Source organism: Crinia signifera, chromosome 5 (assembly GCF_055691185.1).
Source record: "Crinia signifera chromosome 5, ASM5569118v1, whole genome shotgun sequence".
NCBI lineage: Eukaryota > Metazoa > Chordata > Amphibia > Anura > Myobatrachidae > Crinia > Crinia signifera.
This window is the reverse complement of record NC_139221.1, coordinates 159,631,450-159,703,538: the sequence shown is the minus strand read 5'-3', so window position 1 is coordinate 159,703,538 and position 72,089 is coordinate 159,631,450. Positions and strand designations below refer to the sequence as shown.

Sequence of the window (72,089 nt, the reverse complement as noted above, 5' to 3'; positions counted from 1 at the left end):
TGACAGGGGGACTTGGTCAATTACTTTGTATGATAAGGTTGCTAGTGGATGTTGATAATCTTTAAAATGTTTTGCGACCAGCTGGTCAACTTCCTTTCCCTCTAGGGCCTGTAGAATTGCAGCTCAATGTTATGATACGCAGGTACAAAAATTGCAAGTGGTTTTTACCAATATAAACTAGGCTGCATGGACGCATATACCAGAAATGTGCTTAGTAAATTAAGTACCTGGCAGATGTAAATATTCTTGCCTGAATGTGGGTGATACACTTAAGGCCCTGGTTCCATTTATCTACAGGTGGTACAACCTATACACCTGTAACACCCCAGTTTCTTGGAAAGGAATTGACTGTCAGGTGTTGGCAAGTTTGTAGCCACATCATTGTGGATTAACCAGTCCTTCAAATTTCTTTGCCTTCTGTGGGCCAGCATTACTTTTGAGTTGACCAAAGGTTTATTGTTGGTATCTGTGTTGATAATTGGCCAAAGCCTTTTAGTGTTTGACCTAATAAAGTAGCTAGCCATTGTGAAGAAAATAGGGAAGATCATGGGACTTGCTTCTACAGCCTTGAATTGCATAATTTTTTGGGACCCAACCTGTTGCAGTGTTTTTTGTTTGGCCAAAAGGGGTTCTTTTGAAATCTGAGATCATGCAATCTATTTCAGATTGTGCTGCGTTGGCATTTTTGCAGATTCTAACAGCTCTTAAAAATTGAGAACAAGGAAGAAATTGGGTGATGACTAGATGAATTTAAAATTGTATTGCAGTCCATGGGTTTATAATAGATAGATTAAATAATTGCAGTGCCATCCCAAGATATAATCACATCAAAATATTATACACTCACATGGTCACAGGTGTGAGTGAACTTGATTTACTCATGGGAGGAGGGCCAGGATCAATTCTTCCCATTAGTACATTTTCCCATAAGTTCACTTACACCTACGAACATGTGAGCATGCACTATTAACTTCATGATTGCTAGCAACTTTATTGAATCAACCAATAAGAGGCTTTGGCCAATTATCAATACCGATACCAACATCAAACCTTTGGTCAATTCAAAAGTAATGCTGGCTCACAGAAGGGGAAGAAATTTGAAGGACTGATTAATCCACAATGATGTGGCTATAAACTCGATGACACCCGACAGTCACTTCCTTTCCAAGTAACCAGGGTGTTACAGGTGTATAGGCTGTACCACCTGTAGGTACATGGAACCGGGGCATGAATCTACAAGCAAGAAAACTCCCATCCGCCAGGTACTTAATTGCCTAAGCAAATTTGTGGTAAATGCACTGCCCATGCAGCCTAGTAATTATTAGTAAAACCACTTGCAATTTCTGTACCTGCATGGCAAAACATTGAGCTACCATTCAACAGGCCCTAGAGGGAAAGGAAGTTGACCAGCCAGTCGCAATACTTTTTTAAGATCATCGACATCCACTAGCAACCTTATCTTACAAAGTAATTAACCAAGTCCCACCGTTTCTTCAATTAGAAGCATTTTGGAACCACAGGATGAACACTTTAGCACCTATAGTGCTTAATGAACAACTATCTTTTTCCAGATTTTTATGAACCATAGGACTCACAATTCATATTATGTTCAGTCTAGCAGGGTCCTCATTTGGACAGTATATAGCTTACATATTGTGCCTTTTTCTATAGGTTTAGTTGAATATATGGTCCTCAAGCCCGTTGTTGACCTATTATTCTTATTTGCATTTAATAATTATATATTATATGCTCATCTGTCCTCCACTAATACTTCTGGTCTCGGTTAGACCAGCCTGAGTTAAGGCACCTGCAATGCTGCGTGTCTGCTTGGTATTGGACAAACTGTAGTTTTTGCTTATCTACTAATGCCTTTTCAGGATCAGCATGTATTTTTTCCAGACACTACATTTATATCTCTCGTGATTTTTTTTGTTTCACTATATAGTTTTTCTTTCTTGGAGATTGCCTTTATTACGTTATGCACTTTGTTTTTAACAGCTTCTCAGGAGCCATGGCAACCAGCAACTCCCGCTATTTGCTTACCAGGTCACATGTTCCCATGGAGCTAATGTCAGTGTGCCAGTGGCGGAAGTGGTGAGAGTGGCGAGTCATGCAAGGGGTGTGTCCACCAGGCCATTTGTAACACTAGGCATTTGGAAAACCTGTGAAGCGAGTGATTTGTTCATGGTTTCTGATGCGGCACCTGCAGGCGGGGATGCGTTTTCACGTGGTAGGTGGCCTTTATTCAATTCTGTATATATTTGCTGCATGTACACTGTTCTTTGGATGCAATTGTTCTTGATAAAAGTCTAGAAGTCGAGAATCCCTAGAGTGGTTGTAGGTTTTTATTCCCAGTCCTCTGAGCACCGCCATCTGTCAGCTTCCCTATATATATATTTATATAAATATATATCTATATATATACACACACACACACACACACACACACTACAGTATGTATATATACACATATATTATACCATCAGGTTGAGTTAGTGTAAGTGAAAGGAGAGCTGTTTGCCGCTGTTTGTGTGTACCTTGGTACATTCACGCTCTTCACAATATTCGGAGGGCACCTGGGAAGCTGATTGGCTGAGAGGGAGTGCCGAGCCGCCACAGACCCTAGACCCTAGATATATAGATTTATATATATAGATATAGACGTAGGGTCCTGCACTCACATCCAGGAGTGTTGAACAATAGGGGTGCACCACTAAGGCAATTCAGTCCAGAGAGCCATAAATATCCAAGGTGCTTAATAAAAAGCAGGGGCACTCACCATTTTTAGCTTCAGTCGGCAATTTTAATGCAAAGAGTAAATCATAATGGTCGACGTTTCAACCCTCTAGGGGCCTTTGTCAAGACAGAGCAGTTATCCATATGCACAGCAGGCAAAGAAGGTAAGGTAAGTTACCAATGGTTTGATGGTTTACATAATTGTAACCCTTGGGGTATCATATTTTTCTCTATGTATTTTGTAGATTTACATGGTCCATCCAGTGTTTAAGTTCAGTTTTTAGTAAGTTCCCAAGTAGGATAAATTCCTCCCTTAGTTCTGGGTATGTATTTTCCTTATCTGTATTGGGCTGTTTCCATTTTGAGAAAATAATCTGTCTCCTGCTCATATGATCCTGAAAATTTGCAAAATGGCTCATGATCGCTGCCCCAATAGAGACTATGGGCCTTATTCTAGTTAATTTTTTATGACAAAATCCTTCTTAGATGGACAAAACCATGGGCCTTATTTTGGTTCACTCTTTCTGACAAAATCCTTCTTAGATGGACAAAACCATGTGCACTGCAGGGGAGCATATGCAAAATGTGCAGAGAGAGTTAGATTTGGTTGGGGTTTTATTTCAAAGTGAGATCTATATTGAAGTGTAAAAATAAAGCAGCCAGTATTTTCCCTGCACAGAAACAAAATTACTCACCCAAATCTAATTCTCTCTGCACATGTTACATCTGCCCCCCTGCAGTGCACATGGTTTTGTCCATCTAAGAAGTATTTTGTCAGAAAGAGTGAACCAAAAGAAGGCCCCATGTGCACTGCAGTGGGGCAGATGTAACTTGTGCAGAGAGAATTAGATTTGGGTGGGGTTTTACTTCAAAGTGAGATCTATATTGCAGTGTAGAAATAAAGCAGCCAGTATTTACCCTGCACAGAAACAAAATAAATCACCAAAATCTAATTCTCTCTGCACATTTTACATCTGCCCCCTGCAGTGCACATGGTTTTGTCCCTCTAAGAAGGATTTTGTCAGAAAGAATGAACTAGAATAAGGCCCTATGTGTGGTGAAAAGAGGAGCTAATATCAGGAGAATCAGGTAGGGGTGCTGATCATAGAACTGGGTTGCAAAAAGCTGCAGTACAGAGAAATGGGGTGTCGATCCCCAACAACAAATGGAAAAGAGGTTCACTATGACTGCGCTAGAGAATTATTGAAATTAGTTTTTTTACAATTTTAAATAAATTGTGAAAATAACCTTAATGGATTATAATAGGATTTATTTGGACAAGATGATAAAAATTATTATGTAAAATACATATATGAGTTAGTGTAAGTGTGTTATTTGGAAATGATAAAATTGATTGACTTTTAGTTAGAGCAAAAACTGAACGGACCAACTTTGCCATCAGTCTCTGAAAACCAACAAATAGTAAATGCACAATTTTTTTTTTTTACACAAACATGCAGTCAATAATGGACAGTTTGTATTAATTGTGAAGATGACCACAAACCAACCATTAGTAAATTTACACTTCATTTCAGATGTGGATCACTAGGATGATAGAAACAAGGTCGAAATTAACTGGTCCTGAGAAGCTTGTTTGCGAAGCGTACGCAGACCATTGTACCCACAGTGTGTGCATCCCCCCTGCTCCCCTCCCCCCATGAATGTATTTTGATTTCTGTTTAGCTTAAAACGGCAGCGCTACCCACGGATGCCAGTCGACACTGGGCCCGTGTTGACAGAGCAGCGGTGTGTGGCGCCTGTCACCGTCTGATCTCTGGTACCTGAGCGGCAAGGTGTCGGATGTGTTATACGTGTACACCACGATCCCTGCTTAACACTGCATAGCGGTCGCGGCTGACGATCTCCCACTGAGCGGCAGGTGATCAGCATCGGAAACACAGTCCGTATGCTGCACCTGAATGACTCGGGGAAGTAGTCTGAGCCGGTACACATCCCTCGCCCACAAATTGGGGCTGTGGAACAGTACACACTGCCAGATATTGTACCAATCCATTGTGCCTGCTCACGTCACTGCAAACCCCTCATTAAATCTCCACTGATGATAAACCACAAATCATTATTGTTCATGAGGAGGCTGCAGCCAAAATACATATATATATATATATATATATATGTTTTAGAGACTGAGGGCAGTATTCAATGAGAATACCTGCGAGGTGCAGCGAATCCTTTTTAGGATTCGCTGCACATTCGCCACGTTCCGGAGCCTCGCCAGCTCCGGTGTTCAACGTGTCAGGGGCTCGCTGTCCCTGACTGGTGAATATGAGCTCCTGCGGCGAATGCCGCAGGGAGCCTGAGGACGGTGGCAGGCAGAGAGATCGAAGTCTCTCTGCCTGCCCCAGAACGTTTGTGGGGGGGAGGTGGGCTCCCCGGGTGCCAGGCAGCACAGGCTGCCCCCCGGGGGTGCCAGCAGGGGACCGTATATTCACTATACCCGATCGTAACGATCGGGTGCAGTGAATATATGAATATGTAATGAGCGGCTCGGCTCCGGCGCCCCCTGCTGGCTGCTGTGTAAAAAAAATATATATATATATTTTTTTTAAATTAAATATATATTTATGTGCTTACAGCACATGAATAAAAATAGCATGCCCCTCTTTAGAATAAAATTCCTGATTTTTTGACACCAAATGTAAAAAACAAAACACTTTATTTTAAAAGTTCACATTCCACTTCTCCATAAAAAGATAGTGATTGCTACTCGGTAAATCATGGCGAAAAAAACCTTCAAATGTATTCGCCATGTGGTCATTGAATAGGGTGATTCACCGTTTTTGTCAAAAATTCGCCAAACAGCACAAATTCGCCATAAAAACATGGCGAATCAGGCTCATTGAATACCGCCCTTTGAGTAGCGTGTGCTGTTTAAGAAGAACCAACTTATTTCAGGGAGATAGTGCAGCGGGGGAACCCCTGTGTGAGGATCGAGTATCCTTTTTAATACGTTTGTCTGTGTCAATTTGTGTATATTTTATGTCAATATTTCGCAACATTTTATAAAGAAATCAATAAAGGTTACATTTTATGTGAAATTCACCTCCTGTGCACCACAGTGACACACTTTCCTTTTTTCTCTTTAAAGGTCGAAATTCATTAGGTCGACCACTATTGGTTGACAGTGAAAAGGAGAAAATGGTTGACATATGAAAAATGTTGACATGAGTTTTTCTAGTTTCTGGTGTGTATGTTGACATTTGTTGATATGGACCAATGCCATGTCGACACATTGCATGTGTTAACCTTTTGTCAATGTTGACCTAGTGCATGCTGACCAATAGTGGTTGACCTACTGACTGTTGACCTAACAACCAGAACCATTTAGTTCATGTTATTACTTTACAAGACCATTATATGATATTGTACTTGTGTATAGCTTAGAAGCTGGTTCCTATATATATATATATATATGTCCTGCAGTTCGGTCCAGTTTAAGACGGCTGTTTGATTCATCACCTAAGGAACCAGAAGATTCGATTGAATCATCCATAGTCCCCCTTTTTTTATTCATTTAAAAAATCATCATCTGGAAATTGAATACTATTTCGCATCCAGGATTAAAGACCTTATAAGGACTTATCCTTTCTGTATCAAGTCTGAAATCATACATCTGAAGGCTCTATGCACTTTTTTGAACTATATTTGGATAAAACTAACCCCTGAGGAAGTCGCCTTGCCGACGTAACGCATTGGGTTCTTCCTTAAATTGACTGAATTGAATTTCTGACTCTACACAGATGAAAAGTGTTTTATTGTAATTTTAAACTAATTGTATTAAATGTTTTTGTACAGTATTACAACTGTAATTTATTGTCGATTTGGTGGTGGATATCTTAATTAAGGGCACACTTGGTCAATCCTTTTTCCATTTTCTGTCTTTATCCCCTACTAACAGAGGGGACATACCTGGTTGCTACCCACCTACACATTTCTAAGCGCATTGAAGGGGTACCTTTCTTTTTTCTTTTTCATATATATATATATATATATATATATATATATATATATATATATATTTTTTTTTTACGCAAACATGGAAGGGACCAATAGTGAAAGTAAATATAAGACAATACCCACATTTTGACCCTATTGACACAATTGGCAAGGAGGTTTTTTTATCTTGATAAAATTCATACTCCTTAATGAAATGCATGACAGTTTTGTTCTGTTTAACTGAATTATAATATCATGAGCTAAGATTTATCATGCATGAGGCAGCACAGACTGAGCAGTACTAGACAGGAGCCATTATTTCCCTTATTACAGGTGTTAGCAGTGCTCATATAACAGGGCCAACGAAACTCTGCAGCAGCAGCAAGTGTGCCACATTGGCCCTTATTCTGATCGGTGCGGCCAGAGCCGATTATGCGGCCAGGACTGTGCGTGCGAAACCCCGCCTTCCATACGGATCGCCAACTCCGTCCGTATGCGGTAAAAAGCTGGCCGAACGGACCGCACGTGTATTTTTCACGGAATACGCCTCCTCCATCTAAGGGAACCTCCCCCATCATTCGATGGTCGCAGACCATCGAATGCAGGACCGAGTGCTCCACCAGCACCCGCAACCTCAGACCACACGGACATTTTTCCGTGCAAAAGCAGGGATCTGGGCGGGCAGCTGACATCCGGCAATGTCATATGTCCGCCCCCTACACGTGCGTCACGGCCGCATTACCATACGTACGCCCAGCGTTTTCATGGGAACTCCCATGAAACGCGGGGCGTATGCATATGGTAATGAGCCCAAATAGCCCTTCACGCCCCTCTCCACCCCCTGTTCGGAGTGTTCACATATCATGCGGGATTTGGCCGTACGCCCCGCTCGCACATGCGCAGAGACGCCTCTGCACATGCGCAGACACAAAACATCGGCGGGGCGAACGCACGCGGATATTACCGCACCGATCAGAATAAGGGCCATAGTTGTAATGCAAGAGTGTGGTCACAGTTGGATCCTGCTGTAAACCACACAGGTGCTGCTGTACATGCGGATGCCCTTTCAGGGCTTGGAGTCTGGAGCCAGTCGACTCCAGTGCCTCTGGTAGTTACTCCTCTGTCTCCAAGCTTTGTTAAATCTACCCCTTTGTTTTTAAGTATACACAAATTTTGCTTTGTACATCTTAGAAGTGCATTAATGTACCTGTTTTTAATATGCTGAGGAGGACCAATGCATTTAAAACTTCCATTGACCATCATGGCAACTCTTGTACAAAGAGCTTCACATTCTTCCATACTGAAAGAAAACAAAAACTTGGAATATTTATGTAGCACAATGCAAATTTTAGGATTTAAACATCTAAACGTTCCACCATATTTTAAAAACAGTTGTGGTATACTGAAGATGTTTCATATAACTGACTGTTGCAGGTATGAACTTCCACTTTGGTATTGAATATATTTGATTTAAACAATAATAATATTTATTATTATTATTATTATTATTATTATTATTTTATATAGCACTTTTCTTCAGTAAGATTTAAAATCCATTTATAGACAAAAAAAAAAGAAACAAAAAAATATTTACACAGTATTTTGTATTACAAGTACAAAACAACACAGGAAAATACCCAGCACAATAAGCATTATTCAGGGTTGGTGCCATCATTTTAGGAAATAAGTTCCACAGGCTACAGTATGTATTCCACCCTTGAAAGGTACCACATGGGCGGAATAGGTTGTGAATAACGTAGACTAAACAAACACTAATTTGCATTTTGTCAACTCTCTATGTTCTATGGAATAGGATTGTGACCTAGTAACAGCTGGTGGGTTAGGGTGCAAGCCTTCAGATATATACTGGCATGGTATAGTGAGAGAAAAACTTTCACGTACCTTCCAACAGCTAGGGGAGCAGGGAACTTAGCTTAGGGTGTTTGACTAGTGTGCATGGCAGGTCATGCATGTATACACTGGTCACATGCACTTACTGTATATAGGGCTAAACCCCACCCCCTGATGTCAGATTTTACCAAAGCTTACAGATGACAATCCTAGGTGGAACAAAAAAAATGCTCCCCATTTCTTAAACTTTTTGACTATGAACCAACAACTGAAATAACTGCTGTGCTGTACTTTAGCCAGTAATGTAATAAATAGGCAAATTTGCTAAAATAATAGAGAAGAGGAAATAATTAATTTCTGATCCCTATGTGGCTGCACTGTTTGCTTCTTCTGGGTCTATGAAGCACCTTGAATCAAAGGATAAGTTAGATATATAACCAAACCTTGGAGAGTACAAGCAGCAGACCTACTGTAGCAAGGTAATGGGTGGGATGGGTGTGAGCTGTTGCTAGGTGGCAATTATATTTCCTAGAACAAAGAGAGTTTGCAGTTCATAGATTCCTGAAAACTAGTGTTTGTTCATTGGGAGGCTTCCCACCTACAGTAGCAACAGCTGGCGGGTAGACTATCACACACCTGTTGGTTGCTCTAAGAAACACTATTCTTTGAGTAATGAAAGCCTCCAATAATGCCTAAAGAAGGTCAGAGAGGATGTCCAACATGCAACTTGCAATATAGCCTGTACTGGCAAGCCTCTAAAGTAACTGCATTAACGCAAAAGGGATGGCCTTTGAAGGGGAGTGTCCATTCCATAACTCTGCATGGCAGAAACTATCCATCATTGATCGTAGAAGGTTTGGACTATACAAAGATCTGAATCTGAATGGTCCAGATCACATTCCACCAGAGGTATTTGCATGGAACTTGTTTTCATTTTTCCCCGTAGATAAATTTGGAAAGCCATTGGGGTAGGGGTCAATCATGTTTCAGATATGTAGATCAATGAAAACATAGCCCCTCTGGCTGCAAAGGTGATGGCTAGCAGTGAAGCTAACTTCTTTGAAAGGCCAGAGATATCTGCAGATGGTGATATGCTGGCCAAGAAGTTCAGAAAAGGATTACTGCCCCACCTCTTAGAATGCCATGGATATGGAGATCTAGATAGGAAGAAACCTTTGAATAATCTTATCTTCTGTGAGGTCTGGAATAAGGAGAGCTATTTCATTGTATGGGTGAGAGGACTGCCAGGCCAGAAATTCATCAATTAGGGATTGAGATCTGCATATTGTTCTAGGCCTAAAACATTCAGTAAGCAAGGCTATGGAAGTGGAACAGAGGTTGGGAATGGTCGGCAACTTAAGAATGTTGATATCCACATGCAATGTGGAAAATATTCCAGAAGGTCTGGGGTCCCCTGGAAGCAGTCTCTGGATGTGCCTAGAGGAAGCCTGGGACCTTGTAAAGAAGGTTGGTCAAAGGGAACAAAACTCTTCAGTGCCAGCTAGGGAAATAGTTGGGACACGTCTTTTTTATCTTGTGGTGGACCCTCAACAGCAAAGCTGGAGGGAAAAAGGCAAATAGAAGGGGAATGTCAGCCTACAAAAATAGCATTCATATGGAGAGTCCCTTAAGTCCCAATTTTGGATATGAATGTCAGAACTTGTGCATTTGATAGTATTGCATACAGGTCCACTTGTGGACGACACAAGGTCTTAGTAATTCTGAGAAATATCTCTGGTGTGTTATGTCAGTGGTGGGAACTGAACCCATGCCTCTGAAGGGGCTGGGGAGTCGCTCAACCCAGGGCATCCCTTTTTCTGGATAAAGAATTTGCTAGCTTGTTTAACTCTCCTCGCAAAGCATATTTTGTTTGCTAATAGATAAAATCATGTGCTTTGCAAGTGGGGCAGGTGTAACATGTACAGAGAGAGTTAGATTTGAGTGAGTCATTTTGTTTCTTTGCAGGGTAAATGCTGCTTTTTTAGTACACTGCAATATAAATATACATTTGAAGTACACACCGCACCCAAATCTAAATATCTCTGTACATGTTACATCAGCCCCACCTGCAGTGCACATGCAAATCAAATGTGCTTTGTGAACAAAACGGAATCACCCCCTATATTCAATACCACATGTACACACACTCACAAACACACACACAGACAGTAGGGAAATGGGATGGGGGGGAGTGACAGCAGTGACACAGAGAGAGTGAAAGTGACAGTGGGGACATGAGGACAGGGAAAGTAATAGCAGGGACAGGAAGCGGAACAGTGAAGACAAGGAGCATGCTGGTCGGAGCATAGCGACAGTGATAGTAGAGACACAAGAACAGAGACAGTGACAGTAGGGACAGGGCGATTGACAGTGAGGGCATGCGGACAGGAAGCATCACAGCAAGGGACAGGGAGAGTGACAGGGAGGGAGACAAGGAGAGAGGAGAGCGTCAAGGAAAGCATCAGGGAGGGAGCCAGCAGGAAACAGGGAAAGCAACAGTGGGAGACATCGAAAAGCACCATTTACTGTATTTAAACACAAACATTTACCCCATTTTCACTGAGTCATGTGTTTTCAGGTCCTTAGTAGGAAATGGCTGTTTTTATATTTATTATTATTATTATTATTATTATTATTATTATTATTATTATTATGCATGGAAAAAAGACCTACATAACTTTAAAACAATAGCCTATAACATATATACGGTATCCATATTTTGTAGGGGTATGGAATACACTTAAAAAAACAACCAAATGATTGTTTTAAAACAAACAACAACTATTTTAAGTATTTTTAACCTGACAAAGAAAATTCAAAACTATACCTATCACATTAGTAGTTTACCTACCTGTGAGTGGTAAGAACTGCTGCACAACCATCATGCACTTCTTTTTTTATTGCTTTCCATAGGTGACGTTTAGAGCAAGGATCCATTCCAGAACTAGGTTCATCCTGCAAATGATTTAAATTCTTTTAAAAACCAGAATTACTATAATATAAATCATATTCAGCAAATAAATGTGCAATAAATTGATACGCATATTTATATTCTACCTATTTGGATTTAGATTTACTTTTTTTTTTAAACTGCTTTTCTACATCTGCAAAGCACTACACTGGGAATAAATCCGGATGGCCCATGGTTGGGATACTGATGGTCAGTGACTTTCCGATGTTCAGAGGTTCGGCAAGTATGCATAGCCCCAACCTTTATCCCCCTAACCCTCTTTATTAAATAGCTAACCCTATTCCCCTGCTCACACCCTAACCCTAAACTCCTAGTGCCTAAACCTAACCCACCTGACACATACATCTAAGAACTTATTCCAGATCCAAGTGTTTTTACATGAGAACAAGTTTTCATGCAAACAAAAAAAAAACATTACAATTGAATTGCCTGAGAATGGACATCAGGTCATATTGGTTGAAAAATCAGCAAGCTTTCAGTCATAGAACAATGGCAATATGTGATTTTCTATTACATTTTCTGTAACATAAACATTCAATAATATGGATTTACTCATTTGTTTATTTAACAGTTTTTAATACTGCATTTCTGTAACTTTTTTTATATATTTTTGGTGAAATGTTTTACATAATGTCGAGTTCACAAAACAGATCTTGCCTGAATCTCAAAAACACCTGAGTCAGAGACCTCAAAGTCCTCTCTGTGCATGGATATCATAATATTTTTCATATGTGCATGTATTGGTGCATGTATTGTAGATGGAAAACTGGTGGAAATATGCACTAATACTGATGCTGGCTGCTTTCACAAGCAGGTTGATGAAGTTGGTGCAGTCACACAGTTGCTGCCAACTCTAAAAACAAGTGGAATTTTCTATTAATTTCCAAGCATTCAGTACAACAGCCAATGACAACTATTGTCATATAACTCTGAATCAGGCCCATCAAATTTTAGTTAAAACAATAAAAATACATGTTTGGCATGTTATTTTTACCAGCAATAGTATCTGAGGTTCTCCAATCAAAGCTATTGCCGTGGACAATTTTCTTTTGGTGCCTCCACTGTAACTGCCAACCAGCTTGTCAATGTGATCATTAAGATCTAAACGGCTGCATAAGACACTAGATACCTGTAAAACATCCAAACATTAGACAAAACAAATAAATATTAATTTATATCACTGTTTATTCATGTAACAGAACAAAAAATGGAAAGCATTAATCTAATGTAGCATTGGGCAACTGCCACTGTAGTCTCACAGAAACATAATCTTGGTAAGTCTTATTAGGAAAAGTTAATTTGAGACCACCTCAAAATACCTCAGACTATAAAGGAGCCAATATATTAAAGTTTACAACTACAAATGCCAAGTATTTAAAATTGGGGATTTTATTTGCTTCTACATCAGGCTATGCAAAGAAAAATACAAGAAGCAAAAATAGAATATTTTTCTAGAGAGCGCAAGTATATTCTATTTTTGCTTCTTGTATTTAACTCTATTAAGGTCTGCAGAGAGCCTTAATTGAGAGCAGCAAGTCACACTAGGTTTCTATTTTAAAACATTAATCTGAGTTGGATAATTGATAGAGTCAATTGCTGTGCGCCCGATTAGGTGGTCCTTCTCACCTGCTCTGGTTGATCCCCTTGGGACCGTGTGTCTAAATATATCACACGGGCCCCTTGGTTCGCCGAAGTAGGTGCTCGGAGGTATACACCTGTGTTTTCTTTGTATGCAAAGAAAAAGTAATGTTTCAATTATTTGTGTTTTTAGCTGTTTAGTTTAGTGGTTGTTACCTGCTGCTAGGGGCCGATTGGGCCACCGGGAAACCGGGCCATTTCCCAGTGGGCCGGTCCAGACCTGGCTGCTCCCCCCAATGACTGAGCCGCCGCTGCTACCCCTTGTTTGGCCGCGGGCCACGCTACTACAGCGGTTGCTTTGTTCTGGCTGGCTGCGGACACATTCCGTCTGGACTCAGGAGTAACCCCTTGCTTCCAGCAAATTTTGTCTCCTCCGGATAGTGGCATTAACCCCCCCTGCGCTGCTGCTAGACATATCTCCATCTCCCCCCCCATGCAGCGGCAAGACATACCCCCAGCAATCCCCCCCCCCCCCCTGGCTGCTGCTTATCTCCACCAGCACCCCCCCCCCCGGGATGCTGCAAGACATACCCCCCCCCCCAGCACACACACAAACACCCTGGCTGCTGCTTATCTCCACCAGCAACCACCCTCCCCCCCCCCCCCACACCCGGGCTGCTTCAGTTTATCTCCTGGGCTGGATATGATTCCTAATCCGCCCCTGCCTGCTGCTTAATTCTGCATGAGTCAATGTACAGTATACTGCACAAGAGCCTGGTCATAGTTTCAATGCACTATGATGAGATTGCTTTTGAGGTAAACAATGCTATCTATTGTATACTGGGTGTGATTATGAGCACATTTGGGAGGACAAGATGTAACCTTTGATGTCTTCTGGTTTGGGGAATGTTATTCTATGGAGTGATCTATCTTTTATGAGTATCTATATGAGTATCTATCGGTTCAGAAATTCTACATTGGTCTAATGGTAGGTTACACAGTAGTTTGAAATCTTGCAGTTAATCTTCAGAAAACCACAATATAAATATCACATTGTCAATATGGACTTTCAATAGAAACAAATTTTGACACACACAGTACAATACTAAAATCAGATGTACAGTAGGTTTCCTCTCAGATACACATAAAGAGATAACTAAAATAGTCCCCTCGGCTGTACCTGGTTTTTTTTTCTGGAGTTGGTAGAAGCTCTCCTTGAACAATGCAATTGTGTAAATATCAATGTCTTGATATGTCTATGTACTGTTAGCAGATAATAGGAGTTTTACTAGCATAAATTTATTTTACTAAATAATTTATTTTAGTAAATAATTTTACTGTATGGGTCATAATGGTTTTCATAATAAACTTGGTGGTGCATTTATTGCTACTTTTAGATTGTTGTCTTCCTTGTTGTCTTATCTGTGGAATTCCAATGGTTACTTTAAATTATGGATACCCTATTCATTTATTTAACAATACTAACACTGAATTAGTTTCTTAACATCATTTCCATAGCAGACAACAAATATCCAATGGGAGACCTGAAATGTCATGCAGTTAATGAGAAAAACATGTCAATTCTATAGTTTTAAATTATATTACAGAATCCAAGGAAAGAAAACTTTGATCACAGAAGAAAGCAAGTATTAAGGCTAAATCAGTGGTTATGATACTTTTAAAGATCAACATGTAATGATAATTATTTCACTTATGATATTGTGAGGAGACATGTAACACATTAAATGATAATTTAAATGCATTGGAGACACATGAACAAAACTTTTCTACTGATTGTGACTTAAACATGAAAGATGATAAGGGCCTGTATACAGGAGGGAGCCAGCAGCTCATCTCCCATATCTTAAAGCCTCACCTGCACCTAACTTTTACTATGCTTCTCAGCCTCATTGTCCGTGTGTACCTCACCCTCACCCTCATGCCTTTTGATTCTTAGCCTCATCCCTTCCTGATTCTCATCCTCACCCCCTGCATCTCTCAGCCACACCCTCTCATCACAGCGCCAAAGATTAGGCATCCAATCCAAGGTCCTGCACTGATGCTGTGCCTTAGAAAGTTGCTAACCTGCTCCTAGTGGTGAAGCTGAGTCAAAGCAACTCTACCCTTCATAAAAGAGGAGACCCTGGGGTATTTTCCACCTGTAACCCCCCCCCCCCCCCCACAAAAAAAAATAAAGAAACACCCACCCATGATATGGTCCTGGTTCTGTGCTGCCTTAAAACCTGGTGAAATGTTGGAATTATTTCAGCCATGGATCCTGTGTGATTTATTAGTGTCTCAGTTTGAAGGGGTAGTACAGTAAGTCTATCTACATACATATATATTTGAAGGAAGTCTCCATAGAACTATATATTAAATGTCCACAAACTGTACGAACTGTCCAAAACAAATTGAATAATATGCTATTCATGGTATACATTGGAAGAGTTTAGAGGAAACCTGCAAATGTCCAGACAATTTTATCAAAAAGGAAACTAATTGAGAAAAATAAACTGTATATAATTTGACATACATCGAAATAGGTTTATGAGAGGGTTATTTTTTGAAAGGGTGGAAAAGGCCTGAGGTCCAGGAACTACCTTAGCTCATGTTTACACTCTATCTAATCTGTGTTTTCTTCTTCTTTTCTTTTTCCCGTTTACCATTTTGGGTCTTGCTTCTTATTTTGTTATGGCATGGTTCTAAGTAGTGAACATATTGTAGACCTAATTGGAAAAGGAAATATAGATATGCTATTGGGATAGTAAAATAAATAGATAACATAGAGAGACAAAAGATTTCTTCTAGGCAGGAGACTTTGTGGATAAGGAGATTAGAGGTATGGATGAAAGCCACTAGAGTTTTCTTTCTAATCAGATGGCTGATTCAGAGAGGAAAAAGGGGAGGAAAATAACCCTTTTATTGGATCTATATACAACAACAAAAATGTAATACAGAGAAATACAAAATATTAAATTTGTCTGGTAAGAGACAGAGTAATGTCTGAAAAGAGAAGTTTGGTAACAAGAGGGATGGTCAGGTATAACACTCCCGAAAGGTGGGATAGAAAGGGTTTTTCTCTTTTTTGGGGGGGGGGGTCCCAATATATAGGATGGGAATAGAATGAAATGTATCTACAGGACAAGAAGATAGGGGATAGGAGGATTAAAACCTCTTTTAAGGTCTTATCATGGAATATGGAAGGGTTAAATACACCAGTGAAGAGGAAAAAAACCCTCAAACATCTGAAAAGGTATAGGCCAGACATAGTATTTTTGCAAGAAACACATTGGAAGAGGGGCAACCGAATGTGCTTAGGGATAGCTGGCTGAAAGAAATAAGAAGTGCATCATATAAAACAAAAGTCAGAGGGGTACTGATAATGTTTGGGAAACATGTTTCATATGACATAACCCAGGAATGGGCTGACACAGAGGGAAGGTTCTTATTTCTGAAAGTAAATATGGAAGGGGAAAAATTCACACTGGCTTGTATATATGCACCTACAGGCCCAAATGCTAAATTTTATACAGACACATTTGTGACCCTACAGGATTGGGCGGAAGGGCAATAAATAATGGGAGGGGATTTAAATGTGGTACTATACCCAAGATTAGATACATCTGGCAGTGATACACAGAGTTTGAAAAGAGGGGGACCCCCAGCTGGTCTGGCATTAATGATGGAAACATTCCAACTGAGTGATCCCGGTAGGCACCTCTACCCTGTATCTAGGTAATACACTTTTGTTCCCCACCCTCATAACAAATTTTCTAGATTGGACTATTGGTTAATTCCCAAAGCGTTATTACATAGAGTATAATTGGCAAACGTGGGGGAAATTCTAATATCAGATCATGCCCCAATATGGTTCAACTTAAAGATGGATTCACCAAGAGATACCTCATTAAATTGGAGATTCACAGATTATTTACATCTATCTGAGGACTTAAAAAATCATTTAATTAACACATTTCAGAATTGTATAGAAGACAACGTGGAACATAGTCAGGATATAAACTTACTATGGCAGGATTCAAAACCTGTCGTTAGGGGACAGATTATCTCATATGTAAGCTATCAACGAAAAAAATACAGATAAAATATACGCAGGCAAGCAATAGAGTTAGGGAAACTTATCAAGCGCTATTGGAAAATCCCTCGGAACAAAGCATTATACGATCTAGCCTGTACAGAAAAGGCTCAAATAGATTTGAATTATCAGAAGAACAAATAGTTTAGGTGGGGGAAAAAATCAGGAAAATTGCTGGCGAGAAAGTCCAAGACTTCAACAGAATTTAAACACATCCCTTCAATTAAAACCAAATCGGGCCAATATACTACATCACCAGAAATAATTGAGAAATCCTTCTTGGAATATTTTAGATCTTTATACATAGCACCCTCTGAAGACTCGCAAGAAGGAGAAGAGTTCTTGAAACAAGCTCCTTCCCCAAAAATATCAAATATTGAGATGGAATGGCTGATAGCACCCATAACAAAAATATAAATCACTAAGAATATAGCTGCACTCCCATTGGGAAAATCGCTGGGTCCAGATGGGTATTCAGCAGTGTATTACAAAGTAATGTCTACAACAATTGTGCCTTATTTGCATACTCTATATAATTCTGTTCTGGGTGGTAAGGTCCACCCCAAGCCTGTTTAATGAAGCGCAAATAATTGTATTGCCAAAGGAGGACAAAGACCCAAGATTAGTGACCTCATACAGACCTATAGTGCTACTAAACCAGGATTTTAAATTATTCACAAAGATAATGACACAAAGGTTACAGTTAATATTATCAGGTATACTACATCCAGCGCAAACTGGATTTTTAAAAGGCCGTTATTCTGTATCCAATATCCTTGGCTTTACTGGCAGTCATTACACAGGCACAGGCAGAGAAAGATATAATGGGATTGTGCTTAGCTGCGATGCCAATAAGGCATTTTATAGAATATCTTGGACCCATATAACATGCCTTCTAGAAAAGCAGGGGTTTGGTCCAAGATGTATATATGTCTTTAATATGTTCTATAAAGATTTTAGGGCATATTTGACAATTAATTCACAAAACTCTTCGGAGTTTATACTACAGCGGGGTACAAGGCAAGGATTAGAAGGGGTTTATTATAGGAACGGAGGAAATTGAACTTTCTGCTTTTGCCGAGGACCTATTGCTATACATCTCAAACCCTAAAAAAGCCATTCCTTTCTTGACAAAAATATTTGAAAAAGTGGAACATACAATATTATGGGATTTAGACTAAATTACTCAAAAACAGTGGCTTTGCCAATAAGGACAGAAGCAAAAAAAGGTTGGGGTGAAACCTTCCCCTCCATGTGGGCAAGAAAACACATTACCTTCATCTATATCTGTATGTCCATGTAATTGAGGTTGAGCGTGTACCTCCTTAGGGAAACCAGCTGCTATTTGTTAGCGCAAGGATTGGAATTTACCCTGTTCTTATAGAACATCATCTCCCTCAGCACAGAATAGTTGCCCATGATAGATCATAATAATCATAATAAACAGAAAATTCCAAACTATGATTACAAAAAAATCTTACAAATAGACAGAAAATGCATTACATAGAAATGTCATAAAAATAAACAGGGAATAATATTTCAGAACCTACAGTAACGCTTACGTAGGTATCCGTTGTGGGGGACTGAACGGAAAACAAGCACTGTCACTCTCAGTATGTAGATGAATCCCCAAAAGTGAACAGAGACCATTGAGGCAGAGATCCAATTGTACCTACGGATTCATGCCCTCCCTTGTGTGTTTTCAACCAGCTCACCGCTGGACAATAGGCCCTGTAAATCATCAACCCCTCCTAAGTATCTGTAAAATAAGTATTTTACAGGACGGAGAGAGCATCCTGACCTCACTCTAGCATGTGAAAAGGTGCACTCATTACTCACTGACACATTTTAAATGATCCACAGGTGGAGCTAATTATTTCACGTGTGATTCTGTGTGGAGACATGGAAAATGTACACTGTGTGGGGTCCTGAGTACTGAGGTTGAAAACCACTGCTCTAGAGGTAATACCTGGTGTGGCTGTGTGTTTATTCAAAATCCCCCAACTTGGTTTATGAGAGGAGATTCAAATTAGAGATTATCTAACATCCTGACTCCAAGGGAGCTTCTCCCAGATATCTTCATCCATGAGGTTGAACATTTGGCCACAGGCTATTAATCCATCGGGATGAAAATGAATCAAACTTTTGAACACAATCACATATAATACACTTTTGGTGCTGCTATCTGCATTTACAGCATCTCTGTTACATTTAGCATATGTATATATCATGTATTTCATACAGTATGTGCAAATGGTGCAGAACATTAAGATTAATTTTAAGGAGATGGGGAGATTTACAGATTTTCCCCTGGTGTCCACAGATTAGAAATTTATGAGAGACAGTGGTACATACCTTGACATGTAAAATGTTAGATTAGGACATTTTACACCAAGTAGAATTTTTGGTACGTTAGCCGCTTTCAAATAGCGATATTGTCCCCTTGTGGGGACGTGCTCCCCACGCTTCGTGCTCAGTGTCTCACTCTTCTCGCCACAACTTTGCTAAAGGTAATAGATGGTGGCGTGGACACAGGAGGGTGGCATGGACCCCGGGTAGTGCGGGTTCCGCTACATAAATTCCGTAGCATAAGTTGTGGCCGCAAAGATGAGGAAGTACCAAATTTTCACTGTCAGAAATATAGCGGTGATTTTGAAACTTATTGATTTTACCATAACCTCATCTTATTACATAGTGGCAAACACTGTTTTAAATTTGTAATATTTAATGCATTTGTGTTAAATGGGTTAACAGTACCTACATTTCACCATTACCAGAGAACAAATTGAATTAAACTCTAATACAGACTGACTGATACAGATTAATTGTTGCTCATCAGCATGGATAAGCTATACTATTTATGAAATTGGCGGAAGAGACTTCTTTTATGCCTTGGAGAGAGATAGAGTACCAGCCAATCCTTACTGCCATGTTATAAGCTGTGTTTGAAAAATGCCACTTTATCACTCTCAATGATCCCTGTGTAGGGCATAAAATGTATTTTTCATTAACAAAAACAAGTAAAGATTCCGGACAGAACTTAATATATAATTAAATATTTTCCCAGTTATTATTTCCACTCACCCTCCTGTAGACAGAATGATGGAAGAACCGGCACTCCAGTTATAAAGACCCAATTTAATTTTATTAGGGCATGAGAGAAATGTACACACACGGCTCAACAGCCGTTTCAACTGCACACAGCAGTCTTCCTCAGGGCCAGTTCCAACATTTTTGCAACCAATCAGTGTCAGAGGGTAAGTATACACCCCCAGCATGATTAGGAAAAAAGTATATAACTTAATATGCAGTATTAAGAACATCTAAACTGCAACTATAATTCAGAGTATGTGTATCACAGATTCTGCAGTAGAATTAGCCTATATGGTAAACACAAATGAAAAAAATGTAATTGTAGCAAAAACGAACAGCACTGACCTCATCTGACACATTCTGTACATTCCACAATGTAGCAGATAGTGTTAATAAACAAATACAAGAAGTGACTGCAAGGAAAGTTCAATGTTCCCAGTCTATTCACCAAGGATGCAAATGTGCTGCACCACATAAGAAGTAAGTGTGTGCAAATGATGGGGGAGGAGCGTTATTCACTCCCAGTTGCCATATATGCACAGAAGTGAGGTGGATGGTGCTGTAATGGGGCATGTTAAGTAGCGTGGGTGGCCGGAATGTGTAGTGGTCTATGCAGGGTGCCGGTAGGTACAGTAGGTGTATTGGTGATACCTGTCTTGGGTTTGGTAGGTGACTGCATTCCTAAAATGAATGATACACCCGTGGAATGTGCAATGTGCAGGACTATAAAACAGAGGACGCAGATTGATTGCAGGGGACTGTATGTATAAAACATAGATGGCTAGTGAGTTCAGTTATTATTTCAATATTGTGACTTAATTTTTTATTTATAATCAACCATTGCATTTTATACAGTATAATAGTGGTTAGTAACTATTTGTAAAAAGTAACTGCTGTTTAAGGTACAGTGAGAGCCCCTCCTGCTGTGAATTATCTTTTCTGATATGTGCTTTTAGTATTTCAAAGAGTTTTGCCTTTTAATATGGATATCTACTGTATTTAAGTTCATTTTCAAAGTAGAATGTTGTCCTTATTTTCACTTAGAAACTCTTTACATATAATAAAAGTCTACTGTCAAGAATATTATTACTTTATTTCAATTTAGATCAAGCAGGTGCTTAACAATTATGATAATTATTGAAATAAATGTTTGCATAGTAAGGCTTAAAAATAGACATAAATCAACTGGGTTTATAAAAAAAAGCAATAATTCCTGTCAGTATACTGTAACTGTTTAAAAAATTGTGATTGATTTTTTTTTTTCCCTGGCTCAATGACCCCAAAAATTCCCTCCAAAAATTATTGCTAAGTCGATGTTAGCTTTCAGGGCTAAAAATATAGATTTACTGATAGATGATTTTTAAAGTTCATTTTTACATTGTAGAAAATGTGTGTTTTAGACCCTGAAACCCAACATCGATTTAGATCAATTTCCTGGCAATTTAAAATTGCTAAAAAGCCATAAGCTTCACTGGGGCAGGGAGTAATGCAAATATTAAAGAATCAACTGGATTTTGTGAAAGTGATGTGTTGGCACATCAAATATCAATGAAAAGCACAAAGAATATTACAATAGCAAAGTCAGAAGGCAGATAATATCACTGACATCAATCAGGAACAATCAGAAACAAGGGGGTAATTCAGATCTGATAGCAGTGCTGCAAAAATGGCATTGCAGCCATGCAAAAAGGCAGAAATCCATAGCCCCCCCCCCCCCCCGTGTGCAGTGCCGCGTATGTCTAGACTTACTTGGCACTGCTAGGGCTGTGGGGAAATCAGGGCAGCTGCTGATGTCACCATCCCTCCTTCACAATGACCGGGCCCCCTTGGCTGGGGTGCCACCCAACACTACCGGCTGGCTGTCAATAAGTCAGCAAAAGGCCTGTGTCTACCAGCCATTTCTGGTTGAGGCCTCAAGGAGGGCTGACGCATGCACATTGAAGACCATGTGCATGGGTGGTCCAAAGAATATCGACAGGGCTGCAAATTGTAAGCCCTGCATCAGAGGCTGATCCAGTGCCAAACACTGGCAGGAGTAGTATACACAAGAAAAGCAATGCAAGGTTAGAGTACTGATTCTCTGGCAAGCAGCAGGTATTGCAAAAAATGTACTATAGATACAAGGCTGACAGGTGATGGCTGATCTAATCAAGTTGTAAACCTATCCTGAATTAAGCTAAACAGCTCATCTGAAATCCAAATCAACCATATTAAACACAATGAAATATGACAGGTATTCTCTCAATGAGCATAAGATACTGACATGACAAGCGACAACAGTCATCTTTGTATCTCTGAAGCTGTCATCTACATTTTGTTCATGTCAGTGATAGGCTAAAAGGTTGGCTTGGGATTAATATGTCACAGACCAGTGCCGTGAAAGTACAAAGTAGTTTACTGTGGTTAACCACTTGTAAATAACCCTGGTCTTAAACCAAACTATGACATTAACAGACAGATGTGTGTTTTACATTTCTTTTGAATTGACTAATTATATAAATAAAATAAACAGTAGCAATAAAATCAATAAAAATAACAATCTTACATTTGGAACACTAGTGGGAATAAAAGTGATAATATATATGAAGGAGAATGGTAATATTGGTTTATCAAATAAAACATGACAAAACATTTACATAATAATAATGACAATAGAATGAAAATTAAAAATGTTTCAGTTTTTCAAATTTTCTGACTAATTATGAATTATGAGTTTGAAAATGACAGCATGTTAAGAGTCTACTGATTTGCAACAAAACTATTTTTTGGAATATTCTGTGAATTGCCCTTAGCACATCATTGTGCCAAATGCATTGTCAAGTCATGAGTTTCAACCAGCCAAGTGTCAGTTATAACCATTACAGCAGAATCCTCTTTCACCATTGTTAATTCTAATTTACCCTTTTCAACGGAATGGGATCATCCGTCAGACTGCATTTAGGTCTACAAGCATTAGGTCTACACCATTAGGTCGACTTGCATTCAGGTCGACCTGACTGAAGGTCGACATGGGTTAGGTCGACAGGGTCATAAGGTCGACAGGGTCATAAGGTCGACAGGCATAAGGTTGACAGGGTCATCAGGTCGACAGTGAAAAAGTCGACATGTTTTTTTATTATTATTATATTTTATTTTTTCAAGCGTCGACACAGTCAACATAGCACCCCGTCCCCTCGCATGGCTCGCTGTGCTTGGCATGCTTCGGGCACGGTGCCTCGTTACGCTCGGCACACTATTTTGTTCTCCCACCACGCCCTAGTGGATGGTAGGGCATGAAATACTGCCTGTCAGCACATGTCAACTAACAAAACAGTCAAATTAGCCAATGTTGACCTTTTGCCTGTCGACCTTCCCCATGTCAACCTAATGACCATGTCGACCTTATAAAAGTCGACCTAATGACCCTGTCGACCTAATGACCCTGTCGACCTAAGTCATGTCGACCTTCAGTCATGTCGATCTAAATGCATGTCTACCTAAATGCAGGTCGACCTTAATGCAGGTCGATCTAGTGGTGTAGACCTAATGCTTGTAGACCTAAAGCTGCCCATACACTGTCCGTTTAACGAATCCGTTTGGGACTTAAACAGCACACATCGGATCGGATCGCATCCCTAGTGCATGCACTGCGATCCGATACGATGTGTACCTAGTACAAAAAGTATGTGCAGCACATACTTTTTGTACCGTACTATGTGATGCGCGGGAGAGCGCATCGCATAGTACAGAACGGAGCCGGTCCACAACGGACCGTGTAGGGGATCCTTAAATGCTGTAGACAATATGACCGTATCCCTTTTCAACATCTACATCATGCTCTCCCACTTATTTTATATGTAAGGGCGATTTCTAATATTAATGATGCTGCATATTGCCTATTCTACCATCTTCTACTACATCCCTTAACCTAGCCACTCTTTATTTTACAGTTCATCACACTACAGCCTTTCCATCATCAATCTCCTACTGTACAATCTTCTCAAGCTTTCTAGCCAAAATCTAAAAAAGTATGTCTGAGAGTCATTAAAGTTTTCATTAAATATTATACCCCTTTCCCACTGCAGCTCTTAAATGGTATATTGCCCTTTTTTTAGCCTTTTTAAAGGTAGAGCTGCAGTGGGAAAGCTCCAGGGTGCTTTACCCATTTAACAAATACCGGTATGTGTTAAACGGGTAAAAAGCAGTGTTTTACCCATTTAAGAGCTGTTTTTTTGGCAGTGGGAAAGGGTCTTAAATGGTATCCCTGGTACCTGCCCTGCGCCTACCCCCCCCCTCCCCTGGTACCTGCCCTGCACCCGCCCTCCACTGGTACATACCTGCGTGGGGGATCCGAGCAGCGGGGTTCATGCATTGCTGGGGAGGTAGCGGGGTCCGGCATGGGCACGGTACTTCGGGTCTCTCCCTGCGGTTCATGGATGCTGGGCAGTGGGGAGGCAGCAGGGTCCATCCCGCATGGGCACGGTGCTGCGGGTGCTGGTGGTGCAGCGGGGTCCATACGGCGTCCGGGCAGTTTCTGCGGCTGATGGTAACTAGTTCATATGAATGAGCCGCTCATTACATATGTGCATATGTAATGAGCGACGTATTCATATGCACGGAGCTCATTAGACATACGCATAGTGGGAACTACTAGTTCCCATCAGCCATATGGACCCCGGATGGACCCCACTGCACCACCAGCACCCAAAGCACTGTGCCCATGCAAGATGGACCCAGCTGCCTAGCATCCATCAGCCGCAGGGAGGGACCCGAAGTACCGTGCCCATATTGGACCCCACTGCCCACCCAGCAATGCGCAAACCCTGCTGCCCGTATCCCCATACAGGTAAGTACCAGGGGAGGGGGTGCAGGACAGGTACCAGGGGAGGGGGTGGGTATATTACTGGTTAATTACCGTTTTGTACCTTTCACAACGGGTTCAATGTGAAACGTACAAAAACGGTAATTAACCAGTAATATTCTGCTTACTACATGCAGTGGGAACGGATTAAAACCTGCTTTGACCCATTTAAAGAAACATTTAAAAAATCGGGTCAAAGAAGGTTTGGCAGTGGGAAAGCAGCATTACTGTTAATTTGCGTGTGCTGAACTCCTTCAATGTGCTAAAGGCTTTACTTTCAAAAACATGTTTTGAATAACATCTTATTAGCAAAATTATTTTTGTACTATTGCTTTGTTGTGGAAGATAATTATGCAGAAACACTGTTGAACATAACAATTAAAATGGACTCTAATTATTGTTAAATACTGTGCTTCTTTTTAATCTTTAATCAAATATAATGAGCTAGACTTATATAAATGCTTGTATCTGAAAGCAAGAACTGAATGAAAAATAATATATATTTAATGATCATCTTGTAACTACATTTATGTTTCATTTGCTAATTATATTATTATTTCACAACCATTTATCTGTTAATTAAATATATTTGTATGTGATACCTTATCACTATTCATTAGGCCAGTAATATACCATTCCTCTGTTGCCTTGGTAACATTTAAGGGCAGTACGGATGGTTTAATGATTAGAATTACTGCCTCACAGCGTGGGTTTACTCTGGGTACTCCAGTTTCCTCCCACAATCCAAAATATATACTGGTAGGTTAATTGGCTCCTAACAAATAATTAACCCTAGAATGTCTGTGTGGGCGTGTACATGTGGTAGGAAATATAGACTGTATGCTCCAGTGGGGCAGGGACTGATGTGAATGTTTAAATATTCTCTGTAAAGCGCTACAGAATATGTGTGCGCTATATTTATTTACAGTTTCTTATATAGCGCAGCAGATTCCGTTACAGTTTCTTATATAGCGCAGCAGATTCCATTGTGCTTTACAATTGTAAACAGAGATAAAACAAACTGGGTAACAACAGACAGACTTGGAGATATAAGATACATAAGAAACAGTTAATAAATACATAATTAAATAGCCTAATTTATTTTATAGATTGTGACCCTACTATAGGATGACAATCCCACCCTGGATCTTGGTTTGGATTTTCTAAAACACATATTTGTGTAGTGATGTTAATTTTGAATATGAATAACGCAGTGCCAGCAATAGTCATGTAGTGGGTAAAACATCCCCATCTGCGTGTCACACTTGGAAGCAGGTGATTTGGGAATCCAATAGGCTGGTTAGGTTTGGCAGGGTTGGCTTGGTTTAATAGGGGCAGGAAGGGTAGGAGGCATCCTCTTCTTCCTGCTGAATTTCTGGTGAGTCGAAGTGCCCCTGGGAGCTCCTGCTGTAGTTACCGAGTGTAGTTCCCTTGCTCTGCTTTTACCTCAGCATGCCACGAAACCCTGCTGTCCCTAGCTCGCGCCCGCGGTGGTCCTCTCAGCAGCCAGCCCGTTTTCAGCCTGATGGCGGCCGCGATAACTCCACTGGGTCTCCTGATCCACTCCCCGCATGCTGCTCCCCGGGCCTCAGCCTCCTCCCCTTCCTGCCCCTATTAAACCAAGCCAACCCTGCCAAACCTAACCAGCCTATTGGATTCCCAAATCATCTGCTTCCAAGTGTGACACGCAGATGGGGATGTTTAATCCACTACATGCCTATTGCTGGCACTGCGTTTTTCATAATCAAAATTAACATCACTACACAAATATGTGTTTTAGAAAATCCAAACCAAGATCCAGTCTGGGCCAGGCGTCATGCCTGTGGATCCAGCATGGCCTATTCAGTGGATGGCTGACCAGCGGTGCAGTCAGATGACGCACAGCGGGACGGAGTCACGGAGTCCTGGCACGGGCAGCGGTCCCAGCCATACCCGCCGGGTGAGTGCGCCACTGCCTTTTTCATCCTTACCCTTTATTATCATTAGATAAAGCTAATGCGCCTCCAGTCTCCTCCTCCTAGCAGCACTAAAACTGTTCCCTTTCAACATCTTTAACTCATTGCAATGACATTCTTAGCAATGAAAGACCTCACTCTGCAAAACTCAGGATTCTTGCTTCGCCATTGAGGATCTACTGTATTCACAGATAGGGAGAATGCTATTACCACCGCTAAAACATCTGATGTTTTGCCATTTCTAAATACCTGGCTATCCTATTGGATCGCCTGATAAAAAGCCCAGCTTCAGCCCAAAACACATAGGTTCTAAGAAACCTGTGTGTTTTTGCAAAGATGCAGACCTATTTTATTTAAAAACTGGGCTGCTTTGGGGATTTTGCTTTGCCTGTCAGAGGCTGGCAAACCAAGCCCCGGAGAAGCTGGGGCTCCTGACCATAGGCGAATCTAGAGTTATGGTAATGGGTGGTCCCAGATCCAGATACAACAGCAGGGGGACCTTTACGCGGTGTAGCCGCGCGTCAAAAAGGGGGTGTGGCCTCATGGGAAGGAGGCGTGGCATCACAAAAAGGGGTGTGGTATTACACTTTAGACCATACACAGTAATGCCCATTACACATTTTAGCAAACTCCGTAATACCCATTACACATAAAGCCACACGCCGTAATGCCAATTACACATAAGGCCACACACCATAATGCCCATTACATATTGTGCCACACATCATGATGCCCATTACATACTATATAACAAACCGTAATGACCATTACATATTTGCCACATAAGTGCTGCTTACCTACGTGCTCATTGCTAGGGGGTTCTTGCATGATGGCACCATAGTACCCATTACACATGATGGCACACACCATAGTACCCATTACACATGATGCCACACACCATAGTACCCATTATACATGATGCCGCGCACCATAGTACCCATTACACAATATGCTGCACACATAATGTCCCTTACATATGATGTTGCACACATAATGCCCCTTAAACATGATGCTGCACACATAATGTCGCTTACACATGATGCTGCACACCGTAATGCCCCTTACACATTAAGCCACACATTATGCGTAATGCCCCCACATACCACCACTTGTAGCGTCCCTTAAGCAATGCCCCCAAAAGTTCCACTTACTGTAAATTTTTATATGAGCCTTCGCTGCTGCTGCAGGGAGAGATGGAGAGCGGTGCAGCTGCTTCTATGGGGAGAGGAGCAGAGCGCAGTGCAGAGCACGCTCCCACTCCCCTCCTGGTGTCCCCTCTAAACGAGTGGACATTTGAAATATTGTGCGCGCTGTTGTTGTGCGTGACGTCGGGGGAGCACGCCAGGCGCCGGCACCACATGATTAAAGGGGGGGTGGGCTGAGGTAAAAGCGGGGAGAAGAATTGGAGCAGAAGCTGCAGGGGTGACAGTCCTTGACAGCTGGGCAGAGAGCAGGGGGCTGCCCGGCTGTATTCAGAGCACTGCAGGTCACGGCTGTTTGAAATAATACCCCTTTCACAACAGAAAATGCAGGGATTTACCTGGGAATATGGTCCCAGGATCTTGCAGGGACATTCCCAGGCTGACCCCTCCCTTATACACCAGCCTAGTCCCTGCATTTTCTGGTGTGAGGGGGAGAGACAACCACTCCCCTCTCCCTACCCCCCCTTTAACCAACCCCCTATATCTTCGGAACCAACTGACCCATTTACATGTGACAAGTATCATATTGAAGAACTTTTGAGTTGGCTTTGAATGATTTTGGTCCCGTGAAACTGGGCTGTTTGGTTCCAGAGAAATCTGCCATCAAAGAACATAAACAGTCATGAAATTACATTTAAGAAATGAAAAAAAACGGTTTAACCTCAATATCCCTGGAACCAATTAACCCATATGGATCCAGCCTGGTATCAGATTGAAGGCCCAGCGATTTGGGTTCGACTGAGATCAACCTCGAGCTTCAGTGATGCCGAAGGGGGAACTGGCAGCCGTTGAACTGGGTGGGGGTCGTAATTAGCGGGTCCCATGTTATCCTATAGGGAAAATGTCCCAGCTTTGCCTGGCAGTATCTCCGGTTCCCAGGGGGCTAGATACACGGGGCTGGGCTTGTTGGAAAGCCCCATCCCTCAGCTACAAAATGGGCTGTGCACCCCCGGACCACCCCCTAGATTCGCCTATGCTCCTGACAGCTTATCAAGGCTATTAAAATAGTCCTGTGTTAGACTATTACCTGTGATCAGCAATTCCAGGTAATAGGTTTTCACCATTTGGGCCAGATGTATCAAGCTTCAAACAGTGATAAAATGGAAAGTGATAAATAACCAGCTAATCAGCTCTTAACTGTCATGTTACAGACTGGGTTTGAAAAATGACAGGTAAGAGCTGATTGGCTGGTTGTTTATCACTCTCCACTTTTTCACTTTTTAAAGGTTGATACATCTTTGTCGCAAAAGTCCAATCAGGCTATACTACTGAAGTTATCATTATTATAGCTATTGAAATTAATGTTAGTCACTGGATTTAAAATAAACTATGTAGATCTACTAACTTATTGTTAACATATTCTTGTGTCCATAAGATTAATATAAAAAAATATGCTTACCTCTTGTATATTTTTGCTTGAAATGCCTCGAAGTTTACAATAATAATAAAGATGCTCCCATCCTGTCAAAAGGTTATCTAAGGCATCTTTCTGTGGGCAGTATCCTATTATTACATCTTCAGTGCAAGCAGAAAGGATGTTTACTTTATTCCTACATTGGAAAACAGATTAGAAATGCTTAAGTACCCTTCTAGAATTTAAAAACAATATTTTATAATGTAACTATTGTGTCAAAAAATTAAGTACATTATGGGCCAAATAATAAGCTGTGAGAATTTTTATTGCCCTACATGCTGGGACCTGTTGTTCTCCAAATCTCACGCTTTGGGCTCAGTGGCTCGCTGCGCTCACCACACTATATAAAATCAACTCCATGTCGACATGGATAGTGGGGGTATGAGCGTACTAACTATAGTGGGCGCCCAACTAACATATAAGTACCCCATTTTTTCCAAAATGCAGGGAAGAACAAGGATTTACAAGGTAACCTATGGCATTGTGGGTGTTCAAAAGTCTGCAGACCTACAGTAAATGAGTTTAAGAAAATGTTATTAAATAAATTTACATTTAAACAAATAAGGGGAGTGATTGTCAAATGATATTTCAGATTTCATAATGATAATTTTGAGCAGTAGCTGTACATCTACTGTAAGTATAGTCATATTTTAAATGGCTTGTTTCTTAAGTTGAAATGTAATAGAAAGTGAATTGGTCATACGTACACACAAATAGAATTTAAAAAAAGGTGGGCATAAAATTATCCCGACCTCACATAAATAACTGCTTCATTAGTTCAGCAGATACCTACAAACATATCAAATTCCTATTATAAGGTAGAATTTACATGATTGGGTAAGTATAAACTCCTCAGCTTTATAATGTATATTTCTCAACTTTTTATAATTCAATATTAAATAGTAGCTTTACTTGCCCTTGAAATATAAACATCATCAAATTCAGAATGGTAACCATTAGAAACAAACTATTCAAATGTTTTCAGTTACCCTTTGGTAGTCTTTACCAACACTCGTCCACAAGTCTGGTTAACTTCACCTACAAGTATTTTAAAAATGGTGCTTTTTCCTGCCCCATTCAAGCCAAGAAGACCAAAGCACTAGAAAAAATTGAAAAGAAGAAAACATTACACCTTTCATATAAACTAATGCACATAAGATATCATATAATTGTCATGACACCACCGTTACATTTAAAATTTAGGCTACTGTATGTAAAGATGTGTCCCACACAGTAGCTGCTCAGTTGCTGTCCAATATTTAAATGTGGGAGCCATTTCAACTGCCACCCTCAAACATCACCAGATGGGACTCACTGGCTGTTGGTATGCATCCCCTAATTGAATTTTGAATGCTTAAGCCCCACAACTGGAGCTGATACTAGTCCTATGTTACATATGGATAGTGGTAGATGTTCAATTAGTTCAGTAATACCACACAGGTGCATGCAAGGGAGGGTTTAATACTGAGTAAGTAAAACAAGACATAGGGCCTTATTCTAGTTCACTCTTTCTGACAAAATCCTTCTTAGATGGACAAAACCATGTGCACTGCAGAGGGGCAGATGTAAAATGTGCTTAGAGAATTAGATTTGGGTGAGTTATTTTGTTTCTGTGCAGGAAAAATACTGACTGCTTTATTTTTACACTGCAATGTAGATCTCACTTTGAAGTAAAACCCCACCCAAATCTAATTATATCTGCACAAGTAACATCTGCCCCACCTGCAGTGCACATGGTTTTGTCCATCTAAGAAGGATTTTGTCAGAAAGAGTGAACTAGAATAAGGCCCATAGTTCCCCCAGCTCAATGAATGGTATTAGTAACCAATCTTGAACACTACGTGATATGATATGCCCCCAAGCCACGTCAAGGCTTCTCTGTATATTGGGGGTCCCTTGCACTATATCAAGGTGCAGGGTGCGGCACCCCAAAAAACTAGCATAAGCTATAAAGCCCAGTGAGGCACACCAGTGAAAAACCATAGTGTTAATATACTGTACAACTGAGAGTCACAGAAGTTGAAACTATAATTTCACAATTGGAAGATACACAGCGCCTATTAGTGGCACAAATTAAAGACCCCACAGGACCTGTCTCAGTGGTTCAGAATTAGTTAGCAGAAATGGAGGGGCGATTGTTCCAAAACAAAATTAGGATGAAAACCGAAGGAGGTGACCATGAGGGTTGGTTATAAAAATTGATTGACCACCCAGTTTGGTAAAGAGTCATTCTCAGCGCAGTTCTGTGTGGAAAGAGCTCATTGAGTACCATTAAGACCCCAACCCAGGGAGCGTCACCCAGGACAATGATTGCGAAACTACTAAACTATAGAGATTGGGACAGTATAATTCCCATATCCAGAAATCAAATGCAAATTATGATCAATGGTTCCAATAATATGTTTTTCCCAGACTTTGCTAAGGAAGTGCAAAAGGACAGGATACAATTTGTGAACATAAAAAGGAGATTAAGGGAAATGGGTATCCAATACTCAATATTATTCCCGGAAAAGCTAAGAATAATTGTGGATGGTCAAACAAAATTTTTTACTAGCCCAGAGGAAGTATATCTATGGCTGGATGGGCGTAAAATATCAGGTAAGAGAAAAGAACCCAGGATATAAGTAAAGAGGCTGCATTTTAGCATATGGCTCTGAAATAATGTGTATAACGTGTTCTTTTTTTCTTTCTTCTCTTTCTCTCTCCCCATACTGTTGATATAATGTTTAATATAGGAGAGAGAACAGAGAGGAGTAGGAGGTGAAAAAATGATTTGTTTGTTATACAAGAAGAATCTGGAGGAACAGGGGGCAAAGTGCTAAATAAGTAGACTATGGTATAAAAAAGAGAAAAAGCGACCCCCTTTTTTTCTCTCTCTCTCCTCAATATGATACATGTAAGGTAAAAAGAAAAGGAAAATAGAGCTATGTCAGGGAGACCACTTGTGAGAGTGATCTTGGAAACAATAGATATTGCTATTGTAGTGTGTATGTTGGATAGGGTGAACAAAGGCGATGTCTGTGTAGGATGGGGGTGGGGGGAGGTTTTGAAACTGGACTCAAGGTATACTACAGGTGGGGTGGTATACAGGGAGAGGGAGCGAAGAGGGGCTTGTCCGTTACAACCTGATTACAAATTAAAGCTTGTCGTTTGGAAAATGGGAAATATGGAAGAGGTAGAGGGAAAACAAAAAAGATACATAAACATCGTGAAAATATTATACTGGAATGTAAGAGGGTTAAATTATAAGATAGAGGGCTAACGTGATGAATCAAATTAAACAATACGGGGCAGCGGTGGTATGTTTGGGTGAAACCCATTTGATTGGAGATAAGACAATGTCCCTTAAGACAGCATGGGTAGGAAGGATGTTCCACTCGAGTTTCTCAAATACTTCCAGAGGAGTAACAGTATTAATTCATAAGAACTTGCCATTTGTATGTAAGAGGCAGGAAGTAGACTCAAGGGGCATGTATATATTCTTACAATGTCAAATACATAACATTCAGGTATGCCTTTTGGCCGTGTATATCCCTCCACCATTTCAATATGAGGTACTACAGAGAGCAGTGGAAGTAGTTGCCAAATCAGAGGGAGCAGCAGTATTATGTGTAGGGGATTTTAAAAATGTACTGGACCCTAGTTTAGATAGATGGTCAAGAGGTGGCAATTTAAGAAATATGGGGAATAAATTTTAAAATGAAATAGGATGGAAAGACTTGTGGAGGGATAGACATCCAATGAAACAGTCCTTATCATGCTATTCTCATTCATATCACGCCCTGTCCCAGATTGATATGGCCCTGATGGATGATAATATGGTACCCCAAGTAGAAAAGGTATTCTACTGTTAGACAAACCTTAGTAACAGGGTGCAAAATGTGGAGATGTCATCCATCATGGTTGGAGCAGATGGGAGAGGAACTGGAGGTGATGAATAATGAGGGTTCAGCTCCACAGGAGATAGTCTGGGATGCCGGGAAAGAAACATTTAGGGGCGCATTAATAAAGAGAATTGGCCAGTTTAAAAAATTGGCTAGAGAAAAAACTGTGGAGTTTGAGAAAGAGAGTAGAGCACTTGAAATTCAATATTGGCAAGAAAAAAAGATAAAGCAACAGAGAATTGGTTAAAAATAAAAGAAACATGGATGGAGGAAGTACAGTCATTCCTCTCACATAATAAATACATGCTGTTTGATAGGCCAGGAAGTTATATGGCAAACCTGGCCAAAGGGGATAGAACATCGCAAATTGTAACATAAATAGACTCCGGCCAAGGAAAGATGGTAAATACAATGCCAGAAATAGCACAAGTATTTTTACAATACTATAAGAAATGATATGCCACCACAACAGTAGGTGGGTCTGCAGTAATACATAAGTACTTAGCAGGGATAGAACTACCTACTATTAATAGGGTTCAGTATAACAGTTTGGAACAACCCATAATAGTTGAGGAGGTAAAACTAGCTATAAAAACATCTCAGAGTGGGAAAGCATCGGTGGGGGATGGATTACCATCGGAAATTTATCAAAAAAATTAGTGATATAATGTCTCCCAAATTAACAGAAATGTTTAATAAAAGTATGCAAGAAGGTAAGCTTCCTGACTCAATGAATGAAGCCAAAATAATAGTGCTCCCAAAGGAAGGTAAAGATCTTAGGTCACCTGAGTCCGACAGACCAATTTCCTTAATTAACACAGATATTAAGATATTAGCCAGGGTATTGGCAAACAGATTAGAGAAGGTAACCAGGAAAATCATCCATGTGGACCAAACAAGGTTCTGTGTAAAGCACAGCTCTGAATATTAGAAGGTTCCATGTTAATATCCAGGTGGGGCTGGCAGCAATTACATCTTTAGATGCGGCTAAAGCATACGACAGCATAAAGTGGGAATGTCTCTGGGCAGTATTGGAAAAAACTGGGATTGGAACACAATTTATCAAATGGATCAGAATGTTTTATCAAGCTCCAAGAGCAAGAGTCCAGGTGAATGGATTTGTCACAGAACCATTTGTATTGGCAAGAGGGACAAGGCAGAGATGCCCACTGTCCCCGACGCTGTTCAATCTGGCAATAGAACTCCTTGCATGTGCTTTGAGACAGACTAAGGAGCTTAGAGGGTTAGGTCAGGGGGGAGTAAATAAACAATTAATATCACTCTGTGATATGCTGAAGATATGCTGATCTATCTTTCTAACCATACAGTGGAATTATCAAAAGTATTAAAGAAAGTAGAGGAATATGGAGAACACTCAGGAGTTAGGATAAATTGGTCAAAATCAAATATAATACCTTTTAGGGGTAAATGCCCCCAAAACCAGGGGTGTGAAACAACTTTGAAATGGATGGAAAATATGAAATATTTGGGGGTATATATTTCAAATCAGCCAGAATAATTAGTTAAACTTAATATAGAACCCTTGATAAAATAGTACCAGGTAAAAACAAAAACATGGGTGAACAGTAACAGGTAGAATAAATTGAATAAAGATGGTGGTCCTTCCTAAAATGTTGTATTCTTTTCACCAATCTCCCATATACATCCCAAATAAGATATTTAAAATACTATATAGTATTACGTTGTCCTTTATTTGGGGGAAAAAGAGGGCAAGAATTAAAATAGGTACCATAGTTAGAAATAAGAATAAAGGAGGACTGGGTCTTCCCCATTTTAGACTTTACTACATAGCATCCCAAATATGGCATTTAAGGGAATGGGTGAGAGGTGAATGTGAAGAAAATGTTAAAAGAATTGTAGAACAAGTCAAAAGTGGATACACACCAAAACAAATTATATTGGATAGTAATAATGGGAACAAGAATGTGCCACTAATTAAACAAGCAAAAAAATTATGGGAATATGCAAATAGAGTACTGGAGTACGAGGGTATCGATCCAGAAATACCAATATGGGCCAATAGAGGAGAAAAGAAAGTAGTATAAAGAACCGGGAAACTAAAATGAGTTGGGGGAGATTTGGCATAGAAATGGTTGGTCAGGTGTATATTGGTGGTAATATAAAAAAAATCGATCAACTAGTAAGAGAATATAATGTAGATAAGAAGTTGTTTTTTCGATACCTACAGTTGAGATGTAGTCTGCATGCGACATATGGAAGTAGCGCATATACAGTAATATACAAATGTTAGTAGCTGATAAGGAAGTGAGGGTCTCAAGGATATATAAAATGTTAGTAGGTCAGATAAAAAAACAGGTGGGAAAAAATAAAAAATAATGGTGCCAGGATGTAGGGGATATAACGGAACATGAATGGAGTAAGGCACTGGCATCCCCGACTAGGGCAACGTATGTTATTAGACAACAACAAATACATCTATTTATATTTTATTGGGTTTATGTAACTACAGTAAGACTAAGACAATATGATAAAAGCAAGAATGAACTATGCCCCAAATGTAGTGCATGTAAAGGAACATTTATACACAGGATATGGCAATGTAGGAAGGTACTAATGGTATGGGAAAAAGTAGGGCAAATTATTAAAAATCTTGGGATTGGGCAATTCAATTTAAATGGGAAGTCTGAGTATAATGCCCCAGCAGGGATTAAATAAACACAAACACAATTTATTGAAAATGTATTGTCACTTATAAAAACACTAATAATTAGGAAATGGTTGGCGACGGATAGTCCCAATATCACACAATGGGTTAACCTAGTAAATAGCACACTAAAGCATGAAAGATATATGTACACAAAGCGAAATAATATGGAAAAATGTAATCAAGTGTAGGACAGATGGCTGAAGTCGAAATACTATAAGGGTGAAAAAAATAGTATGCATAATAAATGTTTACCTGGAAGATAACGCAGATAGGGTGGGGTAAGACAAGTGACAAAGCAATAACATCATGTAAGAAAAGACATAGCAAAGTAATTAGAGAAAGGAAAGGAAGTATTTAGAAGTCAAGTGATAGGGAGTAAAGGACAAACCTAGGGAGGGGGGGAGGTAGGCGGAGGCGGGGGAGTTAGGTAAATAGAAAATGTTATATGTTGTGTTTAAAATTGTTGTGATCTGTATGACAGCAAATGGTTATTAATGTCTGTTTTAATGGTGGGTATGTGTAAACATGTCAAATGACTGTGAAAGTATTGGATTGTTTTGTGCTATGAAATTGATTCAAATAAATAAAAAAATACTATATAAAAAAAAAGCAAGTGGGGTCCTCCCATAAATTCAAAATACTAGGTGCAGTAAATATGCAGATCCAAAGGCCAAAGGTGATTGAGAGATGTATGTTTAGTAAAGTATAGTACTTTACTGTAAACAAGAGTTGCTACTGTCAAGCACTAGTCAAGATCAGTCTGATTATTTAAAAAGTTAAATTTGTGACAGGTTTAAATACTTTGGTAAGCAATTTATTATTTCTGACAATTGATCTGTAAAGTCATTTTAACGCAGTGTTTGTGTCATAAGATTTGCTCCACCTAGTAAAAAAGTTTAAATTTGTAAATGTAAATGATACTGTAAAATTCTTATTGTAATATACAATCATATAATCTAAATATCTATGGTTATCATAAATATAGAAAACTCTCTTTTCAGTTTCACAGTATTTATAAGTCTGTTTCTGTGTTTGTCATAATTAATGAAAACTTTTATCTTTGTCATTTGTTTTCAAGGTTCTGGTATTTCTGCATTTTAATGATTATTTTAAATAATACATACAGTATACACTAGAAGAAGCCAACCACACAGGACATTTTCCAAAATTGAAGACCGCTACAATAATTTCGCCAAAATGTTAAAAGATTAATGGCTTCAACAACTTACAACTGATATTCATTATATTTGAACAAAGAAAAGATATGTTATGATTGGTGCACAATAATATTTGAAATACTAGCAAAAATAAATGTACTGTACTATCAAATACTATTGGAAATATTGGAAATGTGATTTTTAGTATTTGTTTGCTATAACAGAGCTAGCCACATTATCCACTTCCATAATTAATACATGTAATGCATTTTTTTTGTTTCATTTTATTTTACAGTCATTTTGTTATAATTGTGACATTTATGCTTCAATATTGCTATTTGATGTTAGAAAAGATTTTGTTTCTAGTTTTTATGTCATTTCATTAAGCTCTCTAAATGCTTAGCCTGTCTAATGTTTCTAATTTAGTAGAAATACATGTAATAAAGGCTGTATGATCACACTAGTGACAGTTATTTAAAACCCATGAATGTCATTAAATCTAAAGTGCTCCAATAAATGATGTTTAAGCTACCTGATATCCTAGATTCAATTAATAGACATGTATTTATTCATAGACGGTCTGATGATATATCTATTCAGCTCACATTAAAATAGAAATTGGTTCATTGTTTAAAAAGGTTGTCATACTACTGCATGCTGCAGTCTGTAATGTGTTGTAACAAAAATATATGAATGAAATACTGAAATTGTGCATATGATTTCTGATATTTCCTTCTTTGACTGTGTAGTGGCATCAGCCATATTCTACGGAGTGGTCTGCTGGGGCAGCAGTGTTTCAACAGCCGACAATAAGAGACTTAACAGGCTGGTAAGGAAGGCCAGTTCTGTCCTAGGAATGCCTTTGGATTCTGTAGAGATTGTGGGTGAGAGGAGAATGATCAGCAAGATAACATCATTATTGGATAATGCTTCACACCCTCTCAAAAATATTTTGACGGATCTGTGTAGCACTTTCAGTGATAGGTTGCTTCACCCTCGATGCTCAACGGAGAGGTACCGCAGGTCTTTTCTACCTGCTGCAATCAGAATGTACAACTGTCATGGTCTGTAGAGACCTACATGTTCTTAGATTCTAGATTTATATTGTTTGGACTTCTTATTTTATTTGCTATTTTCACCCTTATCTGTACTTGAACCTTGCTGTAACAATTGTAAATTTCTCCATTGTGAGACGAATAAAGGAATTCTATTCTATTCTATTACTGTTCCTATCAGTGGTGTAGCTAGGTGCCACGGCGCCCGGAGCAGGGGCATATTTCGCACCCCCCCTCCCCCTCCAATTTGTAGTAGGTGAGGCTCCTGCGTAGTGAAAAGCGGGCACGGCCAACATTATACCACACACACCGTAATGCCCATTGCACATTTTAGTGAACTTTGTAATTCCAATTACAGATAGGCCCACACATGATGCCCATTGCATACTATATAACACTCCGCAATGCCCATGACATACTATATAAACACTCCGCAATGCCCATGACATACTATATAACACACCGTAATGCCCATGACATACTATATAACACTCCTCAATGCCCATGCCATACTATATAAACACTCCACAATGCCCATGACATACTATATAACACTCTGCAATGCCCATGACATACTATATAAACACTCTGCAATGCCCATGACATACTATATAACACACCGTAATGCCCATAACATACTATATAACACTCCGCAATGCCCATGACATACTATATAAACACTCCACAATGCCCATGACATACTATATAAAACACCGTAATGCCCATGACATACTATATAACACACCGTAATGCCCATGACATACTATATAACACACCGTAATGCCCATGACATACTATATAACACTCCTCAATGCCCATGACATACTAAATAACACTCCTCAATGCCCATGACATACTATATAAACACTCCGCAATGCCCATGACATACTATATAACACTCTGCAATGCCCATGACATACTATATAACACTCCGCAATGCCCATTACACATTTGCCACTTACCTACATGCTCAATGCCGGGGGCTTCATGCTCGATGTCAAGGGGCTACATGCTCGATGCCAAGGGGGACTGAATTTGCTCATTGCCAAGGGGGACAGAACTGTGCAGCAGCCCGCTAGGGAGGGAGGCTGGGAGTAGTAGTGTGTAGGAGAGTGGGATCAGTAGTGTGTAGGAGGGTGGGAGTAGTAGTGTGTGGGAAAGTGGGATCAGTAGTGTGTAGGAGGGTGGGATCAGTAGTGTGTAGGAGGGAGGGAGGGTGGGAGCAGTAGTGTGTAGGAGGGAGGGAGGGTGGGAGCAGTAGTGTGTAGGAGGGAGTACACCTTACTCAGCCCCCCCCCAATGCCCGAGCCGTCAGGGGGCCCGGCTGACAGATACAGCATGCGTGCACCCCCTCCCCTGTCGCCAGGCCTGCCCGCTCCCAGCTCCCCGCTGTGTGTGTCCGGGAGAAGTGTTGCTAGCTATGTAAAATTCATATCTCCAGCTGGACCGTGCTAGCTGTCCAGCAGCCACCAGTTGATTGGCTGCTGGACCGCAAGCGCCTATTGGCTAGCGCTGTCCAGCGGGAGATATGACTTTTACATAGCAACACTTCTCCCGGGCCGGATAGTGGACACAGTGGGTGAGGGAGCGGGTGGGTGAGGGAGCGGGTGGGTGAGGGAGCGGGCGAGCGGGCGGGCGGGGAAGCAAGGGAGCGGGCGGGAAAGCGAGCAGGGCAGTGAGCAGGGGAGCGAGCAAGCTGGCGGTGCTGGCACGGCTCCGGCGCCTTGCTATATTCCGGTGCCTGGAGCGTGTGCTCCGCCGACACCGCCCTTGCTACGCCTCTGGTTCCTATAAATTAATTGTTTGCTGAGTTTTGTGTAATTTAGATACTGTGGGGTAGATGTATGATACAGTGATCAGGGGTATATGCCTGTATGTTATGTCAGGGGATAGTGCTTCCCCTGATCTCTCAATGTCGTGATGTGGGTGTTTAACGAGTGGTGCTATGGGTCTTGTGCCTCTTTAGCAATGCTATATTTTCTACTTGTACCTCTCTATAAAATGGCAATGTATGAAATGTTGATGTGGCAGCCGGCTTCATATATTCTTATTTACCACTTTGACATCCTGAGGTGATGCTACAAGACTACTGTGTGGTTTTTTTTCCAATAAACTTTATTGATTTCCTTCAACACCTAGCATCTCCTCCACAGTTCCTGTTTGTCCCTGGTGTCCTCAAAATACAACTGTGCATGCACCGAGGACACAGAGCTAGAAATAAAAATCAGTAGATGCGCAGTGCAACACAGCATGGAGGGACGCACAGATGTTATGGGAGGACACGTATCCCCATCAGGGAATGATAACGCACTCCCATAATGAATGTCACATGATTAATACATGCAGCCGATGGTCGGGCCCACTTCAACGCGATAACATGGTGAAGCAGGCCTAGGCATTTAAGGAATGAAAAACAAATATTGATAAATCTACCCCAATGACCCTTATGGCTGAAGAAATAGGAAGGCTCCGTGGAGGGGACGCTAGGTGTTGAAGGAAAATAGTATGAATACTTTAGTATCAAAAATAAAGATCGAGTTGCAAATTTAAGTTATTGAGAGATCTAACAACAGTGGACATTAGGCATGTGGTGCATAGACCTTGTACAGTATGTAACACTATGATGTATCCAGAACCTAATGTAACACTATGATGTATCCAGTGAACTCAGGATAATTGTCACTATACACAAGTCAAAATGTTGTTATTGTAACCAAGGCCTATTGATAATGAAGAAGTGAGTAGAAATGGATATATTGGCTTTGCAGTAAATGTCTTCTATATAATTTGGAGAATATTTACTGTGGATGCAGGTGACATAAATCGAAAATTAAAATTTTTAGGAATATGCATATAAAATGGTATATGGATAGGATACATAGGTATATTTAAGGCCCATTTATATTTAATTTTCAGTTTTGGCCATTGTAAACAGTGATGCTATGAAAGGTATTTGTTTGTGGCTAAAAAAAGTCCAGACCATTTTAGAAACTTTTTATTTTTCTTTTCAGAAGAAATAAAAAAATAGTAGTAGTAGTAGTACTAGTAGTAGTAGTAGTAGTATTGAAGTAGTAGTACTAGTAGTAGCAGTAGAAATAATAGCAGTAATAGTAGTACTGTAGTAATAGTAGTAGTAGAAGTAGTAATAGTAGCAGCAGCAGTATCATTAGTAGCGGTAGTGTTAGCAGCAATCCTCTTAGCAGTAGTACTGTAGCAGTAGTAATAATAGTAGTTTCAGCAATAGTACTAATAATAGTAGCAGTAGCAACAGCAGTAGTAGCAACATTTTTAGTAATAGCAGTAGTAGTTGTACTGTAACAGTAGTAGCAGTAGGACTGTAGTGATAATTGTATCAGTAGGTATAGCAGCAGTATTAATACAGTAATAGAGGGATAGTAGTAGTCACAGCAGTAATAGTAGCAAAAGCAGCAGTAGCAGTAAATGTCAAAGTATTATAATAGTAGCAGTATGAGCAGTATGATAGTGGAAGTAGTAGCATTCAGAGTCACACACTTATTTACAAAGTGAGTGACCGGTGTACTGTATCTGGACCATTTTCTGGGCATGTCTAAGTCAAATCTGCTAACAGCTAGAGCAGGCATTCCCAACCACGATCCTCAAGGCACACCAACAGTGCAGGTTTTGTAGATATCCAGGCTTGAGCACAGGTGACTTAATTAGTATCTGAGGGATTCTGATTAAACCATCTGTGCTGAAGCCTGGATATCACTAAAACCTGCACTGTTGGTGTGCCTTGAGGACCGTGGTTGGGAATGCCTGAGCTAGAGAATGCCATGGCAGTTTAGGTGAGGTTGTGTTACATAAATAAAAAAAATAGTTGTCTGGTCTTGATATGTTACATACCAACATCTGTGTACAAGAAACAGATTCTTAATATTAAAATTGATCAATAGGTTCTGCTCTTTTGCAATTTAGAGTCAAGAGTCTGTCATTTCTATAAAATTTCAATTAAATAATAATTAATTCAGTCATGAAGGAGTTTATAAATGAGCAGGAACATCCACATACTAGTGCTGCAGCTGCTACCATTCCTATTACTTTTTCAATATCTATTTAAGATGTAAGAAAGGGCACCTCAACTCTAAACAGCATTTTATGAAGGCTTAGGAAACTTCATCTATCAATAATATTATGAGTCTGAGAGGAAAATGTACTGCTGTTGCAAAAGCCAGGGCCAAATACTATCAGGCATATTCTGTAACCTTGCATTCAATACCTAGTGTGCTACTTTTAAAACATACAAATAAGTACACAAAAAGGACACCAAGACTGTGTTTAGTCTAGTAATGTCTATATTAGTTAAGTCAAACATTTTTGTTTCTGAAACTGTAATCATAGAGAAATTTCCTTCCACCATTTGAAACTCTGCAAATATAAGGATGTGTAGTAATTAAATTAAGGTTAGTGATTAATTAGACATGGAACTGAGAATACTACGGTGGAAATGCTACAGTATATATTGAGGGGAAAATGTTGAGGGAAAAATCTTTATATTTTATGCTAATGAAGATGTTAATGATAAATGTGTTATACAAGAAGTTTATCACATCCAGGAGGAGAATGTTAGTTGTATCAAAGTAGGTAAACCACCATTGGCAGCCGTTCTTTCCACTGCAATCTCCACCAACAAGACTAACATTACCAACCTCCTCATTTATGATTGGTGGCAGTCCTTCCAATAAATGTGGAAAGAATTCTGTTTATTAAAATTAATTACAAATTATATGATAAAGACCTGTGCCAAAAGTGGTAGTTCCTGTTGCTTGGTATGTTAAACTGTGCATGTCCTTCTCAATATACAACAAAAGGGTGGGCAAAAGGGCCCAAAGAAAATTCAAACATGAAAAAATTGTGTGCTAAATTTACGAAAAATCTGTTTATTGTTCCTCATACTTAAAATCTCTGGTGAACCACATACAGTAAATGTACTACAGGGGTGTGTTACCCAATTAAGACAAGGGGGCACAGTACTATGGACAGCAAGCCAGCCTCTTAATATTTATTACTGTGTAATATAAGCTGATTTGGCTTATGCAACACTGCAATGCAACTATTAATTTTCTTCTCTTCTTTTTTATCCCTTGTCAGGATTCCTTGGCTGTTAAGCTTATATATTTTTATGGCATTATCTCAGTTTCTCAAAAAAATATTATAAAATATATTTAATTTACTTAATCAATAAATTAAACTAATCGAGTTCAATGCCCCTACATATTCCACTTCATTTCCCTGCACTGCCATGCAGTTTCTTCTTTTATAAACATTATTTTTGTATACTGTAGTTCATTAAACTGACATCATGTCTGCCACTGATAATTAGCAATGTTTCACAGATGTGCTATATTAAAGTAACTGCAATGTGTTTATGCCTCTGCTCTGTCACTTTAGTCAGCCAGCCTTTATCCAATATTGGTGGACAATATTGTGACTGGATATACTGGAAATTAATGTTATTGGGGTTAATAATTCTGCAGGAACAAAAGTAAGTCAGAATTACATGATTTCAGATGGTTTTAGCAATTTTAATAAACTGAAACCAAAACATCAAAGCTGTTTTTGTTAAAACCAAAACAAAAGACAACTGTTAGGACTTTGGAGGGTACCAGCAAACCTGAACCCTAACTCCATTGCCTCTAGCCATGGTCGGTGGACACGTGCAGTGCTAGGCTTCACCTATAACAGCCGCATTCAATGGAGCTGGTTATGCCAGCTCCGCTCGCGATGCCGCCAGGTCATTTTGGTAATACAATGCATCCACCGAGGTGGGGAAATGGTAAGAGGTAAAACTAACTAATGACCCACACAGGATGGGGTACCACCAGAGTCTCCAGGGGAGCAACAATGCTCAAAAGGTGACACACTAATCCAAATGACCAGGTGTAACAATACACAAGTTTATACCCAAAAGAGCAAAGTAACACTGTGAGCAAGTGCAGGCACAGGGCCAGACTGGTACTCTGGACGCTTTTGTCAGGCTTGGCTGGAACCAGGAACACTCTAGACTCCACAAGAGCACCAAGAACTCAGACACTGTAGCACCAGCAAGGCAAGGCTCAGCAGGAGTGTCTGCTGGGATCCACAGGCTCAGAAAGAACTCAAGCAGAACTCACCAGGCCACCAGAGAGTAAAAAACCAAACACAGACTGTAAATAACACAGAACAGACAGGACAGAAATGAGTCAGTAATAATGGCTCCTAACAACAAAAACAATACTTTTAATATTAAAATAATACATTTTACCTCTCCATCTTGTATTCCTAAACAGACATCTCTTACAGCGATGACACTTTTGTTTTTGTCAATTTGGTAACACTTTCTGAGGTTGTACAATAGCAGCCGGTCATTGACAGTTGTTCCTTCAAGTATCCTCTTGCGTTCCAACTCAACATCCAGGTCTTCCATAACATTGTGTAGTGATTCAGTATCTTTGCTGAAAACAAGGACAATGTACTGTTGATATTTTGTACTTTATCATGTTGGTATTCTATATACAGAACATTCCACGTCTGAATTTATTTTTTTATTGTGTCAATTAGAATTCTACATAATAAGACCACAAATTGTATTCTTATGAAAACTTTCAATTATTCTATAAAGTTAAGTCCTAATTATGACTGATAAGCAACGTTTTCAAACCTGCTCTATAAAATATTACATTTGGAAATTGGCATGTAGTGTTAACAGTTCTAAGCCATAGAATGAACTGACCAGCATATAGAGTAAATAGATTTATAGATTATAAATGATATGAAATGAGAATTCACAACTGAAGTTTGGAATGTCATTATAGTGAATGGTGAGGCAAAATGTAACATAACATTGCATCATTGTATCTGTATTTTGACCATATTTTTAATTGTATTAAATGAAATCTTACCATTGTCTTTCATATGACTGTCCATTCAGTACAAATCTCAGTAACATGAAAATGCTGCCTTGAATTGCCATTGCCATAAATATCCAACCAAGAAAATCTAACTCAAATGGACTAGTGTAAGAATAATTTCCAAAACTTTTATTAATGTCAACTTTCATCTGTCTAAAGGCAAGCTCCATCAGACCATGACCAAGACAATATTGGGGAAATGCCAGGAAAGCCCATTTGAGTATATTATGCATTTGTATCAAACTCTATATAAAGAGAAAAAAAGTTATTGTTTTATTGTTACTTGATTATGAACATACAAAATAATTAAGACATATAATACACATGCTAAAAATCTAACAGTGAAGTAAATGATGCAGGTGTTCTCCTTTGACTCATGACATCAACTGTGCCAGCTCATAGCCACCGTATTCACCCAAGATACAGCATCAGTTCACCATCACTAACATCGGGTATCTGAGCAAACCTAAGGTTGATAAGAATTCACCCCACAACTACAATGCCAAAGCCAGTGAGTCTGCATCCAGTGACAAAGCCACTGGCATTGGCATGTAGATCAGGAGGGGCTGACATGGCCTTGATATACTCCACCTACATACCCCCAGGTAAAGCCAGTTCTCAGTTCTATTTGTGGTGCAACAGCATGCTCTGGCATAAAATATATATATTTTACTTTCACCTGCATTTGGATAGCTTCTGTAGCTGAATAAGGCCCATATTGCAACACAAAAAATGGTACCTATTAATGTAATACAGCCCCTGAGAATGAAGATGCTATATACTAAAATTTGTATACAAAACAACTTATTCTACAGAGAAGAAAAGCCTTTACATTAAGATATTTGTAAATACATATAACTCGGACACTGTTTAATACGCTGGACAAGAAAATAAAGATTCATAAATACTGTACACACAATCAGTTTTTTACATATTCATGTACACATTCCTGCTCAGGTTAGCCTCTTCATATATTAACATATGATCGCAATTGAGAACGGCAAAATATAGCAACAGCAAATAATACTAATGTTGTTGTACGAGTATCTGTGAGCTAGTGCAAGCTGCTACAGTCATGTCCAGATTTTAGGTGGATGTTGTAAGTGTGCAGAAAGTTTAAGTTGGTAGTATCTGTATGTGTGCTCTTTGGAGGAATGTGTACTATGCATATTTGAAATGTTGTAGGCAAAGGATAAGGTCAAGAAGGAGGGTGATTCATACAGTATATGTCCCCTCTCACCCTACAGTACATAACGTATAAACACATCTAAGTAATGCCCCCCATACACGGTCCGTTTTTGCGGTCCGTTTTGTACATTTAAAGTACACATCGTATCGGATTGCATGCCTTGTGCATGCATTGTGCATGCACTGCGATCCGATACGATGTGTACCTAGTACAAAAAGTATGTGCCGCACATACTTTTTGTACCGTACTATGTGATGCGCGGGAGCGCGCATCGCATAGTACAGAATGGAGCCGTCAGAAACGGAGCGTCTATGGGCTCCTTAAGTCAGGTTACTAAGAATGTCCGGCTACCAGGGCCAGTAAAACTGCATCAGAATTCTAGGCCCCAGTACACCCAGAAAACAGGGCTGTCATTCCCCAGTTTTCAGCAACACTCTCATTCCTCATAACATAATTCATGAAGCCTGAAAATCAGAATGCTGCATCCAGGGACCTTTGGCCATAACTACAGTATACATGCAAATTGCAGCACTGGATCTTGCACAGTCCTAAAACCAACATTCACTTGCACTTGATTCAGGAAGGCGTGTGTTTCTGAAATATGCCACATTGTTTGGTATACTTGGAAGCACATGCAGACACATTTCTTCACTTCTGCACAGTTCAGCACATATGAAAACATGTAAAAATAATGTGGTGTAGATTCTTCACAGTATAGTATTAATTAGTAAATACAGTAACTTCCCTTAGTTAATGGTGAGATGTGCCGTTAATCAAACTTAACTTGTATCTCTTTTCTGGCCATCCATTACTAACTGAGATAATCATATAGTAAGTCTATTTTTGAGAACACCTCAAGTTTTTTCTTTTACATGGTACTATATGTTTATGATATATATTATTTTTATTAAGCACCGATGGTATCCCGTAGCCTGAAGCACATTATTCCCTTTATTATGAAGTGTTTGACTACATTGAATACACTCCCATTTGCTTAGTGCACATATACATACAGAGAGCACTTGAGAATATCTGAAAGATTCAAAATCTTATTGAATAAGGGGCCAAAATTACAAGTTGACCTCACTGACAAAGCACCAGGTACAGCATTTCAGTATTAACATGACTGTGTTTACACTTGTAGAAAAACAAAATTTTTTATTAAGATTGAAGCATAGCCAAAATTTAGAAGAAACATTTTGGGCTTGCCAAGGGTCAAAGCTATGCCAAAAACATGGCTGATATATTTGGCTATACTGTAAACACTAATAAATAAATGTGTTATTTTCTACAAATGTTGGCATCCTAGGCATCTTTATACTATATTATTATCTATATGGTGCATACAGATAATCCAGTATACTGTATAGTGGCATACTGGACATACTGATTATGCCTTTAAAATTGTTTGCATAACATAGATTGTTCATTATAAATTGTTTATTGACAATATATTTCCCTTTTTTATTTCTAAACTACTTTCTATAACTCTATTCTCTGACCTTTTCAACCTCATCAGACATAACAGTTAAATTCAGATTTTTTTTCCCAGTATTCCAGTAATTTACTTTCTGACAAGTAAGAACACAGGTATAAAACACTTCACATTCTTAATATTTTCACCTTTAAAATTGCATCTAATTTTACACCTTTTGCATTTACATTTTAAGACAATATTCTAAAAACAAAGGTGAGGTATGATATATTAAATCTAAACAATTGATTTAAAGTTCAAATGAAAACTCAAGGCTCTTGTAAAATGATGCATTAATATTTAATAATGCAGTTAAAATAAATTAAATGAGGAAACAGTGGGAGTATCAAGCTGGGAGATGGATTAGTTCGAAGAGGGTTCAGAAACCACTGCAGACGCTGTAAATTCGTGATGGAATCAGGCTGGTTTAATAAGGTTTCTGCTCATGAAGAAGTAACATGAGGAATAAGATGGAAAAATAATAAATAATGCCTTTTGGAGCTGGCCTTTAAAATTAAACAATTCTTACAGTCCCAAATTGCCTTTGCAGTTGATAACATAATATGAGGAAAAGGTCCAATAAATGTAGTGGATCCAAAAAACATCTATGTATGCTGAAACACATATGGAGATACAGAAGAGGACTATATGGCCCAACTGAACATTTTTTGAAGTGTCGGAGATTAGAACCCAATGTCAGAGGGAATAACTGAATGGATTGGGTTCCAAGTGGAATGACGCAGGCGATAACTGGGCATGAAGAGTGGACACCGGGGAGCACTGACCAGAGGAATGAATCAAGAGGAGGTGTTCTTGGATTGTTTCGGAGCATCTTGGCCAATGGAAAGGGGAGTAGAATTGATCTCATTGGGGAAGCACAGCTGATTATATATAGAAACACAGAACACCAGAGTTTTACTAGCTAGGAATATGTTGCACTGACAGCTTTTTGCCAGAGAAGAGCCTATTATAACTGAAGGTATGTGACTATTGGCTCACAAAAAAGGAGGCTCAGCCAGTCTCCCAATTGGCAGAAACACCTGCCCTACTTCAAAATCACCCAGTACCCAGCGCTACCTAATTAAGACATGCACAGCAGCTCAATTCCAGAGTCCCCGCACTATCTGTGACTTCTGCCTGGACCAACTCCACGATAGCCACACTTATCACCCACTGCCAGCACCCTGCAGCTACCAGCATGGAGACCTGTTCCAGCCCGTGGACAGGTAAGTGATGGACCTGTGTGCCAGGTGACAGAGCGTGATTCAGATATGGATGGAAATAACAACACTTCTACTTACCTGGAAGTACTGTAGCAATGATGCTAAGATATGATAAAACAACAGCAGATGTCTGGTATAAGTGACAACTTTGGTCGGCTAACTAATCTATGAGGCAAACATTTGGCTATTTGTTGTGAAATGACCTATTCCGCTTGTGACCAATCAGGACATTGGACATTCTTCTTTACCACATTATGGTAGATATGCTTGAATTTTTTTAGCAATTGTGTGTATTTGTGAATAAATACTTTTTGAGTATCAAAGGTAATCCATCAGCAATTTTTTTCCTGTGCTTTTTTCCAGTACTTATTGAGAAATCCACTTATTGAGAAATCAAAGTTGTCTGCAATACACAAATGGCTGGATTTATATTATAGTGTTAAACCTATTTGGTTTTGTTGGAAACCATTCATCAGTTATTGGATGCAAGAGTATATACTGTCTTGGTTAACATACAGTATTGGCACCTTAATGGTAAAGTGACCTTTTTATCTTATATGTATCTCTAGTAATCTGGTAAGGCCACATCACTAAACTTTAGTGCAGTCTTTACTATTTTATTGTGAATTTACATGGAATTATTTAAATATACTTTTAACATTTGTTTTCCAACATACTTTGGTATAATTAAAGTAATAGTCAAAATTATAAAATATTTAGAATTATTATGATTTTTTCATGCAAAATTTATTACATTTAATAATAAACTGTGCAATGATCAAATTAGATTAGGTAATTCCTAAAAAAACAGTCTTACATAATAAAAAATAAGTATTGTACACTGCTTTAGTTTGCTTATTTACCAACCTCAGCTTTTGAAACTCCAGCTAATAATCGTGGCAAAATTGTCAGTAGCAGGGTACAAAAACCAGATATAAAGTTTATGGAAATGTAAGTAATAAATGCAGAATCTGAACTGGGAAAAAAATCAGATACAAGGTACATCCAGGGAAAAGTTGCATACCTAAAAAAAAAAGTGAATATGTATTTAGCTTTTATTAGCTGTTGTATTAAAAAATAAATATACAGACAGATGCTACTAAAGATAAACAGACAAAAGGCAATTTTAACATTACAGTTCTTTTCCACATACTTTTTAAAATTTAATTTTATTAAATTCAATTTTAAATACTCCACCATAAAATGAAACAATTTTAAATGACCAACTACAATAAGTTTAAATGAACAGCTACAATACATGTGCTGTGATGAAAATGATTGCTGGGAAATAATTACATTGTCACAGGTCACATTGTTGAAATGTCTATTGTAAAGTCAATTTGGTTTTAAATGACATGAAAGCTGATTATATGTATGAGAGACACTGAGGTACAGAAGTACTGATTAAAGATTACTCTGGACCTGTTGAAATAAGTTTGAACTTGTTTGGAATTTAATATGTAATTAAGGCCAATTTATATGTAATGTGACTTTAATGTAAAATACAAAATTTAAGATGAAGGCACTTGTGGATTGCGATAGTTGTGCATTGAATACATTCTAACATAAAACATTTTCTATGTTCTTCAAATGTGGTCAGGCTAGCACAAGCATTGTTGGATAAAAAGTCACAAATTAAACAAATGCACATGATAAATAACAAACTCAACCATGGCAATAGGGTTCAAAATACAGTCACATTCTTTAAACTTGTTAAAGTTAGAAAATGTTCTACCACTTTACATTTGCTTAGATTAGTTATACTAGTTTAATGGGGCCTACACATGTAGAGATTTTGCTGAGCGATCTGAGCAATGATAGATTGCTCAGCACACAGTGCTGCAAAGCGATTTGTCATTGATGTGTGATGAGCTACCTGTCAGGGCCTGAGTCTGCACCGGAGCACACTGGCTGACATACAGCGGCGAAGCAGCGTGGGACCAAAGGACTAAGGATATCAGCGGTATCAGGTAAGTGTTAGGTGCACCGCTTGGCCAGCATAGAGGATGCTCTTAATCCTGAGCGACACCTGGACACTTATCATGACCCATTGAAAGAACTGTTACCTACCATCCATCCACAGCCAAGCGATTTACTGTGTACTGCTATCTCCATAGCCTCATTCTCCACAGAACACACAGACTGTGTTTACCGCAGGAGGTGAAGCAGTGTGTGCCTTGTCACACCCCCCCCCCCCCCTTTTTGTGACTTTGGACTCTGGCTCTTGCAGCCACCACCAGCCCCTCTACACCCCTTCATTAGAGGGCCCCCATCCCCCACCACCCATACAACCCACTTCTGGATTTAATTTATAGACTCATGACATTAAGTTCAATAAACACCTTTTCTTTCAATATACTGTCACATTGTTATTACTGTACAACTCAATCAACACACGCAGGGCATATCACCCTATACCCATCCGCAGCAAACCTCTGATATCAAGTTAAAGCCAGAGCGCTAGTCATTTTCTATATAAAGCTTACCCTGGGTTTGGACACACCAGACTTAGCAGCCGGCGACCGAGGTAGAGCGCCCATCTCCCTCTCTCCTGTTCACTCACTAATTTTTTTCTTAACATATTGTTTATTTTAAAAATGTAAATAATATATAAATGTTAAAAACACAAATAAAAGGAAATATAAAAAAGTTAAATAGCCCAAATAATATTATTTTCATGTGTCTGTAGCCATGATACAGTATATTAGTAATATGCATTATATGATGCGACTATTTCCATACCACTATTGGATGCCAGAGTGCCCATTTACCTATATTTGAACACTCTCAATAACAAAATCAAGGTAACAACCTTGCACCCCAAACACCAAATGTATAATTCTTCATTGGACAAATTAAGCAATATGTTGCATCATTTTCTTGTTCTTTTTTCAATGTAGATATGTTATCAACTAGCTGTTATTTATTGTTCTGAAATTGTACTCTTGGGTAGAGTTATATGTTTATGAATGCGTCACTCGTACAGATATCTGCAAACCGCATGTAACTTGTTTATTTGAAAAAAAAATATTTAAATTAAATGTAGAAAACAAATAAGGGACTGTCCACTAGTACATTTTGAATTAATTTTTAAATAATAAAAGTGGAAAGATAAAATAATAACAATTTAAATATTGGAGTTAAGCATTACTAAATGTGGTGCATCATTAATGTTAATAAGTTGACATGGGGAAATGTGGATCCTCTGTTGTCATTATCTGCAACTAGCTTAGCACATTATTGTTTTCAGTTATGAAATCACTCCTGAAGATGGAATAACACATAATCAATAGCAGAGTACGCAACAGGTTATAGACAACTGAACAGCATGAGCATCTTTAAAAGATGTTTTCAGTGTTTGCCTCATTAGCAACAAATAAATCTTTCACAGCCTCCAAATACAATTCGGTTCTCAACATTATGTTACTAGTGCAAAGTGTTCTTTCAATTTCCCAAATGAAAACATAATAGCCAGAGTACAGCGAAAATCATGCTCCCAACAGCAGGTGTGAGTAAACCGTAAAGATTTCTTTGTGAGGAGAACAAGCTATAATTCCTGAGCAGAATTTACAATCACATACCCAAAAAGGATCAGCAGGAGAGCAGTGGCTGCCAAGTTTTCTTGGAACGTAAAGGCAGTTAGTTGGAAGGAAGCTATGACACAGACACAAAGGATGGCAGGAACTAGATACAGTGCCTTGAAAAAGCAAAAATGACATAATTAGTAAGCAGCATACTGTACTTTAATGTGTTTTATGAATGATTTGGGTATACAGTACATCATTTTTATTTGCTTCAGTTTATTAAGACAATTTGCAACCATAATAAGACTTTAACCCAGCAATGGTGACCTTCGTAAAAAACTGCCATTATTTTGTTCGACACAAATGCTTAGACCTTGGTGAATCTAGACATTTGTTTATCATGGCCTCTGACTTTGATAATTAGTCTCACTTTGCAAAATATATGACAATTCTTTGTTTCTCTATGACAAACCACATTTAGAAAGCTACATTACTCTACTGTATGTTCCATTTTATAATACCCTATGCTAATTATGAAGGAAAATAGAGAAACAAATTTTGACTTTATTGCATTTTTATTATATATATATAAAATCTGCTACTGTATTTCTCTACTTGTTCTTATTTTACAATGTGACATTGTAATCCCAGTACACTTTTATGTCCCCTCTAATCTGGTCACTGCTTCCCATTTGTAATCACACTTGTAGTCTTTACCTATAATGGAATCCTCCCAAATCAGACAAGTGTATGGGCACCTTAAAGATGCCCATACACTTGTCCAATTTGGGACAATTTCGCCCGATCCACATGGATACGACTGAGAAATCTGCCCAAATTGGATGCATTTGACACCTCATCTGACCACGTGCGCATCGGGTAGAACCCTACAGATTTAACCTGCTGCAGGTTCAATATGTCAGATCGGATCCATCAGCAGCACATTAGCACCCATGGTGTGTTGGTCTGATCCGTAGGTGTGTGACAGTGGTGAAGCACCACTGTTACACACCTATGTGCAGCAGCGGGGTCATGGCAGTGGCAGCTGGGAAGCGGCATCTGGGTAGCAGGGTTCATGTGGTGTGGGGTGGGCAGCCGGGTCCCAGCGGCGCTGGGCAGTATGTCAGCGGGGTCCAGAACTAAGCAGCACTATTTACAGAATGGCAGCACGGGAAGCGCTGCTGAATTTGAAAACACTGGCCAGATGCTGCTTCCTGCACCAGCACCGCAGCTCCCTGGGGATATACATGCAATAAATCACAAGCGATTTATTGCATGTATAATTTGGCACATCAATTGCCAAATCATAATCAGCCTCCCGGGGAGCTGTCGGCAGGCTCTCAAGGACAAACTGGTCCAACTTGTCCTTACGACAAGTCAAACTAGTATATGCAGGGATTTAGGTTTGTTAACAACCTAACTAGTATGGCTTAATGGCATGTGACTTCTCCCAGAAGGGCTTATTTTGACTCAGTTTGATTGTTTCGCCAGCATTTTAATAGTAAATCAGTAAACAAGTGCAGAACTGATTTTTACTGAAGGATTGGCCACAGGGCAGTAACTGTATGTAGAAATCTATAACCACATGGTGGATCAATAATCAGAGGAATGGCCACAATGTGGATTCTAGTGTGTTTTGTCACTAGTGGGGTGGAGGGGGCTTAAATAGAGATTTACAGACATAAGGGAACTGAGGACAAAGCCAAGATACAGTATACAGTATTCCAACCAAAATCAAATCTGTAAAGACAGCAGATCCAAAATATTTGCTTAAGTTAAATATTTATTGCCACATACTGTAGATGTAAGAAGTAATTATGACATTTGTATCCATATCATGGCAGTCTGAATTAAATGAGTACTGTAATGCTAATTCTTACTTGGATATAAATATCATGCTGATAAGCACTAATAACAGTTGCTGACACACACATAAAAGCAGATGCTGACACACTGATAGATGACACACCGATGCTGACACATGGACCCAGTGAGAGATACTGACACGTAGATAATTTTTCTTTTTCCTTAGACACTGACATGTAGACAGATACGTACAGTCATGTAGATGCTGACACTCTGACACACAGATGCTGACACTGACTTGCAGACAGATTCTGACACAATGACACACTGATGCTGACACACTGACGCTAACAAGCAGACAGATGCTAACACATGGGTGATGGCACACAGACAAGCACTGACACTGATCATTTTGCATTACTATGATTGTGTCCTTTGTCTCTCCACATTACACACGCCACATGCTGCTGTCTATGTGTCCTGGACACCTGCCCGCTGCCAGCAGGGTCACAGTATCTGTCTGTGCCACTGGATTTGGGGGAGGGAGACACTTTGCAAACCTGCTTGTCAGCTTCTGGGTGGAGGAATAGAGGCGGCACAGGGTAAGCAATAAACGTGTGGCAGGAAAGAAATAGGGGGACACATTGCAAGCCACAGCATCAGTTGTAAGGGGGAGGGATTCTGCAGGCCATCCGATTACTGAGGCCACAGCAATTGGGACTATGGGGAAGAAAAAATAAATCATTCAGTGCTTGAGGTGTTGGTATGACAAACAGTCATATACCTGCACACTTCGAGCACAGCTTGAAATCTTATCAAGCCACTATTCAGGGCAACGCCACAATTGTGTCCTGGTTCAGTATTGTTGTAAATTTTTTATTTGCCATGTCACTTTTTATTGTGTAAATACCATATACAACCAACAAACCATGTCATGTAGAAAGTGAGACGTCCAGTAGATTTTATAATTGAGTCCACTGATGCGTTGTAGATACTTTGCTCCTGATATATGGTCTTTAACAACACAACTTCCAACAGAGGCGGTTAATATAGAAAATCCTAAGGTTATGCACAGGGCTACACCACATTGTCGTATATTCTCCAAACTGTAAAAAAAAAAAAATAATAATAATGAACAGATAAATTTAAAGATTTGCTAGCATATATACTAAACACTGTAGAAGAGGGTGAGCTTTGTTATACATTCATAGGTTTCAAGAAGGGTGGGCGGGTACTCTTTACTTGGGCCTGGGTCTCCTGGAGGTGCCCAGTGGGGCCCCTTTCCCGGTTGCAGAGAGCCAGGCAGAGAGAGAGATTGATATGTTGCTGCACCAGGCTCTCTCCATAGCCCAGTACATACTGCTTAGTGCTGTGTGCTGTGCTTTGGCGAGAAATTGCATGCATTCCCCTATTTAGGCATATTCACATGTGCACCGCATGATAAATAATATACATAGGGGGAACTTTACTAAGGTAAATATGCCTGAAATAGGTGTATTTGTAGGCAGTCATATAGAAATATGACTGCCCAGTGCCTACATGAATTTTCGGCATTCACTATGTCTGAAATACACCCATTCATATTCTTTTGACAGGCATATTTGTATTTGTAATTAGGAATACAAATGCATACACCATCAAAAGAATACAAGTAGGAATCACTATTCAGTTGAATGTTGATTCCTTATTTACTAACGGCTGTATGTTATATATAATGCCGGTAATTGCCTCGGAAATATGCCTGGAAAATACAACTCATTTTACAGGCGTATTTGGCTTTAGCCTGCATGGATCAGTCAGATCCATGCAGGCTTCAGTGTAAAATAAAAAAATAAATTAACAGAAAAATACTGAGTGGGGTCCCCCCCTTGATGGCCATAACTATCCCTAGGCTCAAAGTGTTAGGTTTCGGGTGTGACCCCACCGCCGGGACTGCTGTTTAGGACAGCCACGGCAAAAACCCTACACTGCCTCTGTTGTACCCCCCAGGCTGGGTGACCGACTCCTGCAGGTATAGCTAGGCTTCGCCTGTAGCCGCCACGTTTGAATGGGTAGGTTATGCCCACCCAAGCTCCGGTGCAGCCAGGAGTTATGGAAGGACAAAGAGCCGGGGACCCCCCTAGGGTACGGTCAAGAGGAAAGCTGACTGAGGGACCTAACTAAAATTAATAAACGGCGACTTGCCGAACCCTGGCTAACGCAGCTAAGCGCCCGCGACCTGGTCGCCACAACCCGCGACAACCGTCGCCCAGGGAGCCAAACAAAATACAAGACCAAATATAAGAGCATACAAAGAACAAGGTAGACTGGGAACCCCAGGAAGACTGGGAGACAAGGGGAGGAGACAAGTGGGAGGCAATAGGCTGTCCCAACGTAAATGACCTGCCAATCTGGCGGACAGGAAAAAATATGAACAAGTGTAATAATCACAATGAAAGAGATAAGAATGAAACTACCCCAGTGGGGCAACTCACGACACAGGGTGGACCCAAGGGAAGAAGAGATCACGCAAGAGTCACTGGGAACAGCAGGGAAGCGGACCGGAGAGCAGCAGACAGATAGGTCCAAACAGGAGCTATCACCGGCGAGGACTGCAGGGCTGGCTTCCTAGATAAGGAGGCTAAGAGCCAATGAGGATGGCGGCCTGAGCCCCACCTGTCCTAACGAGCCCCCTCCGACACCTGTGGTCTGTTCACTTTCGCGGCTTTCTTTCCCTGCCTGGCAGCGTCTGCCGTTGCTAAGCAACGGCGCTGCCGCGTCTCTGGCGCTGGGAGACCTGAGGCGGAAGGACGGGCGTTATGTCTTAACGCCGCGTCCTCCGGCGTCCCTAGTTGCTGGGAGACGCGAGGAGAGAGGACGGGCGTCACGCTCCGACGCTGCGTCCTCCGGCGTCCCTGGTTGCTAGGCAACCGGACGTCGGAGCCGGAAGGACAGGCGGCTGAGCGAACATGCCGCTCTGTCCTTCCAGAAGTGCTCCCACGGCGCCTAACAGTACCCCCCCCTTGAGGAGGGGTTAATGAACCCCGAAGCCTTGCTTTCTGAGGGAAATCCCGAAAGAAGCTTGCTTTGAGGTGTGGGGCGTGCAGATCCCTGTCGGGAACCCATGACCTCTCTTCCGGGCCGTATCCCTTCCAATGGACAAGGAAATATAAAGAACCTCGAGAGACCCTGCAATCCAAGATTTTTTCTACAAGAAATTCTGACTGTCCATGGACATTAATAGGCGGTTTACCCAGGTCTGCCTTTCGAGGAAATTTCTTAGACGTGAAAACTGGTTTGAGCAGAGAGGCATGGAATGTATTGGCTATCTTTAAAGCCCTAGGGATTTGTAACCGAAAGGCTACAGGATTGACTCTCTTAACAATGGCAAATGGACCAATAAATTTTGGACCAAATTTAGAAGTTCCTTGTCGCAATCTGATGTTCCGAGTCGATAACCAGACTTTATCGCCTACTCTAAAGTTGCATGGTCGTCTTGACCGGTCAGAAAAAACTTTTTCCTGAAGAGCAGCCCTTTTGAGAGCGTGGTGTACCTCCCTCCAAATGACCCTTAAACGGGCAGTAGTGGAAGAAAGTACTACTGATCCCTCTGGAGCCAGGGCAGTGGCTTTAGGGTGAAAGCCATAATTGGCTACAAAAGGTGAAGTCCGGGTAGCCGAGTGATAGGAGTTGTTATATGCGAACTCGGCAACGGGGAGGAACTCCGCCCAGTCATTCTGAGCTTTGGACACAAAAAGGCGCAGATATTGCTTCGAGGATTGATTAAGGCGTTCCGTCTGCCCATTGGATTGGGGATGATAAGCGGAAGTCAAACTCAACTTGATTTTTAATGCTTTGCAAAAAAGTTTCCAAAACCGGGCAATAAACTGCGGACCTCGATCAGAAACTATATCGGTCGGAAGACCATGAAGTTTGAAAACATGAACTAGAAACAACTTGGCCAACTTATTGGCTGATGGCAACTGGGGCAAAGGGACAAAGTGGGCCATCTTACTGAACCTGTCAATAATCACCCATACTACTCGGAAACCTGATGATTGGGGCAGGTCGACCACAAAGTCCATGGCAATATGTGACCATGGTCTGGAGGGAATGGCCAAGGGAATAAGTTGTCCTGTGGGCGATACTCTGGGAATCTTGTGTCTAGCACAATCAGGACAAGACTGGATGTACTCCTTGGTATCTGGAATCATGCTCGGCCACCAGACGCATCGGGAGAGAAGATCAAGTGTCTTCTTGATGCCAGAATGACCTGCAATCCGACTGTCATGGAACTCCTCTAAAACCCATTTTCTCAAGGGCTGCGGAACAAATAAACGGCCGAGAGGCATCTGCCTGGGTGCCTGACCCTGGACCTGCAGAAGTAGGTCTTTGAGGGTCTGAGTAATGCCAAAATGGATAATTGATGCCGGAAGAATGGACCGAGGAGGTTCCCGCATACCCTGTTTGGGTAAGAAACTCCGGGACAATGCGTCTGCCCTTACATTTTTGGACCCGGGGCGGTAAGAGATAATAAAGTTAAAAGTGTAAAGAATAATGCCCACCGGGCTTGTCGGGCATTCAGACGCTTGGCTGATTCCAGGTACTGTAAATTTTTGTGATCTGTGATAACCAGAATCTGATGGTTGGCCCCTTCCAACCAATGCCTCCATTCCTCGAACGCCCATTTTATGGCCAACAACTCCCGGTTCCCGACATCATAATTCATCTCCGCAGAAGAGAAATTTCGAGACATATAGGCGCAGGGAAAAAAAAATAAGGACTCAGGATCCTGTTGAGACAGGACTGCCCCTGCTCCTACCTCCGAAGCGTCAACTTCAACGACAAACGGTAGTTGGGGATCGGGATGTCTTAAAATGGGAGCGGACACGAAAGCCTGTTTTAAGGCAAGAAATGCCTCCTCTGCCTGGGGAGGCCACTGGGATGGATCTGCTTCCTTCTTAGTGAGAGCCACTATGGGTGCTACCACATCAGAAAAAGAGCGGATAAACCGCCTATAGTAATTTGCAAATCCTAAGAATCTTTGGACGGCTTTAAGGGTCGTGGGCTTAGCCCAGTCTAAAACTGCTTGCAGTTTTTTGGGTTCCATATAAAAGCCCTCTGAGGAGATCACGTATCCTAAAAAGGATACCTTGGTAACTTCAAATTCGCACTTCTCGGGCTTAGCAAAGAGACGATGTTCTCTAAGCCTCTGAAGAATTAACCTGACCTGATGGCGATGTTCCTCCAACGAGCTGGAGTAGATCAAAATGTCATCTAAATAGACCACAGCGAAGACTCCCAAGAAGTCTCTAAGAATGTCATTGATGAAATCTTGGAAGACCGCTGGTGCGTTGGACAAGCCGAATGGCATTACGAGATACTCGTAGTGCCCTGTTTGGGTACTAAAGGCGGTCTTCCATTCGTCTCCCGCTTTTATGCGGACAAGGTTATAGGCACCGCGCAGGTCGATCTTAGAGAAGATCTTAGCGGTGCGAAGCTGGTCAAATAATACAGATATTAATGGTAACGGATACGTGTTTTTTACCGTTATCTTGTTGAGTGCCCTGTAATCTATACAGGGTCTTAAGGAGCCATCCTTTTTGGAAACAAAAAAGAACCCCGCACTTAGGGGAGACTTTGAGGGCCGAATAAAGCCTTTAGCCAAATTTTCCTGAATATAAGTATTCATGGACTGCGTCTCGGGTCCAGACAAAGAATAAAGTCTGGCCTTGCGGTATTGTGCCTCGGGAATTAGCTCAATGGCGCAATCGTATGTGCGATGAGGTGGTAAAACCTCAGCTTCGCCTTTGGAAAAGACATCCTGGAAGTCAGCGTAGGCAGCTGGAATCCCCTCCACGGAAACCACTGCCCCAAGTACAGGCTGCCCTAGACAATGACTGGAGCAATGATCACTCCATCGAGTTATTTCCCCCACCTGCCAATTAATCTGTGGGTTATGAACCCGGAGCCAGGGGTGACCCAGAACAATCGGCACAGTGGCGCATGAGATAAGAAAGAAAGAGATACTTTCTGTATGAAAAATGCCCACACGTAGGGATACTGGCGGGGTCTGATGGCGGACCACTCCATTGGCCAACGGGCTGCCGTCCAGGCCTCGCATTATTACAGGTTTTTTCAGAGGAAGCAGAGGGATGGCCAGTCTTTCAGCCACCTGAATATCTAAAAAATTACCAGCTGCCCCGCTATCAATAAATGCAGTAACTGACATCTTCACCTCTTCACCCTGAATCTCCGTGGGGACTAACAACGCATTGTGAGGGGAAATAAGAAGAGAACCAAAGTGAATCCCCTCTGCATTCACTTGGTTTTGGCGTTTCCCGACTTGTTAGGACAAGTACGGAGGAAATGCCCTTTGCTCCCGCAATAAATGCATAGCCCAGCATTCATCCGACGAGCTCTTTCATCTGTGTGAGTGATGCGGTAAGCACCGATTTGCATCGGTTCTTCTTCGTCCTCCGAGGGTACAAAGCCGAGGGAAGTAGGCCTCAAACTGGGTCCTCTTTCAGACCTGCGTTCCCTAAGACGCCGATCAATTTTAATCGATAACTCCATAAGTTTGTCAAGCGATCCCGGGACGGGATACTGGATAAGGCTATCCTTAATGGCCTCTGAAAGCCCTAGCCTGAATTGGCTACGTAATGCTGGGTCATTCCAGCCACAGTCATTCGACCATCGTCGGAATTCCGTGCAATACGCTTCTGCAGGGTTCCGACCCTGTCTAAGAGAGCGCAGATGACTCTCGGCAGACGCCTCCCTATCAGGGTCATCGTATAGAAGTCCTAATGATTTAAAGAAAGCATCCACCGATGCTAAGGCGGGATTATCAGACTTTAACCCAAAAGCCCAAGTCTGGGGATCCCCCTGAAGCAACGACATAATTAAACCAACTTGCTGTAGTTCAGAGCCGGATGACCGGGGTCGAAGCTTGAAATAGAGCTTACAACTCTCTCTGAAATTAAAGAAATCTTTCCGGTTTCCTGAAAACCGGTCTGGAAGATTAATTTTAGGTTCTACGAGAACCGAAGGATTTCCTCGTGCACCATCCTCCTGGGTTTTCATTCTTAGCGATAAATTTTGAACCATCTGCGTCAAACCTTGTAATTGACTGGCAAATGCCTGAGCCTGACCTTCAGGAGTAGGATTCATCCTAATAATAGATGCACACAAAAGACACAAACAAAAAGATATTCACACCCTGAATGCTATCTGTCCAGGAACACGGGAGAGAGGAGGGGGGAAGAAAAAAAAATATTTTTTTTTTTTTTTTTTTTATGTATGGCCGGTGATAATGTTAGGTTTCGGGTGTGACCCCACCGCCGGGACTGCTGTTTAGGACAGCCACGGCAAAAACCCTACACTGCCTCTGTTGTACCCCCCAGGCTGGGTGACCGACTCCTGCAGGTATAGCTAGGCTTCGCCTGTAGCAGCCACGTTTGAATGGGTAGGTTATGCCCACCCAAGCTCCGGTGCAGCCAGGAGTTATGGAAGGACAAAGAGCCGGGGACCCCCCTAGGGTACGGTCAAGAGGAAAGCTGACTGAGGGACCTAACTAAAATTAATAAACGGCGACTTGCCGAACCCTGGCTAACGCAGCTAAGCACCCGCGACCTGGTCGCCACAACCCGCGACAACCGTCGCCCAGGGAGCCAAACAAAATACAAGACCAAATATAAGAGCATACAAAGAACAAGGTAGACTGGGAACCCCAGGAAGACTGGGAGACAAGGGGAGGAGACGAGTGGGAGGCAATAGGCTGTCCCAACGTAAATGACCTGCCAATCTGGCGGACAGGGAAAAATATGAACAAGTGTAATAATCACAATGAAAGAGATAAGAATGAAACTACCCCAGTGGGGCAACTCACGACACAGGGTGGACCCAAGGGAAGAAGAGATCACGCAAGAGTCACTGGGAACAGCAGGGAAGCGGACCGGAGAGCAGCAGACAGATAGGTCCAAACAGGAGCTATCACCGGCGAGGACTGCAGGGCTGGCTTCCTAGATAAGGAGGCTAAGAGCCAATGAGGATGGCGGCCTGAGCCCCGCCTGTCCTAACGAGCCCCCTCCGACACCTGTGGTCTGTTCACTTTCGCGGCTTTTTTTCCCTGCCTGGCAGCGTCTGCCGTTGCTAAGCAACGGCGCTGCCGCGTCTCTGGCGCTGGGAGACGTGAGGCGGAAGGACGGGCGTTATGTCTTAACGCCGCGTCCTCCGGCGTCCCTAGTTGCTGGGAGACGCGAGGAGAGAGGACGGGCGTCACGCTCCGACGCTGCGTCCTCCGGCGTCCCTGGTTGCTAGGCAACCAGACGTCGGAGCCGGAAGGACAGGCGGCTGAGCGAACATGCCGCTCTGTCCTTCCAGAAGTGCTCCCACGGCGCCTAACACAAAGAGCCATCACAGGTTTTAAAAATTCATGGAACAAAAGATGTAGGGGTTCCCTTGAATTTTTAAACCCAGCACCAGGCTCAAGGGCCAATCCTGGTTCCCAAAATACTGGAGACAAAAATAGGCATCCCCCCATATTTTGAGAACCAGCACTTGGCCCAACCAGCGAGCAGGGTAATGCCACAACTGGGGGAAACTATTTATTTTAGTTCCCCCAGCCAAAGCATTCACCCCCTGATTGGTCAACCTGGGCAGGGACCTGGGGGATCAGGGACTCCCAATGAAGGGGTCCCCCCTTCAGGACTAACCCTGCCCGGGCTGAAGCCCAGGGCTGTCCGCGGTGCCCCAGGGTCAGTGGGCATCAAGCTGATAGCAATTGTATAAAAAATAGATTAAACTATTGGGTTCTGTTGTGGAACTATAAATCCCAGCATAGCCTCCCCCACATACTGGGACTTGGAGAACCACAAGTCCCAGTATGAGTGGCATTAATGGCCATGCTGGGACTCTTAGTTCCACCACAGAACCAATAGCCCAATAGAGACACACACCAGAAAAGTATAACTTTATTACACACACACCCCATACATACTGATACTTACCTACAGTACATTGACCCAAAGCATCTGTCCCCTTGTCCAGTATTATCCTAGTTTGGATTCCTATAGAAGGGAATTGTACTTACAAGCTCCTATGGCGTGGATCAGACCTCTTCATTCCACGTATCATCCCCATACTTGGCAAAATAATAAAATGCTAGCGTACCTGTACCCACACTCTGAAGCCGAAAAGGAAGTCTCCGGAGGATCTTCAGATTGATTAGAGAATATTTTCTCACAAATTGCCTGGTTGAAATCCCCAACTGGGATTGACAATCCACTCGGAGCATCCTTTTCTCAGCAGGAAACTTGAAAATGTCACCTGCACTGGAGCGATGGTAATTTCCCCTTAAGCTGAGGCACTTGCACCAACTACTGAAGCTAAAGACTCTGGTGACTATGCTGAGTGATGTAAAACTGAATTCCTTTCAATGATAAGCTGATATGCTTTACTGAAACACACTTTTGAGAGACCAGTATGCGGATTCACTGATGGAATCAGATTTATTTGTGGGATTCGTAAAGGAATCAAATCTAATTTGGAACTCATGCCATGTTGGAACTCTTGGGGGACTGAGTTGTGTATAGAGACAAAGCTGACAGAACAGTACTCAGACTGGGGAAAAATGTGGCCAAATGTAATGGAATATGGGAATCAAAAAGAGAGAGTTTTCCCATTTTTTTAAAGCGGCAATCATTTACACTGAAACACCAGATTGATTTTGCCATGTAATTGATTGCTGCTATAAAATATGGGAATACCCCAAATCTCCCACTTTCTTCGGGGCCATGAGTTTGACACCACTGGTCTAGAATCAGATGTAACTGAAGGAGAAAACTCTGATTTTGAAAAAAAAAACCACAAGAACTGGTTCAGCCTTTAGACACGTGGGCCATCTGGAACTGTAATTGGCTCAAATAGAATGAAGCTGAAGCCTGCTGGATCCATAATGAACAGTATGCAAGTGTTCAGATGGCCCATGGCAACAATCTCAGGAAGTGACTGACAGCTGAAAAAACCTCCTGTGGTTGGCATATTAGATTTTTCTTCTGGATATCTCTTCTGGATATAGAACATTCAGTCTCCATTTCTGACATTAGAACATAGAATCAGTGGCGTAGCTAGTGTAAGGCAGCCCCCGCTGCCGCTTGGGGGAGCGGGCAGCAGCGGGGGCGCCCGGCACACTGTCTGACAATCAACTTCTATAATGACTTACATTTTGCTGCTGCCGCAGTGTGGGTGCCGGGCGGAAGCGGACTCAGACCCCCCCCCCCCATTGCAGCCTGTACCCATTCACCAGCCCCTGTCATTCAGGGCCCAAGCGCAGCCACCTACACTGTGGGGCTGCTGCCGACACCTGCCCAGCAGAGTGCAGAGCATTAGTGGGAGGGAAGGGGTCGAGGTCATGCGGCCGCCGCACCAGAGGCGGAACGACCGGATCTTGTCATGCTTCTGCCGGGGGTTGCACCTGCCAAGGCCAAGATCCTGCTCCTGACGGCGCCTAGAACTTGACAAAGGTGACCCTTCTCCGGCCGGAACCGTGGATGGGAGCATGCTTTATGATCCCAGCTGCAGGGGAGCTCCGGGGATAGGCAGCAGCAGACATAAGAGAAGGCAAAGACAGAGCAGCGCCACGGTGGGGAGCAGCGTTTTCTGACATGGGTGAGTGGTGACTCCAGCTATGTACACAATGTGTGTGTGTACAGTAAATGTATGTATTGGGGGCACAGTTCATGTGTTTGGGGGGACAGTGTGTGTGGGAGCAAAATGTGTTTAAAGTATGAATGAGGGCACAGTGTATGTGTATTGGGGCACAGTGCATATGTATGTGGTCATAGTGTGTGTGTATTGGGGCACAGGGCATGTAAATAGGGTAACAGTGTGTGTTAATTGGGGCACAGTTCAAGTGTATTGGGGCACTGTGCATATATATTGGTCACAGTGTGTTTATGGGGTTCAGAGGGATGTAGTGTGGGGTATAGGGGGATGTAGTGTAGTGATGTAGTGTGGGGTATAGGGGGATGTAGTGTAGTGATGTAGTTTGCAGGTATAGGGGGATGTAGTGTGCGGTATAGGGGGGTGTAGTGTGGGGTATAGGGGGATTTAGTGTAGTCATGTAGTGTGGGGTATGGGGGGATGTAATGTAGTGATGAAGTTTGCAGGTATATGGGGATGTAGTGTGGGGTATAGGGGGATTTAGTGTAGTCATGTAGTGTGGGGTATAGGGGGATGTAGTGTAGTGATATAGTTTGCAGGTATAGGGGGGGTGTAGTGCAGGGTATAGTGGGATGTAGTGCAGCATATAGTAATACACATACATATATCTATAGCAACTTGGAGAAGTGCAGCAGTCCAGCAACTACTTCATATAAAATTTAATAAAGTACAACGTTTTTTTCAATACACTTGTATCGTCATACGGTTCTATTGAAAGGTTGCACGTTGCCATTAAAATTTATATGAAGTATTTCATGGCTGCAGTTCTGCACATCTCCAAGTTTTTGTTACTGTGGCTGCATGCGGGCGCCAATTGGCATTATTGTGGTCGTGTAGGTAGGGGCCCCACTGCACCTCTTTGCCATTGGGGCTCATAATGCTGTTAAGATGGCCCTGGGAGAACTGTCACCTAGTCCCGTGCAGTGAGGTTAGTGGTTTGTGAGGCACTGGCTTGGTGGAGCCAGCGCCAACATGCCACCTGCGTGCCCCGTCTATTGTTTCTATATGGCTCATATTGTACTCTTTTCTGTCTTTTTTATATATATAATTATATTTGTTTGACCAAAAATGGGGGGGGGGGGGGGGGGCGCCAGAATTTTTTTGGCAGGGGGGAGCAACATTTCTAGTTACGCCACTGCATAGAATAACTCTTCTGAGGTCAGACCATCAAATACCACTTCTGTCGTCAGAACATCAGATATCTCTCCTGAGGTTAGCAAGTTAGATGCCCCTCTAGGGGCTGCAGGATCAAATATCCCTCCTGGGGCTACAACATCAGATGCCTCTCTAGAGGCTACAGGTATAGATGCCCCATCTAGTAGCCAATAATGCCTTGGACAAGTGTTCCAATTCTTCTCTTTCTGCAACCATTTCTCCTACCTCTACCAATTTCAAGAGCTTACATATTTTAACAAAATGAATTGACATATTTGCTGTTCTATGTTATCTCAAATTGTTACATCTTAGGAAAAACTCTGACACTTTTTTACCTATAGTGGCATATGTAATAAGATGCAAGGGAGGTGTTGGATGTGTGGGATGCCAGACAAACTTGGATGTTCCAATAATCCCAATAATGATCACAGGTTCATTACAGTGCATTTATGTAATTCAATATATAGTTAGACTAAGACCTTATTCTAATTGATTCAGTCCTCCCTGTGTTCACACGGACCGATGGTGTGCATCTGCGCATTCTGTTCGCCAGGTGCACGCACCCTACACAGCGGGCAGAGGGCGGAGAAGGGCAGCGGGTGCTGGGAAGCCCCATTACCATATGGGAATGCCCAGCGTTTCATGATGAGGACGTGACGCGGGTGCAGGGGGCGGGCAACTGATGTCAGTGGATGTCAGCTGCCCTCCCTGTCCTCACACAGGGTGTCTGCAGCTTAGAGTCACCATATAGATGTCTCTGAACTGCTAGCGCTGGAGAAATCATTTAATGGTTGCCGACCAAGGAATGATTTCTCCCCACCTGCAAATGGATGATTGTGTAAATCGTCCATTCTTAGGCGTGCGCGGGGGGGAGTCGCATGTGCAAGGGGGCGGCCAGTACTGCAGGCAGCGGGCAGCGTCTGATAGACTCGCAGCAGCCTTGTCAATGTGAGTCATTCAGAATAAGGTCCTGTTTAATATCTGGAAAATTGTTCTGTGTGTGATTTGCATACTTGTACTGTGTTATTTCATTTGCATAAATTACTCATCAACACTCACATTTTATCTTCATCCATCATGTCTCCTTGGTATGGCTTGCTATACACTGTTATTCCTTAAAAGGGAAATATTGAATTTTCAGTTAATATCACTATAATCCACATTGCATTATGAAGTCCTTACATTTATTTTTATTTCTATGCTATTTTTAATCTCATGTATAAACATCTTCAAAAAGAATATACAAAACTGGTACAAATTAAGCAATAGCTACAAATGTGATAAATAAATGCAAAATATAGTAATTAACCAGATCATGTAATACTACATATGTGCATTTGTGAAAAGTAGCAAAATCATTTGTTGTATTTATCTTTTGAAATTTTATTATTTATTTGAATCATTAAATAATTAATAAACTGTGGAAAGTATCTAGTCAGAAACTATTATTTTTTCACAGTACAAGTTATAATACAGGTTGAGTATCCCGTATCCAAAATGCTCGGGACCAGGAGAATTTTGGATAACGGATTATTCCGTATTTCGGAATATTTTAATATTTCAATGATGTATTTTGAAGTATCTTGCATTTATGCTGTATAAACACATAATATACACACAAATATATTTTATTACCACATAAAATACACACAAACATATTTTAATTGTTCAAAAAACAAGGTTTCAAAACGTGAAACAAAATGTGTGTACTATCTCAGCACTGAATTTGAATGCCAAGCAATCATTGTCTTGCACATATATAGTGCCAGTTACATATCATGTCCCCAGTGATGCTGTTACAAATGTCCCCAGTGAGTTTTTAGCAAAAAAAAAAAAAAATTTCACTTTCTGGAATGTCCGTATTTCGGAATAATTCGGATAACGGATATTCGGATACGGGATACTCGACCTGTATACTGTAATTGACCACTTTCCAGGCTTGGTCCATGCTGGGCTTTCCCAAAAATGGTTGTATCTGAAGTGACCAGTAAGAAACGCCCACTGTACGGCTGCTGAAAAATAATCATCCAATAGCCACGGATCTCATCGATCTCATATGGACCTCCTGGTCCCCTTGCATGCTTGATCCCTCCCCCAATGCATGAAATGCAGCAGATCACTTTATTGGGCATCCCTTTGGCACTCCTCAGAAGGCAGGTGTATTGAAGAGCAGCTGTCAGGTAAATGCAAATAAAGAAACCCACATCTTTCCATTGCATACCTTGTGGCTGCAGAAAGAAGCACTTCTGGGGCCAATTTCCAGGATCCTAACAATCCCGATCCCGTGATTTCGCCTTCAGTGTCTTCATTCTTTTTGCTATGGACTTAAGGCCCCCATACACTACGCGATTGGACCAATTTCACCTTATTCTGGAGGATCGGGCTGAGAAATCAGGTGAAAATGCCCAAATTGCGTAGGGTATGACATCCAATCTGATCCTTGGGCAATATTGGTAGATAGTAGCACTCAACCTGGGTGCTGGCAGCTTGGTCAAGTTGTCCAGGCTCAAAGGAGTGCAGATAAATAGATAGATAATGACCAGCACACTAGCTCTATAACTGTGTCCCCAAATAAGTGGGATGGTGTGTTATGTCGGCGGTAAGAAAAGATGCAGATATGAGTGGGTGAAGCACGAAGAATTTATTGGTATTGGACACAGTGTATAAGTATAAACTGCTCTGCAACCAAAATATTCTGACAGTGCTGGTGCTGTGGGGGAAGTGAGGGGAGAGTACCGCTGCACTGTGTGTCTGCGGTCTGGTGTGACTCTCCCTCCGGTGTGATACTGGGAGACGGGTGGGGGATGATGGGGTCTCCAGGTATCCAGTGGGGGTGGGCTTGCACTGAGTCCAGTCCACCGGGCTAGGTGTTCTGTGCAGCGGTGAATATTGGGGGGGGGCAATTGGCAGTCCGGGGTTGGTGGGTGGGAAACAAAGTTACTTGATACCGTTGGTGCTCCAATAGTGTCACCAGGGGCTGGCGTCCCTGCACCACTGGTGGTGCACTGGCATGTACCTGGCTCCTGCTCCTTACTCCGACCGTCCCTCGCTGTCAGTGGAAACTTGTCTGGCATCTGCAGAGCCCTGCAGCACGCCGTTGGTGATCCATGCCGCTGCTACACTGACAGACGCGACTTCCGGGTTCAGGCTATGTGCATCTGCCCGAAGCACGAAGTCAGTGGAGTGGCATGCGCTCAACTGCCTAGTGTGGGGAGGAGACTGTAGTGGTCTGGTGTGTTCCAACGCATTTCTGCCCACTGGGGGCCTTTGTCAAGGATGTTTAAGCATGTTGTCTTTCCGGTATACAAGGGTTTCAAAGGGATCCGATGTCAGCCAATCAGCGACCCCCCTGCATGCCCAGATCTTTTGAATAGGATGTTTCCTATTCTCCCGCTCGCCGCTACCCTGACTCTGTTATGTGCCATGCGCTCCCCACCTGCCTGCATCACACATGGACCGGACCCTGCTCTCCGGTCTCTGGTCCCCGCTCCCCCAGACAAGTACGGATCCCTGGGATACTCCACCTGTTACCTTCCCTCCTTTGACTGTACTCCATTTACCACAACTCTGTTTTCTGTCCTGCAACCAAAATGTTATCCATTTAACCATCTTAGAATCCAATTCCAAGCTTTCAAGCCAGCCTCCCTCCCATGATATACTGTATATATTATATAGACCACGTTGCATTTATAAGCAGCTTTAATTAGAGTAATCTATTGCAAAAATAATATTGAAGCACTATGTTTGAATTGATGATGGTTATAAAAATATATAGAAATAAGGAATTAAAAATAAATAACATTGAAGTGCGGAACAAATTTTGACACCCTTTTCCAGAAATTGGAAAATTGGGAGTTTGGTTCTGCTGATGATGGGTCCACTGCAGATTATTGGAGGTGGCTGCTGTCCTATTCTTACTTGACCTTCCTACCTTACTCCTCTGGCTCCGGTCACTTAGCGATAACATCCCTTCAGTGGTGTTTTTCCATTCCGAGCATGCAATGCATTTTGTGTAGAACGCCCTTTGTCAAGGATGCATTCTGGTACTTCTATCTCCATATTTAAATGTTAAGGATTTTGAAAAAAAACTTCAAAACAACTTTATTGTTCACAATAAAATTGGAAGTTTATGTTAAAAGGGGAAACGTGATTGGTTTACCATCAAAAAAACATGTTTTTAGTGCTATTCTTGTTCATCATTCTATTTGAATTGTTTAGATGTTTTATAAGTGATGTGTAAATAGTGATCTTTGGAGAAATAGTGATAATGAAGTTTAGTAATATATACAGATATTTAAAAAAATGCTTTTGATGCTATAGTTATATTAAGAGTATTTGGAGTTAGTATTTGAAATTCATAAAGCTACTTGGTTTCTTTTCTTTTAATTCACTCACTATGGGTTAAATTTACTAAAGGTTCTAAAAATGACAAGAGGTGATGTTTCCCATAGCAAACAATCAGAATATGTCTTTAATTTTGTAAAATGCAATAAAGAAATTATAGAAAGATTCTGATTGGTTACTATGGGAAAATTCTCCTCTTTTCATTTTTAGAATCTTTAATAAGGATAGTAAAAATAAAAAGCTGAATTTACACCGTATGACTCCTCCTCTGCAATTGAGAGTAACTTTTTGAATTGCAGTGGTTTTAAGATTTTCTGGGTTTTTCATGTGTGCTTCACTGAAATATTGTGAGATATTTTAGGTTAAATTTACTAATGGGAGTTTTATTGAAGATGGGATGTTGACCAAAGCAACCAATCAGATTTTACTTATTTTTTTAGCACCTTCTGGATCAGGGATGAGGAACCTTTGGCCCTCAGCCATTGTGGAACTACACATCCCAGCATGCCTTGTTACAGTTTTGCTATGCGACCATGCTACAACTGTTGCAGAGCATGCTGAGATGTGTAGTTCAACATCAGCTGGAGGACCGAAGGTTCTCCATCCCTGTTCTAGATGATAATAGAATCTGATTGATGGCTTTGGGCAACATCATATCTTCAATAGAACCCCCATTTTAGTCAATGTACCCCTATGTGTTTTCAACCAGTGAAGTTTTAATTTTCATTTTGATTGGCCTACATAATGTAATCTGCATGGGCATTGTAAGAGGTATGTTACCCTTTCTGTTTCACAGTATATGTTGTTTTATCTTCAAATCTTTATTTGTTTGGATGTATAAATGTGGTAATTGGTTTTGTGTTTTTTTTTTCCTTTTAAGTTCTTACATACAACACAGTTTAGGCATGTAAAAAAACACCTTTTGTGTTTCTATTCTCTTTACAATTTACAATTGAGATGAAGTTACTTATGAGTTCTTGCTTCAGATTTTTGGCTTCTCTCAAAATAATTAAGGGGATTTCTGGGATGATGGGTTTGAGATAATTATCCAATTTTTGTATATGCCAATGTTTTTTGACTATTTCTTCTATCTGGCAGTCATTTAAGAAGAACTTTGTGATAAAGACAGTTATTCTAGTTCACTCTTGCAGTGCACATGGTTTTGTCCATCTAAGAAGAATTTTGTCAGAAAGAGTGAACTAGAATAAGGCCCATAGAGACAATGTGCTGTGCTGTGTTACATTCCATCCAGTCACAGGGATGCTCTGCACTGTACTATAGCATTTCCTAGCA

General features: G+C 41.0%; 1 protein-coding gene and 2 long non-coding RNA genes across 3 annotated transcripts in view; all 3 read right to left on the bottom strand.

Moving 5' to 3' along the window:
• Positions 1-30,672: 30,672 nt before the first annotated feature.
• On the bottom strand, positions 30,673-45,529 carry LOC146005748 (glucosylceramide transporter ABCA12-like). The gene is made up of 3 exons (XM_083145177.1): positions 45,372-45,529; positions 44,735-44,924; positions 30,673-30,786 (listed from the first exon to the last, which is right to left on the bottom strand). The coding sequence occupies exons 1-3, from the start codon at positions 45,527-45,529 to the stop codon at positions 30,673-30,675; spliced, it is 462 nt and encodes a 153-aa protein (XP_083001303.1).
• Positions 45,530-45,543: 14 nt separating this feature from the next.
• Positions 45,544-52,967, bottom strand: LOC146080676 (uncharacterized). The gene is made up of 3 exons (XR_014474951.1): positions 52,848-52,967; positions 50,134-50,290; positions 45,544-45,625 (listed from the first exon to the last, which is right to left on the bottom strand). It is a non-coding gene; the product is annotated as an uncharacterized LOC146080676 (long non-coding RNA).
• A 2,571-nt stretch (positions 52,968-55,538) lies between these two features.
• LOC146080675 (uncharacterized) overlaps positions 55,539-72,089 on the bottom strand; it is a 22,435-nt gene continuing 5,884 nt past the window's right edge. Inside the window, exons 2-3 of the long non-coding RNA XR_014474950.1 lie at positions 67,512-67,566; positions 55,539-55,702 (exon numbers count right to left, since the gene is read on the bottom strand). This is a non-coding gene — a long non-coding RNA (uncharacterized LOC146080675). The remainder of the gene's footprint in view (positions 55,703-67,511; positions 67,567-72,089) is intronic.

Bases quoted from the DNA above. Each gene is read 5' to 3' on its own strand.
- LOC146005748 (XM_083145177.1), bottom strand. From the start codon at position 45,529: ATGAAAGTTGACATTAATAAAAGTTTTGGAAATTATTCTTACACTAGT. The intron at 44,925-45,371 runs GTAAGATTTCAT...CCTTGTTTTCAG, and splicing joins CAGTCATATGAAAGACAATG to CAAAGATACTGAATCACTAC. The intron at 30,787-44,734 runs GTAAAATGTATT...AATTTTTTCTAG, and splicing joins TAGGAATACAAGATGGAGAG to TGCTTTGGTCTTCTTGGCTT.